The sequence below is a fragment of the Alosa alosa genome, chromosome 13 (assembly GCF_017589495.1).
Source record: "Alosa alosa isolate M-15738 ecotype Scorff River chromosome 13, AALO_Geno_1.1, whole genome shotgun sequence".
NCBI lineage: Eukaryota > Metazoa > Chordata > Actinopteri > Clupeiformes > Clupeidae > Alosa > Alosa alosa.
In genome coordinates this window covers 18,213,647-18,285,735 of record NC_063201.1, presented here as the reverse complement: position 1 = coordinate 18,285,735, position 72,089 = coordinate 18,213,647, and the positions used below count along the sequence as shown (strand labels likewise).

The 72,089-nt window shown below is 41.6% G+C and overlaps 3 protein-coding genes across 4 annotated transcripts; 2 read left to right on the top strand and 1 right to left on the bottom strand.

The window, feature by feature from the left end:
* The first annotated feature begins 31,321 nt into the window (after nt 1–31,321).
* Nucleotides 31,322–56,631, top strand: gnl2 (guanine nucleotide binding protein-like 2 (nucleolar)). The gene is made up of 16 exons (XM_048260829.1): nt 31,322–31,514; nt 31,853–31,937; nt 32,178–32,272; nt 39,283–39,422; nt 47,640–47,824; nt 49,174–49,240; nt 49,598–49,756; nt 50,576–50,689; nt 51,613–51,741; nt 52,733–52,837; nt 53,002–53,160; nt 53,777–53,884; nt 54,150–54,625; nt 54,971–55,053; nt 55,901–55,983; nt 56,149–56,631. Exons 1-16 carry the CDS (start codon nt 31,451–31,453, stop codon nt 56,281–56,283), a joined length of 2,187 nt encoding a protein of 728 aa, XP_048116786.1. The 5' UTR covers nt 31,322–31,450; the 3' UTR covers nt 56,284–56,631.
* On the bottom strand, nt 56,624–61,856 carry dnali1 (dynein, axonemal, light intermediate chain 1). The gene is made up of 6 exons (XM_048260830.1): nt 61,672–61,856; nt 61,101–61,237; nt 60,606–60,775; nt 60,155–60,333; nt 57,842–58,006; nt 56,624–56,804 (listed from the first exon to the last, which is right to left on the bottom strand). Exons 1-6 carry the CDS (start codon nt 61,750–61,752, stop codon nt 56,769–56,771), a joined length of 768 nt encoding a protein of 255 aa, XP_048116787.1. The 5' UTR covers nt 61,753–61,856; the 3' UTR covers nt 56,624–56,768.
* A 424-nt stretch (nt 61,857–62,280) lies between these two features.
* LOC125305835 (chromatin modification-related protein MEAF6-like) lies at nt 62,281–65,859 on the top strand. Of its 2 annotated transcripts, XM_048260831.1 has the most exons (8): nt 62,281–62,463; nt 63,095–63,210; nt 63,299–63,386; nt 63,488–63,533; nt 63,690–63,867; nt 64,382–64,411; nt 64,846–64,879; nt 65,058–65,859. In XM_048260831.1, the coding sequence occupies exons 1-8, from the start codon at nt 62,374–62,376 to the stop codon at nt 65,070–65,072; spliced, it is 597 nt and encodes a 198-aa protein (XP_048116788.1). In that variant the 5' UTR covers nt 62,281–62,373; the 3' UTR covers nt 65,073–65,859. The 2 variants fall into 2 exon arrangements, with proteins under 2 accessions (XP_048116788.1, XP_048116789.1); XM_048260832.1 differs by lacking the exon at nt 64,382–64,411 and having other exon boundaries at nt 62,282–62,463.
* Nucleotides 65,860–72,089: the final 6,230 nt, after the last annotated feature.

The window sequence follows — 72,089 nt, the reverse complement described above, 5'->3', positions numbered from 1 at the left end:
ATCAATTTACATATTGTATACATATACAAATTTTAATAATAATAATAAAATTACAGAATAATAACAATAGCAAATTGTTATTATAACATTAACCATAAACATACAAGCCGGGACTGTAAGGAGAATGAATTAGTTAAACACAAGGTAAACAGATTTTAAACAGTTTCTGACACTTTATCGCGAGAATGAAGACCATTAGGTAAATAATTCCTCCAATGAGGAATCACAGACGAAAAGAGTCTTGACTGTGACCTCTTAGTGTTGATGGAAGGCGACCAAGCAGACACTCATTAGAGGACCGCAGTGGGCAAGGAGTCATTAAGATAATAAGGTGCCGATCTAGTAAGTGTCTTGTAGGTCAGAGCAAAGCTTTGAACCGGTTCATGGAATGAAAACGAAAACCAGAAACTTTTGCCATTTTGCTAGGAACAAAAACGAAACCAGAAACTTTTGTTTTTTTTATTTTCCAGAACAGAAGCGATTTTTTGAATTTAATTTAAAATTAAAATTTAAAAGTAGTAACCGGTTAATACGGTTCGTTTTTTGTTCCTGGTAAGGTTTGTGTCTTCAATGAAATGGTGAGGGTCACCTCCTGTCATTTAATGAATGCATGGAGAGTGCAGACAGACAGAGCTTGCCACTAGCAGGCAATCAAAAGGCCTATTAAGTCTCCAAATCTCAATGATTTCATTTCACCTGTTTTCTCTTTTTACTAGGCCGTGACAAACATTGTTGGAAAAAACTAGCATAAACGTTAAGGCTACAGCTTTAATTATATTTGGAAAAACATAATAGTACTCATTTTGGCATTTAGACAATGGGAAGGTATCCAAGAATCCAATATTACACACTGCAAAAACTGCTTATCTAACAAAATCTAACCAAGTGTTATTAATCTTATATCAAGATAAAAAAAAATAGTTGGTATTGTTTTCAGTATAAAGAGACTTACCTAGCGCTTTCTTGTGAAATCATTTGACTTAATTAAAAAAAAAAAGACTTATTTTAAGACATCTCATCTTGAAAACAAGCAAATTTGTCTGCCAGTGCGTTAAGCAAATTTGTCCTAAAAACAAGCAAATTTGTCTTGATAAGACTCCTTAAAATAAGTTAAAGTCTTCTTAAATTAAGTCAAAATGATCTTTTGAGAGGGCGCTAGGTAAGTCTTTTCATCCTAAAAACAATACCAAATAGATTTTTTAATCTTAATATAAGATCAATAACACTTGGTTAGAATTCATTTTTTGCAGTGCAGTACCCACCAAAAATATACTCTATATCGTCGCTGTCCGATGAAAACCACGTATCTCCATTTTTTCTGATTTTGAGATTTTATGACGGATAGAATGTCCAGGTTCATTTCCGTATACAGTATGCTTCATGTATCTAAATGACCAATGAAAAGTTGTGAAATCATGTAATCGGATTTCCAAGTATATCCATTTGGTGTCAAAGCTGTCAATCACGCCGCGTATCTCCCACCCTTTGGAGGCATCTCGCCGGTCTCGTGAAGAAGTTTCATCTTAAGCGTCTCTGGAAGCATTGGATAGCCGAATAACACTGTGAGGTAAAGTATCAGCAAAGTTTGTTTTTGACAAATGTTCTCAACTTAATTATATATTCGCAATATATTCACAACTGTTATTTACCAGTAAATGGTCTAGACGAAGTAATTGTCAACGAATATTTTTTATTGTTAACCTGACGCACGTACAGTATGATATAGAGCTGCACAGTCCCGCCCACAGCCAAAATGCGGTTAGGTGCCGGATGTAAGATTCCCATTCATTTGTCCCATTGACGTTTGGAAAAATCCGTATCTAAAGAGTTTTACAGCATGTCTTAGGCTAACCAGCTACGGCATAACTCATAAGCATACAATATATCATTTCGAGTGAAAAAACGAAGAGAAAATCCAAAAAAAGTCAAAGGTACAAGACTGTGTACATATTTTCATTTCCGAGCGAAGGAACTACTCATCCCATAAACCACCGCGCCTCACTGAATAATATAGGCAAAATCGGCGCGATTTATTTTGCCATTTCCAACCGGCGACCGCGCGCGAACCCTTTCCTCCAAACAGTGATTTTTATATAGTGAATGTGCAGTTAATAGCAGTTATTTCAGGAATGTCGTGTAAATAATAGTGTTTTGATATTGAATTTTATATTTATCATCGTGTATTTTATATCGTGTGTGTGTGAAAGCGGTTAACGTGGCAGTGCTTCGTAATGTTACCTGACTCATCCTGTGCTGTCATCACTGCTCAGTCGGGCTGATTCGGACTCACTAAAACATAATATATTTCATACCTGTGTTGCAGTATGTAGGCTAATGTTAGCTGCATTATGCAATGACATACAATGTCGGAAATGCTAAAGGTTAGCCTGTCGGCTACCTGAAAAGTTTGAGTGTTTAAACTAACATTTACAGTGGTCTATTTGATAGTGTATTGGCCCTGACTAAGTTCGTGTGATGTATAAACCCCAATCCTTGTTGATACAAGTACCAATATTCGTCAAGAAAGTTTTTAATCACATTAAGATTTTCGCCATAGGCAGTAAAAGACTCCGCCATCTTTGTCAATATTTTTCGCTGAGAAAGTTTCAAACTATGACCATAACGGCCTTTCCACCAATCAGAGGCATCACTGTGGGATTTTGGGATTGTTCAGGATTGTGGGTAATGAAGGCATTCATCTCAAAACAAGGTTAGTTCCCCATGAACTCTTGGTGTCTATAGGAGCATATACAATCGCTTAGTACAGCCGTAGCTGGTTTTAAGTCTACCACGTGCAGTTAAGTTTTTATGGCTTATACCGCAATTGTCAATGGAGAAATTGCATTGATTTTTTACATCCGGCATCGGCTGTGGGCGGGACTGTGCAGCTCTATTGTTAGTACCAAAGATTGCATATGCCAGAGCAAGATCGTTTGTCGTAGTTCATGTCTATGGGTGCGAAATGGGGATTGAGTCCTGTCTGCATAAAGAGGCGTGTCGTTGACGTATTGATGAGTGTACATAGCAACCGGCAAACAGTAGCAGAATAAATAACAGAATAAATAAATAACACACCTGATAAGGTCAATTTTCTACAGACTGGAATGCTCAAAAATGCTACAAATGTACCTTAAATGGCCAGAAAGAGGATCATGAAAACATGTCCAAAATTCACATTTCTAACTATAGAACCAAGACCTTAGCATATGTGATGAAAGTCTGAGCTGCCTCTGCACTGCATAAAGGGGGCTTTTGACCCCCCTGTGCGATCTGGGTTCCCGGAAGTGGCTCCTGATTAAATATCTTCCTCCGCCATATATCGGAACACCACACATATTACCAACCGTCCCGTATTTCCAACCTCTTATGTGTATGTGTCACTTAATATTCATTTCTATACAAACCAAGATGGCGGATTCCTAAAGAAACGCAAGCACCCATACCATAAATGTATCTAAATTAGCTATTTACCAAAAATTACATTTTAACGTGATTCAAAAAGCTGTAAACAGTCTTGTAAGGCTGCGTGTACAAATCCGAATTGCGACGAGAATTCTCGGGCAAACCACTGATGTGCCGTGAGAAAGGTTAGGAATAGGCACCCACCAGCCCAACACTACAGTACATTCCGAGCGTGGTAAACAAAATCGGATATTTCAGGCAGTAAAAGCCCCGGTAAGAACCAAACTAGATTTTGTTCAAATCTACGGCCACTGAAAAATGTAAGGTTCATTTATATGTTAATTTGAAGTATTAAAAAACATTGTTTTAGAATTTTTGAATGAAATGGTTGGTAATTAGCACGTTTACGATACAATCTTTGTTAGTACTTTTGGCACTGTGGGCAGGTGCCAAGTACTGATGGAAAAGGAAATCACCACCTTTATAAAGCTTGTCTGCAGATGGAAGCATGAAGTGCTCTAAAATCTCCTGGTAGACAGCTGCATTGATTCTGGACTTGATAAAGCACAGTGGACCAACACCAGCAGATGGCATGGCACCCCAAATCATCACTGACTGTGGAAACTTCAAGCAAATTGGATTCTGTGCCCACTGTTCCTCCACACTCTTAGATACTTGATTGGACCTTGATTTCCAAATGAAATACAACATCTATTTTCATCTGAAAAAAACACTTTGGGCCACTGTGCAATGGTCCAGTTCATTTTCTGTTTAACCCAGTTAAGACAGTTCTAACATCTCTGGTTCAGGAGTGGCTTGACACTAGGAATGTGACAGTTGTAGCCCATTTTCTGGACACGTCTGTGCATAGTGGTTCTTGATGCATCCAGCCTCAGTCGACTGCTTGTGAAGTTCCCCCAAGTTGTTGAATCAGCTTTGCTTGACAATCCACTCAAAATTGTGGTCATCGCTGTTGCTTGTGCACCTCCTACCACAATTTTCACTTCCAGTCAAGTCTCCATGACTATGCTTTGATACAGCACTCTGTGAACAGCCTACCCTTTCAGCAATGACTTTCTGCGGCTTACCCCACATGTGGAGGGTGCCAATGAGTGTCTCCTGGACAAATGTCAAGTCAGCAGTCTTTCCCATGATTGTGGTTATGTTTACTGAACCAGACTGAGAGATTAAAGGCTCAGGAAACTGACATTTCTGTATTATAAATGGGTAAGGCTATGTGCACCCTCGGTAGAATTAGCAGTGTATGCTATTCGTACCCTGGTGCAATTAGAAGTGAATTCTATTCGTACCCCGGTGCACACAGCAATGTGTCCTATTAGTACCCAGTCTGGTACAAATATCAATGTATGCTATTCGTACCTCGGTGCACACAGCAATGTGTTCTAGTAATACCCCGTCTGGTACAAATATCAGTGTATGCTATTTGCACCCCTGTGATTTATTGCATTGTTTGCATCAATGTATAGTTAGAAGTGGATGCTATTCGTACCCTGGTGTATACAGTAGTACTGTATGCTATTTACACCCTGGTGCATGAACTAGCTAATTGTTGCAATCAAAACTTCCGTTTGTGAACCGATTTCTTGTTCAAATTGCGTGCCTTCTCTCCAGAGACGTTGGTACACATGCACACTCACTCTGCCAAAATGCATCACACTGGAATCAAACCATGGTCTCCCACATGTTAACCCATGTCTGTGACCACTACGCTATCTTCTTCCACAAGTAGATAGTGTTTGCAGGTAAACTTATAGTTTATAGGCCTGAACGTCAGATTCACGAAATTTCCAAACTGACGGTTGTATGTGTTCACTGAACCAAGATTATGAAAATAAAACACAACTTTTCTATCTAAAACTTAATCTGAACAGATATTAGTGCCGAAACCTTTCAGAATTCTTCACTTTCTGCTGACGAAAAAATGAATGTCCGCCATGTAGGAGGCTAACAGCTTTAGTATTTCTGATTTCATACTTGACCATAGAGCTGAATAACTGAGATATCAAATTTAATTTTATTGAGTTATTGTTATTGAGTTATTGAAATCAATTTTAATTTGATTGAAATTAACACATTGCAAAGGCTACAATCAATAGTGCAGCTCGCGATTCTGATCTATTGGTTAATTATGTCACTTATATGGTTTTTAAAATCATGTTGCCTTCCGAGTGTGAGAGACAGTCAATACTCACTAATTTAGAAGTGCTGTGCTCCTTGTATATTAGGCATGCTCACCAATCAGAAGACCTTTTGAAGCAATTTTTCCATTGTCATTCTTGGATTAATAGATAGAGAGATTAATATGTCAATCTTGTCTTAATTGATAATGTTTCCTCACTTTTAAGTGTATTGAATGAATGCTGAACTGAAGTCTCAAGGTTCTCAACAGGTTCTCAAATGACTCCTCACCTGCAATTACTGTAGAGGTCAAGCATATCCTAGACACTTTCAATTTGGAATGTAAGGGTGCATGAAGGTGCTGACACAATTTATCATCTTACACATACAGTACATTAACTGTGATGGGCTATATGTTTAACAATCTGGTGCATTTTGAATTTAGAATTGAGAGAATTTAGCCAGCAAAGAAGAGTGATAGAAAGCAACACCAACTTCATCATCATTGTTCAGACAGGACACAGAAAGAAAGAATCTGAATAAAGATACTCTTTTTGCTGTGGGTGGAAAATTGTTGATGTCAAACGATTTCCCCGTAATTATGTGGGAATGCTAGATAAACTTGATAAAAAAGCACAATGAGAAAAATGTTTGGTACAGCATGCGATGGACCACAGCCCTCTCGACAATCACTGTCAGGACAAAGGCAGACATGCAATCCACACTCGGCCCACTCACAAAGTAGCTCCGTGCACTTTAATGCAGACCAGATTTAGAAACGATTCCCTCCCAACTGGCCTTTCCTTGAGCTTTGTTCAAATAGTAAAATTGATCTCTCACACACACACACACACACACACACACATAGTACATACAAACTGGCAAGGCAAGTTTATTATACAGTACAGTGATAATCATTAAGACTGCTGTGTAATTCCAGACAGGGTCGGCGCCAAAGAGCAACGGGTGGGGTGGGGGGAGGGCTATGAACACTGACAGGGGGGGCACCTCACCTCACTTTTATTAGTTATTTTTCCAAAATTCCCATATAATAAAGAGCATCCTTCGAACCTTTTGGATAGCTGAAACAATATGATCATGGGGGGAAATAGTGCAATAACAGCGGTCATAGCTGTTAGCGTTGAATAGACTAACACACAACATTTAGAATAATAGAATTTTAATAGAATAGCGTTGCATAGGCTACAATACAAGTAAAAAGACTATAACAGACTCACCACTAGCAAGCCTAGGCTACACTAGGCTTCACTGTGTCTTTCCATTAATTTCGAAATGTTCCTATAAGATCCTGTTCAAAAGCAAAATTGTACTGATAATATCGCAACATTGCACGTAGGCTATGTGATCGCTCAAAATGTTATTTAAAGTGCAGAACAAATTCTCAACACATTAACGAAGTGGCTAGGTAGATGCACCAACTGTGATGGAAAGTTTAAGAGCGCACACTCGGCATGGCTCTAAGTATTTTGTGCTGCTCTGACAGTCCACTTTTATTGACTGTTAGTCTACTGTTTTTGAGTTTGGAGATGTACTGGAGATGGAGATGTTTTGCAGCGACAGGCTACAAATGCCGACTCCACAACTCGCATTTCCCAGCCGGGTCCATGATAGGCTTTTTGTCACTGCATCCAAAAATGTCTCCCTCTAGATAAAGCGGGTTAAGACCTATGGTTAAGACCCGTGCAGTGTTGCGCTCACTAAAGGGCGATTCCATCTCCCCTTAAAGTAGCCTACATGATTCAAAGGCCTACGTCTCCGTTGCTCGAGTTTATCATTAGCACTGGGCAATATTGGAAAATATAGGAAATGCGACGTGTCAGTTTGGCCCTTCATTTACGGTTTCTGGCATTTAGATTAACAGCTCATGCATTCAGCTTGGGTGCTTGGGTCATCCTGCGGTCAGAAACGCAAAAACCTTGTATTTTCCATTATCTTCCCAGATCTATCTTTCTTATGCAGCAGTCTAAAAACCATACTGGTCGAGATAGATGCTCATTTGTCGTTGCAGGAGTGGTGATAAATGTATCAGTGGCACTCACTGCACGGTGTCTGAGTGTGCAGAATCCCTCTTCATCGCGCAGTTTGCATCACGCAGTTTGCGCACAATCAACAGTAGCATAGTTGACACACGTGTCAGTCCGTGTCATGTTTAATTGTGAGTAGGCTAAGTGTTCAACATCAGTGTTCAATATGGATTTAATTTCAATCATAGGCATAATAATATTAAACTTTTTTATGTGGCCCCCTAAGGCCCGCCCCTGACGCCGACGCTTCCAGAATGTAAATCTCTACGAATGAGGATGGGAGGCACCATGCTTAGTCCTTCGTAATGGATGTGCACGACATTCAATGTAAACATATACTTTTACTATTATCACTGTCATCACACAAAATGCCATAACTATCAACAATGGACTCAGTGACGTAACGTTCTATCTGAATTTCACCACAGTAATCCAAACAAAGGAGGGATGATATGATAATATCCTGCGGTGAGCATGTGCCATGCTGTGGCGTTTGCTCATATATTCACCGACTTCAGAAGGAATATTATGGGCTGTCTGGGTCAACCCTTGGTGCAGAACACTGGCAACCGATGGTGTTATAGGGATGTAATAGGGGTGTAATATTTCATAGGAGTCTGGATCAGATTTAGTGTAAATTATGGCAGCATTTACCTCTGTGAAGACACTAAGAAAAAATGTTGGTGAGGCTTTACTTGAAGACTTGCAAACCATGTAATAAACATGGTTGCTGCATGCGTGATACATGACCATAATGATTAACAGTGTCCAAGGACAAGAGTGATAAACAAGATCAATGTTAGGATATTTAGCACTTGCACTTCACAACACCTGACACCAAGGGGCATAAATATCAACTGCCACTTGTGTTTCACAGTACCTGACTCCAAAGGGCATTAGTTGCTTTAGTATTGCTTTAGTATCCTGCACCAGGTCACAAGATGTTCTCCGCAGATGCTGGAGTGTGGGTGCAGGAGTCAGGACCCGAGCGGCAGGTAGCTCAGGGAAGGTTCTGGCTCACCTCTGTCTTGGGTGTTGTCCAGGCTCGCAGAAGGTTTGTGTTGGCTGGTGTAGGTCATGACTGCGGCTACAGAAGTGCTAATATCCAGCAGATAATACCGTCTGTCTCCAGCCTCTCCAGCACACACACATAGCCTGGGCATGCAGCGAGGTGAAACGAGATGACCTTAGAATCGCACACACATGAATACACACACATACTGTACACGCACGCACAAACATACACACGCACGCACGCAAACACAAACATACACACACACAACACACGCATGCACAAACATACACACAGACAGGCACGCACATACACACACAGAAAGGGAGAGAAAGGCTGGGACCTGAATTTATGGGGGGAAGTGCAGCAAGACTTGGCGGTACCAAACGCAGCGCACATGCCGGCCCGGTTAGAAAACACCGTCTGCCGGCACCATCCATCCATCATGGGGAGGGATGGGGGGACGCACACTCTTAATTTACTGGTGCTGGGGCCCACAGAACAGGGCTTGTTGGGCTTGGCCAGAGATGACATTGCTGAACTGGGTCAGGGCTGCCAATAACTAAGAGGCCATTTATTTTTTTCGTTCTGCTAACTTTCGGTTAACACGCTCACAGGCTCGGCTGTGGGTGTGCTGGCTACATGTGGCGCGGGCAGCAGGAAAGACAAGGTGATGATGATACAGGTGGCCTTTGAGTCAGTGATCACAAAAATAGACTCTCAGTAAGCAGAAAAAATATATTTTTGAATTTAGTGTCTCCATAAACTAAAAAACTGCACACATCACTTTCTTAAAAGAGTTAGGATTAGGGTTCATGTAAGCCCCTACTAATAAGAAAAACTCCTCCACAGCACCTAGCTAAGGCAAAATAACAATACATTTGTTTTATTCCTTTTCCTCTGTAATAGTATGTAGATTGTATGGGACAGCACGGTGGCAACAGGTCTTTAGGACTGAATCTCTCAACAGCAGGTCTTCTTACACACATTCTTAAGGCTTCAGACTCAGTCAGCCCAAGAAACAGCAGAAACAGTGTGCTCATGACCTGTCAATCCACCCTTTCCCCCTCCCATGGCGTGAAGCATATTCAACACAGAGATAGTCCATACCCCTCTCTCCTGGTGACATGGAGACATAAGAATGATTTGACCTGCACCCTCACTCCATGATAATCACCTTTATGAACCAGGCTCAGAAACAAATCTGAATCAGCCTTGTCATGTTTTCTTTTGAAGATGTTCTGTACCTCCTCCCTGGTTTGGCTGTTGTTTTGCTGATTTATCAACCAGTGTTATATAATCTGGGGTTGGGATGAGATGGTGGTGGTAGTGGTGTGTGTTGGGGATGGGGGGTGGAGCTGTCTGAGCTGAACTCCATGACCCCCCCCCCCTGCAACCACCCTGAAAGCTGCCCTGACATGATGAAACTGTTGTGAGAATGCGCATAGCTTATCCTGTCACACTGAGGGAGACTTGGATCACTACTCCAGTTCTGAGGCATGAAGAATGTCAAAGCATATGTTTTTTTCTCTTCTCTTCTCTTTTTTTTGCATTTTTGTGGATGTACAAGGCGTTCAAGCGAAGCGTGCCAAGTGAGATTGTTTATGGTGTTTTACATTACGTTCCCCGCCGTGCCAGTGAGCTTTACGTGGAGTTGTGGAGACCCGGAGGGGTGGTGGGTGGGGGGGTTTCTTAGGCCCATGCTTCGAGGTGGAACAACGGACACCTTTTTATTTCTCACTCTGCTCTCCTGGGGCGTCCCCTTCTGCCCGCAGTTATGCGTATCCCACTGTGGGAAAATGCAAACATAATTTACAACAGGATCTCTGACCATTAGCCACACTAAGAGGAGGTCTGCAACAGGGAAGAATCTCATCTCATATACATTCCCTCTCTCTGTCTGTCTGTGTCTATCTCACTCAGTCTCCCTGCCCATAAAATGTATACTAGGCATAGAGGAGACACATATTATAAAAGGGAAATATTGTTGCATGCGAGATTCTGTTTTAAACCTAAAGAAACCTTAGTCCTCAAGTATCTTGACCCAAGGTATGTAAGTCCAACAGAGGATTTCCGAAATGGAGAAATCACACCTTGGAAATGGACATGCTCTCTGTTGAAAAGATATTAAGCTGTGTTTACCTTGGAAAGCATGACAGGTACGTGGAGAGTGGGAGAAAATATTTAGCAAATATTTAGCAGGGTTGTGCATGAAGTATCTCATATCTCCAAGCCCCTTCTGGTGCAACTGGATAGGAGTTGAGCTGAAATAAAAGGGACATTGAGGAAGGGCATTTGACTTGATGGACTTGAGTCTCTTTTTTTCCCCTATTAAATCACGATGTTTGTGCATACCAAGGAACATACATCTGGTCTAGAGAGCAAATGTGAGAAAAAGCAGACATCATCAGGAAGTGGAACTTAAATGTCCCGTTCATTTCAGACAGACCAGGAATAACAAGCCCCGATATAAATCTTGCTATTTGATCAGCTGGTAGCAGAAGTAAAGACAAACCGAGTGAAAGGGAGGGATCTTAAAATAAATCATCCATCCCAAAAAAAGACTAAGGAAAAAAAATAATGAAGGAGACGAGGAAGGCCGGCCAGTATTTTGGGCGCAAGTTGGTGTGGGATGAGAGGAAGATGTCCCTTTTTTCCTCCGGTGCATCGGCCACGGCTGCCAAGGTCATTAAAGTTAGCCAGAACAGCAGCAGCCGCGGTGGCGGCAGCAACCCGGTCACCTAGACGGCAACAGCACAGGGTAAACACAGCGCTGGGTGACAGTTCTGCTCGAGGTCATGTCAGGTGACACACAAAGACCCCTGAGAGGTTGGGTGAAAAAAGAGCACACTTGTGCATATTTACACACACACACACACACACACACAGGTGAATGAACACACATACACATGTACACAAAGTCGCTCACAAATACACACACACACACGTGAATGAACACACATACACATGTATTAAGTCGCTCACAAATACACACACTCACGTGAATGAACACAACATACACATGTACACAAAGTCACTCACACACACACAAATACAAAACTGTAACTGGGTAGTGCTGTGTCTTCCTGTCCTTTAATGGTATGAACAGGCTCCGTGGTGATGAACTGTTGCTCTCCAGGCACAAGCGGTTGCGAAGGTCCCCATCTTCTTGAGTTAGCATCAGTCGGTAGCGGAAGACGCAGGGAGGTCTAAAGTGGCAGAACCCAGCCAGCGTAATCAGTGCACTGGCCTGCAGAGCTCCTGGGGAAGTTCAACGGGTAGCCCAAGTGAGACGGATAGCAGTGACAGGTCACCAAGCACTCTCTGAGTCAAAAGCCAAACAAACCCAAGCAAGCTCACAGATAAAACAACAAAATGGATCTGCCTGTCTTTGTTTTTTCTCTTCTCCAGGGTGTGCATATATAAGTGCTTGTTCCCATGGCAAGCAGAACTTATTGCCGTGTCACTGATTTTGAATGTGGCTTATTTTGAAGGTGGTGACACAGATTTACCATCATATGTCAAATTATGTGTAACAAACTTGACACTACTTTTTTACATAACTTACCTCAGGAAATGAAATAAGATCACTTGCCAGTGTAGCTGTCTGTATGCCCCCTCCTACCCTTGCTTTTCATGTGTGTCACTCTCGGAGTGGAAAGTCAACAAACCCACACGACTGACTCACATTAAGCGCTTTCAGATATAACCTCCGGAGTATATGCGGAGGTTTGTCAAACGGAGGTCCTACCCTTCGGATGATTCAGATATGATGCTAACCTGCGGACCTTATACAGACGTATGTGTGAACGACATACACGCACATTACAGAATCTCCGTGTGGTTGTCGAGTGAGGGGTGGGGGTAGAGTTCAGAAGATGCGAGATATGACGCAGAATATATGCGGCCGCTGCTTGTCACAGCTGCTTTTTGTTTACAAAGTGTAGCCTATGCATTATGTAGGCTAAAGAAGAGAAATCTATTGTGCGGATAGGCTAATACATGGCTAGTCACGTAAGTGCGCACTTGAAATTGACCTACAGTATTTGTATGTGTGCTTCGAATAAACACATTTATCTGTTTTCAACGTTGTACCAGAATCTGGTTTGCGTTGGAGAGAGAGAGCACAAACTTGCTACCAGCCAATTCAGTAGGCTAAGTCAAGACTTCAAGGCCATCATACAACGTTTTTAAGCAACAAACAAAATACTAACATAACAGTGAAGTTGTTAGTTTTTTCATGGTTTATCTTTTTCCAAAAGCATCCTCTCCCCATGTGTCTATTGCATTTACGTAAGGAGCTTGGAACAAAGTTGGGTTTTCTTCGATTTCATTTTCTCTAGCCATATATGCTCAACAAATACCAGCTAGCTCAGCAGGCCATGAGAAGGCTATCAATGAACAGAAAACCGTGTTGGCTAACAATTTATTAAATACTCCTGTTATTGTCGTCAACGACATCGCTGTAGGCTACTGCCTTTTCAGAGCCTTCTACTTATCAGTCTTTTGAATTCGTTTGGCCTTGCCATGTAGTTGTAGGCTACAACGTGCCATTCCCTTCATGTGTTCTATCAAAAAGTTGTATGCCCTCATGGACAGTAGCTCCGTGTAGGACAGTAGGTCGGAGATTTTCTTGACAGCACTATGCGCACGAATGGACGCACGGAAGAAACGTCACCAACACGCCCTCTCACTAGGTGTGAATTTTAACCGCATGTTCTACGCCTCGTTCAGACACAGCACATTTACATAATGTCCGGAGGAAATACTAGGGGGGGAGTAGTAGAACAACCGGCTAAATTCGGACTTCCATATGACTGGTTATGTCATTCAGATATACGGCCCCACCGTTTAACATCGGCAGAACCTCCGGTCTTACACGTATGTCTGACAGCGCTTAAAGAGATCAGTGAAGCAAAAGCAGCTCTCTTGCAGTTTGTTCTCTAGCTCCCTCCATAACACCTCTCCACACATTCACACTAATTCTGTCACAGCCGATTTACACTGGAAGGCGTTGTTATTAAGCCTGTGAGTCTTTCTCCCATTGAAAGTGATGTGAGAAGTCGTAAAACAGCATGTGTTATAGAATAGTATGGTGTTTTAGCATTTTAAGATACTGTGGGAACCACAGCGGGTTAGTTCTTCATTTAATAATAAAGAATCACAGAGCACAGACTCTCCGAATAGAGGTCCATCTAGTAGCTTTAAGATGAGAAGAAAGAGAGAGAGAGAAAGAGAGAGAGAGTAGGGCGAATCCTTTCTGACTGAGGTTTGACTGTCTGCTGGCCTTGCCATGATTGCCTTGCTAAGACAGATGAGATTACCCTTCCCTGCAGGCACAGCAGGGCCACCACCGTAGACAGAAGACAGAAGACACACACACACACACACACACACACTCACACAGAGAGAGAGAAACACAGAAGGGAAGAGGCATATGAGAAAGAGTGAGATAGAGAAACAAACACAGAGAAAGGAAAAAGGAAGAGAGAGATAGAGAAACAGAGGGAAGACAGAAACTTTAAAAGCAGGCTTCTCATCTCTCCCCTTCCCCAAACTCTCTCCCTGGTTATTACACATCAAGGCTTGGGCATGCCAGTGGGACAACAAAAACAACAAGTGCCTCTTTCTTGGTCAATGGAAAGGTCCTCTACCCACATCACATGAGAAGCCTACCAGTGGAAATTCACCTCGCCCTGGCCACTGCTACAGCTGTATTTAGGAGCGCTGCACAAAATGTTTTATTTCTTGAACATATTAAAATGACCATTCCAATCTAATGTGATGTTTTAAATGTTTTAAAAATGTCAACTATTGAACATCAACAATAGCACTGTTATCAGGAAGCCAGGGAGGATATATTTCAGGAGGGCTTGGGGAAGAGTCCTATTTCAACATTTTTCAGGTTTTGGGAAAATATTTCCGACATGTGGTAGCGTAAATGATAAACCAGCTCTGCCGTGTGCTGGAGACCAACACTTTACCACAGCAAGATATCATTTTGGCAACAGTTTGGTTTGCCATTCTTTTATTAGCATCTGTTCCGATAAGTGAAAATTTAAAAAGAGAACACTTGAGAAGCTTGAATAATTTAACCGATTGATTTAAGAGACGTGAATGGCCATGCTTTTTAAGGGCCCATTCCGAAGCTAAAAGTGTTTCTCTTGTAGGTGTGGCACCACACACTTTGCCAACCCTTAGCAAACTACAGGAAATTAGGAAAGAAATGGCCCTGTCATTTCCAGCAGGCCTCCGGCCCTGCCAGAGCCCACTGATTTCATCAAAGACTAGTTTCGCTCTTATCCCTGCTCTCATCCCACCTCCACTGGTGCCAAAGTCTTTTACAGTTCACAAGACAAAGGGGAAAATATGTTAATTATGAGGTACATTTCTAAACGCTGTCTTATTTTCCAAAATACCCATTTCAGACGTCTGTATAGACTCAACAGGCTAGTTCGATTCATCCACCTTGAAGCTTTTCTGACCACAAAACGTTCGCCTCGAATGGCCTCTTTGTGAGCATTTCATGCCAGATGAAGTGAGAGCAAAACACAGGTATCTGTAGTCGCCGAGGCAGCACCTCAGAGACAGGGCTGGACCCGATTCGCTCCCTAGGCTCTCGCTGTTGGCTCGAGAAGTGAGACACACTGGGTGGCTCGGTTTTGATTACGACCGCTGTGGTGGAGGTTGCCCTGTCGACGTCATCGGAGCGGAGACAGCAGGAGTCTGTGTGTGTCTCGAAACATGACATCACAGGAGACTATACGGCCTGTTCTTGTCTGGCCCCTATCTCATTTAAAAGGCCAGCAGATAGTGGACAGGAGACAGAGAGTCCAGCTCAGTCAAACAGAGTGCCAAACTACTGCAAAAACCCTGTGGGAATTACACAGGCAAACACAGGTGACCTTAATACTGTGCTTAAATATCCCTACTCTCATCCTGGCTATACCATAGTGTGGTACAAATTAGTTTTATTGTCTGAAAAACATGGGTAAAAAGTAAGCAGTTTCAACAGAGCTCTTTCACAGACACTCAGAGTTTGACAGAATGATAAAGTTAGTTTGAAAAAGCTGTAGCGACGTATGTTCTGAAGGTTCCCTGTTATACTTCTAGCATGCTGGCAGTGAGCTACAGACCTGCGAAAGGATGGAGGCTTCCCTGACCCAGTTGTGTTTGATACTGCTGTTCTACTGTGATGAACTGTCTGATGGTCAAAGGCAACAGACCAGAGAGGATCAAGTGAACAGCCCTTTCTTTATAACAGGGAATATAAGTCATGCATCTCTTCTCATGTTTTTTTATTCTCTCTCTCTCTCTCTCTCTCTCTCTCCATGCTCGTTCCAACTACAGGTAGCCCCGTTTTATTTTTAGCCAAACATCCATCCGGAGTGCTTGAACACGTTCCAGTTTTTCACGCTCAATGTTTCAGCCGCTATCTTCTCACGAACACCCTGTACACTCCGTGTCCATTAGCAGGGTAGGCGCTGTGGACCAGATGCGCAGACGTGGAGCAGAGTGAGGTCCCAACTCTATGACAGTTCAACGTCTGTCTTTGGAGAGGAGAAAGTGTGTTTGTTTTGGACATACTATAGTCAGACCTGCATTTGCCAGTTTCTCTGAGCAAGTGCTCTGGCAGTGAGTGGATAGCTTGGGAAACAGAGATTTCGGGTGGAGAACCGTTTTCACGTTTCACTTTAGATTACCACTGGATTTCCGAGAAACCTTTTTCACGCATGTTTTTCTTATCAGAAGTTAATTATTTTATTGTTACTTTAAACACCCCAGGATAGCTTGCGTTCTTTCTGTCCTTTTGTGCATTTTATTTGAAAAACCAGGTTCTCAGGAACAGATGAGTTTATTTTTGAGGCAAATTCCTGCTACAGAAGAAAAATTGTAAAAGGAGTTTTTTTTTATTATTATTTAGCACACCACATGAAAGCTTTTCTGTTGGTATCTTGTCACTATAGGAGCCAATTCTCATTGCCTCTCTTCAGCACAGGCTTTTAACAGATTTTTACAGTCTTGTTTCAGAGAAAGGCCACTGCAAGCGAAGGTATCTGGATTTCCTGTGCTTGCCTAGGGTAATGGTTGCCACATGTTTCATTAAAGATATGTATCTGATCAGATGAAATCCACAACAGTAGAAAGCCTGGGCAGAGAACATAAAAGCAGTAAATAAATGGCATGGCATGATGATTATTTACAATAAACCCCATTACCCTGTTTAATCTGAGGGCCTCTGTTATCCCGTAAAGGTCATTAGAACAAGATTGGGAAGTGAGTGATAACAACAGATTTACCGTAGGCCAGGAATCTACTTGTTTTTAACAACACTAACGCATCAGCACCATAGCTGCCACTCATATCCTGTATCCGTTCAGTGCATCGGGAGTGGCCCAATATAATGCCACGCGTCCACAAGATGTGATATTCGCATGAACGTTAGGGGCGATAGTATATGTATAGTATGTGACCGCATAAGGTGGCTCTATCTCTCTGGCTCTGAATTCTGTGGTTTGTTCTCTAGTCAAGTTGTCCAGCAATAATACCATGTACATGGGCAAGGTTTGTTCACCATGAAGCCAGTTGTGTTAAAAAGCAAGTATATCCACAGCATTACTTTTCGTGACAGTAATTCAGTGAACAATTCCGATATATAGATCATTCACAGTTTTCTTTAACTGTTGATCTCTAGCCTAAATTGCATATTTCATAGAAATGCGCCGAGGGATAACGTGTCCAAACACTGTTGTTTAAATGCCCCAAATATGCATTCAACATAGGCAGAATAATAACTGGTATTGCTAGATCAATACAAAGGTACAGTAAGGTGCCAAATGCTAGTATGTCCCAATTTCCTCATACCTCCTCAGAAACATGGACCTACAGTACTGAAAGTTAAGAAACGCCCCAGTAAGCACAGGTATGAAACTGAGGTGGATTGCCATAGAGAAGGTCTCTTCTGCAGGTAACCAAAGCACATTAAATGCTCTCCTCCAGTTCCACAGTCTAAAAAGTAGGGGTGACCAGTGATACATTGATGCACTCCAGTCTGTCAAATACCACAAGAAATGTACAACAGTAGTAAATGAGCTGAGTTACATGCAGGAATGTCTGAATATTGATTACATATAATAGTCCACAGAATGTTTCACAAAATAGTAGGTCTGAAGATATAAATATTACGTTTATTGTGGCTTATCTCAGTTTAAATGGTAGATTACATCGTACAGATTGGCTCCCATAAACACCATTTTTTATAAGAGAGCTCCCCATGTGTGCACTTTCCTTCTGCCAAAAAAAAAGATAATGCTGTGATTTATGTGGTGTGAAAATTGTAGCTGCAGCAAGCTGCGAACTAAACAACATGGAGATTTTTGTGAGGGTGGGTTTGCAGGGGCAAAATAAACAGAGGATAAAGCACATTATGGGAGCACATCCCCGTGACAAAACAAGGGCTGTAATTTCAGCACAGCCTGCATCTCCCACTGCTTGTTTTTCATTAGTTTTAGAGATTTACTGTTTGGTCTCGTTTGTATGTGTTTCAACTCTGTCTCCGTTACACACACACACACGCAAGTGCGTGTGCACACTCATAGACACACACGCATACACTTGCACACATGGACACAAGACACACACACAAAACCATGCACACACATAGACAAACACACACACACATGCACAGACACTTAATGACACACTCTTATTCATAATTTTCTTGATTCCATCATTTGGCATTTACAGTCTGCAATCCCTTTTCCAGTAAACGGACACTATTCTTACTCCATTTAAATGAGGTGTCAGATTGTTTTTGTGCGTACACAGGAAAAGATGTTGGGTTCCTTGCTATTTGTTGTATGTGTGGGGGCAAATGGCAAATTGGGTCAGCACATTGAGTCAGCATGTACTAGCCAAAAAACTCTCAACTCAAAACACTATTTGTGCAGCAACAAAGAAATTCAATAGTGGAGCCGGAAAGGGAATGGATGAAATGAAATGGTGATGACAAGCTAAGGTAAAATCATGCAAGACATGCTTGCCATTCTGCAATTCTTTTTACATTTTTGTCCATGTGTTGTCTGTTCATAGCCTGATGTAGCTATACGCAATTCTATTCAGAATTTGAGTCTGATACTGCATGATTGGGACTTGATTATGGGTTGTGTTTCAACCGATAGAAGGGGGGAAAATGCCTCTGCACTCAATTGGACAGACCTAATCAGAGCAACGAAATAGGCTTCTGTGAATCCTGTAGGGAGAACAGCCAAACCATCCTTCTTCTCGACAAATGCCTTAACACTGTTTCGTGATCAGTTTTTAATTACACTGTTAATATCCTGTACAACAGAGGTGATAGCGAAATCTAAATGTCTAGCTTCTCTATGGACAGGCTTTTTGTTGTAAAAGAAATCAACTGAAGCGCACCCAGGTGACGAGGAGATCATCATCGTATTAAGCCTGCCCAGACAATTTGATTGGAGCAGTCGGTTCTAACTGCTCTGGTTCGGGCATAGTTGCCTCTCAATGGAACAAGTCCAGACCGAATTTCATCAACCTCAAATTTTGTGGGCGAGATTAAATTTGCGGTGGCTTCCAGGTTAGTCTGTTCTTACTGTACATACCATGGCACAATTACACCAATGGAGGTTCATGTATTAGTACAGCTGTGCCTCACTGTGCAAATACTCATACCCCAAGAACTTGGCAACGAACCAATAATTATTATAACACCAGAGTGTGCACTAAATCATCAGAGCAATGTCAATACTTTACAACACCTAAAACAAAGGTGCCTCTGGGAGCATGCCACTGGATGTGTCAAGTCAGCACCTTCCTTCGTCAGTCTTTTACGGAATTAAAACACCTCCAGAAGGCTCAACACATTTAGACCCATCCCTCTCCATACCCACGATGTATGGATGGATGCAACATGAAGACAACTCTTTAAGATACACACCACTGAGAGGGGCCCCACAGACATCATGACCAAATGCAGGTCCAAACAGGTTCTTCAGATATTGGGACCCATTTGCTGGTGGTTCTATCTATGTCACCTTATGCCCCTTATTAAGTAGGCCTACATCTTCACATCTCCAAGTATTTGTGAGTGCCTCAGCCATAACCGCTGTCTCACTCTTTCAGCAGCCTGAGACAATTCCACTGGTGTGTGCTTGCCAATCTGGTTCCCTCACATCTAGTGTACTTCAGCTTCCTCCTCTTAATGAGTCCTTAATCACTTCTTCAAAGGGAATTTATAAAGTAAGCAATGTACACACATTCAGAGTAGGCACAATACCATGTGTAGTCTCATAGCAGTCGCAAAACACTGTGGGACTTCAAGTGGCTTTTCCATATCAGCCAGCAATTAATCTCCAATCCTCTGCTTTGCCCCAATTGCTAGTACTGTTTGTATGTGCCGTGTGTCAACTTTTCTGGTCCTCTTGCACAAAGTCTACTATCCCTACTAGTAAAAACGTAGCATGAATAAGCATGCATTCAAAGCCTGAGTATGTGTACTGTAAGCTTAGAAGTACATATAGACAAAATCATAGCCAAGGGCAGGCTCCAAACTCAACAGAAATAAGTCTGTGGGCTTGACATTTTCCTGCATTTCCTTTGAAAATGTATGTACAGGTTTTGCTTACTTTAAATGTACGTTTTTCAAGAGTTAACAGCTTTGCAAAGATAATAGAATGCCCTTTTTCTTTATTTTATTTTGGCTGATATATCTGGGCATCATTGTGACAGTTCTCCCATTCAGCAGTCAATCAGATTTGAAAGTGAGGGCTTGAATCAGATAGTCTCATAGTGTGTCCTAAGGCCAACTTAGCTGTGTGTGTGTGTGTGTGTGTTTATTTCTGTATGAGAGAGAAAGAGACTACATATCTCCTCCTTAAGTATCCAAGACAAGAGTTCTGTCAGCACCTCAGCAGTACTGGAGTTAAGCTCCGTGAAAAGGCCTCTTCATTACAGCCGGCTGCTGGGTCTAGGGCTTCTCCCATGCAGACCTATCAGTGGGGGAGTTCAGGCCATCCCGACGACAATCCGTCTCCACTTGTTTAGTCAGGCCGGCTAAAGGCTGTTCTCCCTCAGCGAGACAGTGCTCTGCTCTTGACCAAAACCAGATCCTTGGCTAATGAGCTGCTCTGAAATATTATCCACAAACGCATTCACACAATTATTAGACGAGTCATGTCCAATCGGGGGGGTGCCACTGCATGTTGAAATGGAATATCTTACTCTTAAAAACCTGTTTTGATCATTTATCAAAATGTGTGCAGCGCTGCCGATTCAGAAAAGGTCGAAAACCTTTTAGCTCCCAGCATCCTCTGCATCTGGTGTCTGAGTAATTGAGAGAAGCTTGGATGACTTTGACAAAACAAAAATGTTTATAATTCCTGCCACACTGCATTAGGGCCTTTGTGGGGGGAGTCTGAACAAGTAATCGGCTAATTTAATTGTTTATGTGAAACACCATGGCCCTTTCTTGGGGGGAAACTGTGGTTTTACAACAAGCTTTCATTTTGGACTTTCATTTATTTTGCAGCTCTCTCTTGGGCTATCCTTCTTTACTTACAAGGTGGCTGTATGTCACTGTTCTGTTCAGGCTTAGGCTGCTGCAGATTATATCTCAACGTAACTAACTGTACGTTTTGGGGTATCTGGGGATGCTTACAGACAACGTAGAGGCTTGGCTAACTAGTAGGCAGACCTTTCACCCTTCTAGAACAGTGTTACCCCTGCTGTGGCCTTGTGCTCACTGGGGTTAGTTAGATCATTTAAAATCAGTTTGCTGTCAATGGTTCCTCTTTGATGTTCAATGCTCCTCCTTTGCTCCATGGAGTTTTTTAAGACTTCACTGGATATTCCTCATTCTATTTGACAGGAACTCTTTATCTGTTAGTTCACAGCACAGCCCCACTTCATTTGTCTGCATGCTTGTGCCTCTGCCGATATGCCAGTGGGTTGTCAACTCTGTTAGGAGAACCTCATCAATCCGTTGTGATGGGAAATAGTTTCCCATTAGTAAATAAGGGGTCATTCCGTGTCACTGTTAAATACAACCATCTTTTCCGTGCCGTGCGATGCTGTGCTAAGCACACTCCCCTGTTCATGTAAAGGCAGTGCACGTTGGGCTGACACAACAATCATCATCTATCACGGCACCTCACAGCTGGGGAGACTGTATGTAGCTCTGGGAATGGATGAAGAGAATACCGATAGAGTGACCCACCACCTTTGTACTGCGAAACAAACAACCCACACATCCCACCCTCATAGAAGTGAAAAAGTCAAACAGGGTGGAGTAGGGTGGAGAGTTTAATCGAGATGGAGGGAGAGGGAAAAAAAGTCATTAGTGAAGTATTTCTCACTCTTATAATGTTGGATGGCTTTCAGGAGCACATGGGGCTTCCTGTCCATGACCGTTGTTACATGAATCTATCAAATTTAATACATGCAGAATCCTTTGGTTTGGAGTAAGATTGCTTTCTAAATCTGCTATTTATTGCAACTGCTTCATTTGTCTGGGCTAGCTGCTGCCTTCACTGTCTGCACGAGAGCCGCGTGACCCCAGCGCCCATGGATGGATTATGAGCCACTGGGCCCCCGGGCACAGACATGAAAAAGGCCCCCCTGCCCACCTGAGGATGCAATGGTAGGGTAGGGGGGTAGAAAAAAATGAAAAATAACCCCTTAAATTATGACTTCTGCCAAATTTTGTGGAAAGAAATGGACAGATTGAGGCTTACAAATATGACATGCATCAACAGATTTGAGGCATCTTGCTGTGACAAAAGATGGCTATTACATGGCTATTACAAAGCATGATTGTCACATGTGTTATTTGACTGTGGGGCCCCATTCAAATATCAGGGTTGAAATATACCCATATATGAGGGGCTCTATTAAGACTCACATCACATAACATAACCCGCATTATTTGACTGAGTGGTTCAGATATCAGGGGTGGAGAACATAGTGACTTCACACAGAGGTTTGAGCTTCAGGGCCCCTTGAGCCCTTGGGCCTGTTCAGTAACCCATCCTTGCCAGTTCCCTTTCAGATGAGACTGATGGCTCAGGGAGAGAGATGGGGTAGCAACAGTCAGCAGATTTGTAATTAGATTTTAGATAGGATAATGAGGTCTTGTATCTAATAGGGGCCTTTTCCTGCCATAGGCCCAATAAGAGTTCATACAATAATATTAGGTGTCCATGAGTCATGCCGCCTTCATGCCGACCGGATATTCGGAAATTCTGAACTCTTGTCCCCACCGAAGCACCTGAATTGACGTCACAATCATGTTCTCCAGCCATGGCGGCCTCCCTTGGAACAACACAACAAGCGGCAAACTTCCCTGTCAATACAAAAAGGCAAGGTAATTCATCACTAAATTAAAACTACCAACAGAAACATTCACCTAAGATATTCTCTTTTTTGCTCAACCATAAGTAGTTCCAACAACTTATTTATGTGTTTCCTGTATAGACAACACAAAAAAGCAATCATGTTACTGGCCGGGATCCATATTTGTTTTCCGAGCTGATCCAATGAACACACTTTTTGTGGAGGTCAGGATTTTTACAGTTGTGTCCTCCGAGTTTACAGTCATCATGAAGGCATCATTTTCCATCAGGAACTATTAATATCTAGTGAAAGGAAGTCATGTGTGATGTGTACCTCTACTGCCAAGTACACAAGCACAGGACATTGATATAATAAATGTTAGAGTTTGGACTGGGTTAAGTGATGGGTTTATAAAAGAACAGTGTTAATTACATGCAACTGTTAGCCTGGGTGCCATTCCGAACTTAGTCCCGCCCACAACATTTGAGGTCGGGAAGTTCGGTCTGGCATTGCTCCATTGTGGAGCAAGTATGCTCGCCCTAGATCAGGCGGACCAATCAAATCGGGCTTTACGATGATGGACAGGTGAGCAACAGCGCTTGGTCTATCACGTCATGAGCACGCTTAGATTAGGCTTATGTTTGAAACAAAAACGCTGTGGCTAGAAGGATACATGGCTTTTAAGACCCCATATGGAAAATGCATTTTATTTAATGAGGTTTTATCACTGAAAACAATTATTTCTGAAAACTTTGGCCAAAGTCGAGATGTGGGAAAACTTGTGATTTCACTTTCATCGAGGGAAAACAGCGCTGTTGCATTGCGACATGTTCCCTCATTCGTTTGAAATCTCTGATTGACCACCTGTTCGAGGGATTTGCGACAGCCTTTCCCAGCTGTTTAACATGTTTGTAGCATATCAGTGTTCAACAGAATTATTTTTAAAAACAGAGGATATAGGCTATCCGTTTTTTCCTAATAGCCTACCCTACTACGTATCTCTTAGATTTCGCTAATGAGTGTTGTAGGCTAGGAGTTATTGACGGCACTAACTTTTACAAAAGACCAGAAAACAAGGCATTTGTGGAGAAGAAGGATGGTTTGTGTGTTTTCTTCCTACACCTCACGGTAAGCTAGTTCATTGCTCTGATTGGTTAGGTCTGTCCAATTGAGTGCAGAGGCATTCCCCCCTGTATCGGTTGAAACACGCCCCATAATTATGTCCCAATGGAGCAGTATCAGACTCATATTCTGACTAGAATTGAGTATGCAACTGTGTTACATTGCATGTTATGGCATAATTACAGGGTCTATATCATGTGTTTTTCTCAAGTGTAATTAATGAAAAGCTTTCATGGTTTGGGATGCAGAATTGTGATGTCACTCTTCCAGCAACACCAAGACGGGAATTTTGATTACTGGAAAGTCTATGTTATACGTACAAGAAACACAATGACTATATTTCTGGTGTCTGAAAGAACAGTGCATGTGTATACGAGAAGTGAACATTTTCACATATCTATGTCATAAAATAAGCAGTATTATTGAACGAGAGAGCTTGGTGGAGAAAAGTAGACCCTCTGTTGATGTCCGACACCACTACCCTAATGTTCAGTTAAGCAGCTTTAACACAACACCTCGGTTTCAGGAGGAATTACATATTACAAATGAGTCTCTTTTAAATAGTATTAATACAATGCAATAGAGGCAGTGTGAGCATTGAAGTGGCAAAGGGGAAAAAACCTCTTGAGACCAGACCATATCAGTTCATTGGTCAATTGTGTCAATTTTGCCCCTGAGCAGGGCAGTTAACCCTGTTGGTCCAGGGGAACTGTCCCTGAAGTTAGTTAACTTTCCGTCTCTCTGGATAAATTAAACTGTAATCTCACTGTAAATGTAGACAATGCTGGTTGGTGTCTAAGAGGCTGGCACCACATGAAAGGGAAGAACAAAAGACAGAAACTCAATCCTGCTCTTGCCCCTTTCCTTCCCCTCACCACTAAAAAGTCTTCTACCTTGCCACATGCATGTCTTGAGAGCCAGCTAAGAGCCACTGTTGAGATCAGTATATTCACACAAGGTAAGATGGAGTCTGAACTTTGATACTGAGAGAAGCAGTAAATACGTCAGAGAATACCACAACATTGCATTTCTGTGTTAAAAATGAGCTCCAACTGTCAAGTCATCAGCAGATATCACGTCAGCAGATGTCTCTAGGTTTGCATTGCCTTGTTTACTGCAATTTTTTGTGTTGTGCAATTCCTTGCTTTATGACATAAATCAACTAAGACCACAAGAACAAATCATGATCACTGCTAGAGAACAGCAATCACTGTGATGACAGGAAGCGTGACGTGGGCTATGACATTTGCCTTATTAACCCGGAAACCAGAATGAGGCCAAAATGAGGCTGAGGGGTTCAGGACGGGGGTACTGTGAAAGTATAAAGAAATAAACTACAAAAAAAAAACAGTAAAACATCAATAAATAAATAAACAAAAAAATGAGGCTGAGGGGTACACTGACCAGACTCGAGTTAACGTTACCAACAATGGCTCCACACTGCTGCGTGCAGAGATGCTCTTCATCCAAATGAAGACAAACCTACCAAGGACAATTTTCTGCGGTTTGCCAAAAGACCCAGTGGTTTGACGTCAATGGATCAAAACATCAGGAGAGAAACCTCCATGAATTTGCGACTTCTTGGGGGAAAAAATGGCATGTGACATTATCCATTACCACCATATTAAGGAAGCCAGATCATTTTTTACAAGCCGTTGAACCGAAGTGGAAAAGTTGATACTGGAGAGGTATGAACTGGGGAAACAGTGGATGCTTAAAGATGCCCTGCCACACGTATTTCATTACTTGCTGAGCTAAGCTGCTTGACTCTGATTGGCTAACAGCTAGTAGGTTTCGTCCATAACATGACAGGCGTTATCAACTAATTTTAGCTTCATGGCATGAACTTAGCTTGGCAAGCGAGTGCTAGCATTGTCCAAATGTGAATAAATAAAACCTGCTAAGCTAGCGAGTTCATTAAACCTGTATAACATAGCACTTCCTTGAGTTGACAATTACGTTTTACTTACAGACACTGGTCGTAGACTGCGATGGTAGCCTACTGCTCCAGGCTTCATCAGCAACCTTTTCGCAAAGCCTGTGGCATTGTTCCAAAAAAATAAACTGAAGCCATTTGATCTTAAAGTCTGGGTTCTTGGGCAAAATGCATTGTTTAAGTTCTATTTGTGCATTGCGCACAAGTCCGTTGACATTCAGCCATCCTTGCATAGGCCTACGAAAACTGTAACAGAGATAAACAAATTTTGTGGGCATGGTCTCAACTGGGCGAGCTCATGAATAGTGATGAGCTCATCAATTCCATGTCAATCTGAAGAGCTTTTGCAATTGGCCTAATTTCTCCGGTTATTTCTTTTCAGTGGTTAGAGCTGACAGAGGAGGTAGCAGTTCATTTTCACATTCACAACATAGCACAAACACATATGGACCTAACATGTTTAAAAAAATACAAGTAAAAACGGTTTTGTGTGGCAGGGCACCTTTAACATGTGCATAATGTGTTTTGTCACTGAGTTATCCTCAGTGACAAAACACCTATCCTATCTGTTTTTTGGTTCTATATTTCTGTAGTTATTTGACCTATTTGAAAATAAATGTGGATAAAACAGAAGGCACAAGTGCCTTAGTGTAACGGTAGACAGCTGGTCCATAGCTGTGCAAATGTATGTTGGTAAACTTACCTCCCGACGGCTTTAGAGTAGTGCTGCCAAGAAAGCTAGCAGCCGGAGCTTTTAACTCGATTATACACGGGTTTCCCGTTTACCAACAAAACTAGATGCGCGCGCAGCTGTGGGGCAGAAGATGCTTGGTGGCCGTCCACAACGCTATAAACTTAACCTAAATAGTCGGCTGCTGTAAGCTACAATCGGATTTTTTTGTATACCCCTGTTGTCTCAATGATAATAAAATCTCATTTCAGACTATATTTCAAAGTTTGCCGTTCATTTGCATTATTAATATAACATCGCATTTTGTCATTTTTGGCAAAGACATGCATTCCCTTATAGTGGGGTCCGAATTGTATTTCCGTAGGATTTTTTTGCTAAAATTGATATTTTTGTTTTATTTGGGGTCCTACTGTTGAAAAATGACAGGGTGAACATTTTCTGACCCCTTTGTCACCTTGGCCAGGATACTGACCACACAATCTTGGTGTCAATTTAGAGGAAGTTGTTATGACTCATTTTTTGCAGTGATAAAGGCAAATCCAATGGGGCAAAGTCACCAAACAGTAAGTGAGCTCATATTTTGGGAACACTTTGATGTATGTTAACGAAACTTGGTCACATGACAACTGACCCCCTCCCAAGGGTACACAACAAATTTGGTGTAATTCGGCCACTGAGGGCGCTATAATTTGCGAACCTGCGTTTAGGGGTTACAGTATATCATGATGACGTAGGGCTAGCAAAAACATTCCAATGGCTAGTCATACTCTTCATACTCATATTGATGATCATTGCAAATTTTCCCTAACCTGACTCTCGCCAGATGAATTTCGTTCCGCCTAGCTCCACTCATCCATCTGGGACCAATCCATTGGAGTAGTGTTGCTTCAGAAGGCTGGGCCTAATCAAAAAATGCTTGCATATAATTGAATAAGCCACTTGTCCGTCATCTATTGACGTGCTACTTCAACCACTCACATCGAAGCCAACCCGTGACGCTGATAACAGTCTCACAGTCGCTTCTACGCTGTGTCACATCTATGAAACTCCCGCCCTGCGTCCTGATTGGCTCTACCATACAATCTCGTGCTGAAATCACTCTCAATGGAAGAGGTCCCAGATGGATGTGAGTGAAGCTAGGCGGAACGAAATTCATCTGGCGAGAGTCAGGTTAAATTTTCCCCACTAAATAGAAACAATTGGCCATTTTGGATTTTCCTTAAAGAAAAACTAAATCATCAGCAGTCACAACTTTATTTGGCCCCCTCATTGCTGCTTGCCAATTTTTGTCAAAGATAACTATTTCAACACAAGATATTTGTGTTTTAATTCTGTCTAATGACACAAAGCTGAGAATCACATTGCTAAGATACAAACAGAAGATACAAGAAGACAAAATTATTATTACTTGGACCAGTCTTTAAAAGCAAAACACACAAGAAGAGAGCAGCAACATCAAGGGAGTTTGAAATTCATTTGGAGATGAAACTCACAATGTCTCTAAAGGAACTTTTGAAGAGGCAGATACACTTATTGCTCATCAAGCAATGGTGTGTTCAGCTGAGACTGGATGGAGTGAAGTTAGGTTTTTAGAGTGTGGTCACCAGATACTGATGTCCTAATCCTTCTGCTTGGTCTTGTTGCTGGTAAGCACCTTGGACCTCACACTCATCTCAAGTTTCTTACTGGTAAGGGCACAAAATTGATGTAGTAGAAAGAGTGCAGAATGTTAAATATTGAACATATTTAACATTCTCTAACCATCGTGATTTCGAATTGGTGCAGTTTTCAGCACAAAAACTCTCTCTTTTATTTTATTCTTTTGCTCTTTTGCATTGCTCTATGCTGTTCTATGGTGCTTTCTGCCTCTTGGTTGCGCACACATGTTTTTGTGACGTTGCATAGAAATCCATGTATAGCACGCTCAACTCCAGATCTGAGGTGCTGCCGTTTGCGGGTTCAAGTCTGAGCGTGTGCAGGGCTGAGCAGCACGGTTCAACACAATGCAGGTTACATTAGTAGCCTAATAACTAACTAGCATACCGTTAACGTTAGCTAACTAATATCAGCCTGTAAAGTTAGCAGACTGGTAAGCTTTGTGGTGGCAGAATTAGCCAGCTAACACAAATGAAGCTGTAAGTCAGATTAATAGTTGGAACCAGTGTTGTAGTCAAGTCATTATTCCTCGTGTCCGGGTTCGAGTCTCCAGTGTTCAAGTCTGTTTCAAGTCCAAGTCATAAAAAAAAATACAATCATGTTGTTAAACTTCAAAAACATAACTGTGGTGCCGCAGCTAGGTGCGTACGAATGGCAGCGGCTATGAACTTTCATATGCATTTTACTGTTTGAACTCACTATAGTGCTAATAACTACACTCCTGTCCTCCCCTTAGGATATCTAAATTATTCATTTATCAGCCTAATGGCATATTACAAAAAAAGAAGTCACGTCCTCGTCTCAATTTGTGAGTCTGAATGCACGAGTCGAGTCCAAGTTCAAGTCATTCAGTGCACAAGTTCAAGCCAAGTACAAGACTGGTTGGAACAAGATAATAACACCTCCAAACAATAGGCCTATACAATTAAATCCTCCGGGATGGCTTCACTTAGACACAAGTTGTCTGGTAAAATAGTAACAAAGGCTAAATGCCACACATGCCTTTTATGTCTTTGCTTCCCCAACGTAGCCTAATGTTCTTTCATGTATTTGTTTATTACAAGTTCAACTGACAACAGAATCCATTCATTTTGTACAATGCTACTTTTAGGTCTTTTGCGATAGATGCGCTCTGAACTCGAATTTAAAGAACTTCCTGGTTTCCGTACCCCTCAGCCTCATTTTAGTTTACAAATGGCCGCCAGGTGAATAATATATAGGATGAACTGGTGACTGGTGAAAAAATTATGTTGAGATTCACTGAAGAACAATGAACACAAAAGAATGTCTCAAACGTTTCAGTACAATATTATAATTTTGTATCTCAACAAAAAAACAAATTAAAGTTTAATTTAATTATTTAATTGTTAATTATTTGATAAAAAAAGTATTAACACATAAATTGTTCTATGAAAGAGTGGTAGCAGTTTCTGAGACCTAAGGAATTATCTATTTATGTCTACTATTTACTTTTATATTGTCAGCCCCAACCCTGTCCCCATGAAAATGAGCAGAGGACATTCCTCGTTCTGGAATCTTCTGTTGCTGCCGCAGACTGAAGTTGAGCACAGACAGACTCTCAGGAACTGGGTGATTGTGCCATCACACCTTGCAGTCTGAATTTTACAGTGATGCTAGTGGCTATAGGCTATCCCACATGTTAGCTAGTGCATCTGTCGGGTTTAAGATTACTGCTTTCAGTACTATTTTATCCAACTTAAAAAATAATGTGATGACATTATTTAAATTGGATAAAATAGTACAGTTAAAGTAGTTAAAGGAGAGGTAATAAATGCTCTATGAGAGTATTTTTCCAACCTTTGCCTCATTTGTAGGTCATTTTTAGGGCAGAATCACCACTAACCAGTGTGCAAGGGAGGTGGGTTTTATTCAGGGCAGGATCGCCACTAACCAGTGTGGAAGGGATGTGAAGTGACGATTGCTGTTCCAGTGCCCTAGTCATTTTAATGCATGCTAGTTGTGCTATTTTCTGTCAATAACTCAAAACAACTATTTCACTAGGCCTATCAATTCTGTTTGTGGGGAACCTTGAAAAAAGGGCAATGAAAAGAGAAGATATTAATGAAAGAGTAAATAGAACCATGGGCCATAACTCATGGCCCAACTGACAGAGAAACAGTTTAGATTGTGCATGAATCAAGGTATATGGCTAAAATCAATCAAAGATAATATTGATTTCAAAGCTGAGCAGCTCTTGGTAACAGTGGCTTGAAACCTGCCTTTTTGACACAGATGGAATAACGCAATGCCCCTGAGCATATCTGTGCATGGCACAGAACTATGTTTTATTCCTGCACAGTGAGTCTATCAAATCTTATCATATCAGCTCACCCAACATTCTAACTCTATGAGATCATCTAGCCTTATGCAGTCTGGATATAACGAGCAGTTCTAGCAATGAGCACAGCTAATGACCTCAGAGACCAGACTAATGTTGGCTCTCATCCATCACTACTATAGATTCTGGGTTGGAACACCCAGAAAAAGACCGTTTCAAATAACTTAGGTAACATCAATGCTAGTACGCCCTCTTCTGGAACTAGCGGTGTAGATCACTTACAAATCTCTCCCCATACATTTATTCACACACAATAACGGGTTAATTGTGTATCCATGAGAGTGTCTTTTTTTCTGGCTCAATAGAACACTAGCTCATTGGCATTAGGCCTACTGGGCTGTGGTCCGCGATTTTTTCATAAAATGATTCATTTTAAACGATGACACTTTTATACTTTAATTAGCGTAGGCAAGGCCCAGAAAAGGGCGCTGAATAAATAAATAAATAAATAAAAGTCTAACCTGATATTGAATTAAATGTAAAGTAATCCAGCGATTTATGCTTACAATCAATTAACCTTTCCAACTTCATAATATTTTCTCAACTTATTGCAGTGTGTAGGCTCCATAGGTAGGCTCAGGTCGTCCTTTGGTCAGGGACAACTAGTTTGTAAAGTGACGTATTTCCGGGTGCGCTGGTGCTACACGTGGATCAGTAGGAATTGGGACCCCCGGAGTAAACGATTGTTTTCTACCTAAAATTATCTTATTTTAATTGTCCTAAATACCTCGCCAACATGGTGAAACCACAGTTTAAAGGGAAATGTTCAATAAATCCTTCATCGTCCAGTAGCAATCCAGGTAAGATTACTGAATTTAGCCAACTAGCATGTCGCATGTAAATAGTCAGCTAATGCTAGTTTCTACATGATGTTAACAAGCTAACTGACACCAACCTTTCCTAAATATTCCTGGTCAACGAACGTAAAACATATGTGTATGACCCTTACAAATACTTGGATCTTACAAACGTAACGTTACAGTTGACAGACACCCCGATTACTTCACAGAATATGGAAAACGTTTGGTTGGCTTTGGCCAGTCGATGTCTGACGTGACCTGCCCTGTCCGAAGTGTACTTTTGCAATTGTTGAATCTTGTAAATAATGTTAGTTGTATCATCTTCTCTTCCTCCCAAGACCGTGCCAAGGGGTCCGGAGGAAACAATATGAGGGACCGTGCCACTATTAAACGCCTGAACATGTACAGGCAAAAACAGCGATGGTAAGTAGTATGTCAGTCAGTTGTGTTTTGTCTGCATTCGATTCGTCAACAAAGAAGTGGAAGCAGTATTTTTCACTGTTGATAAAATACTGCTGCACACAGTAGCTTTGATGAAAACAGAATACACAAAACAGTGAATGTTCCACAGGCCCTTAGTTAATTCTTCTTAGAACGGTGAAATAGACCAGATATCAGTTATGTTGTTTGGTACAACTCCTGTCCTTTGCACTGTCCCTACAGTAACAGCAGAGGGAAGGTGATCAGGCCCTTACAGTACCAGTCCACTGTGGATCCAGGCACAGTTGCTCGAGTGGAGCCCAACATCAAATGGTTTGGTGAGTACGGAAGTCTGCTTTCTCCTCAGAAAGAAAAGGTATCCATGCCAGCACACAGGCTTCCCCCTTTGTCTAACCCATGTGCAGTGACGGACTGGGATTAAAAAACGGCCCTGGCATTTTCACCAACCAGCGGCCCACACGGGGACACGCACGCAACACTAGATATAACTTCACATGCACGGAAATAACACGCACGTTTGTAGCCCCATTAGTCATGAACTCTAATATACATAAAGACTGAACCAAGAACATGGATATATCAATGCACAACCCCAAAAAAATGAATGCAATATGAAAATGAAAAAAGAATGGCCTAGAATAGATCATCAGAGCAGCCGCTCCACAAACGTGTGTTAATTAACGTCATGTAGTTAACAAGGTGCGAAGGAGCTTGCTCTTCTCCGCAACACTGTATCACGTCATCAGCATCCAAGTTCATTACGACCTCTTTCTCTGTCGCCATCAGCATAAAGGCCTCCAAATTATCCTGTGACAATCGTGTCCTTAGGCGATTCTTGATGAATTTAAGAGTGGAAAAACTGTTCGCATGCCACTTTAGTACATGACTGTGTTAGTAGGAATTTATATGCTAACCATATATTGTTGTAGGCACAGGTAAAGATGTTTAACTGTTGGAGAAGGAAATGGCAACAGAGAGCACAATTCTTGCAGGTAGCACATGTCTTGCTCACCAGGGTTATTTCTCTATCTTCCTCTATCTCTGCGGCATTATCAAAGTCCGACGCTCTGACTGTGTACATGTTTAGAGGAGACTTTTTCAAGCTGTCCCAGTGCGTAGCGAGGTGTGTCAATTCCGACTCTAGATTCTTCACTAAATTTAAACATTCACTTATGTTTCAAAGTGCATTTGGGGGCAGTTTATTTGTTTTTATAAGGGGCAAATTCCGAGGGTCAAGGCATGCTAGATCGGCACACAATTCCCCGTGCTGAAGAAAGTAGACGCATTCGGTTTTGAAATTCCCAGAAGTCTTTGCTTCATATAACTTTGTAAACCAATAATAAAATAAAAGATTCAGGCATATTTATTATGACTGCCACTAGTGAAGCTAGCGAAGCGGTCATATAGGGATTGTCAACGTTTTTGTATTTTATTTATTTATTTATTTATTCCCCTTCATTCGCCCTGTAATGAGTCATTTAACCATATACCGACTTACGAAGATGATTAATTAACACGAAAACGTTGCCTGGTGTCCCTTTAATCGCCCCCCTCTTCAGTTAAGATGTTCAGAATTGCACCAAATTGATGTGTATGATTAACCTGACATTCTCTGGGGCTATGCCAAGTTTCGTATTAAATTAAGATGGTGGTGCACACATATACACACGCACACACACACAGGCACGCACATACTATCGGTATCGGCAATTAGAACGGCCGATACATAATTACAAATTCAGTAGGATTAAAGGAAAACCAAATAGTCATCATTTGGCTGCATTTCCAGTATTGACGTTACGTAGTCGTTTGTCCACCAGATGGCGCATCGTTGCAGTGAGTAATTTTGTTGGAAGTTAATCTAAAGTGGGTTGGAAAGGAAAGACAATAGACGCTTCCTACAAGGACAACAACACTGTAGTTTACCGCAGAGAACGTCTAATAAGGGTAGGATGATTTTCACATGAAATGTAATTCCCATTTCTTCTTGAAGCCGAAATAAATCTGCCTACGACCTAGGTAAAATAATGTTAGGCCTACCGTTAGCAAGGCCAGAAAACCATAAATGCTGGATGATGGTTTTCTAATGGAAAATATAGGCCTACCTGAAAGATAACCTGTCTATAAAGCATCCTAAACAGGCTGGGACATTTCTGCTTGCTAAATAGGTTTTTCTGCTTACAGTCCTTGGTGGCCCTCTCAGTGCTTTGTAAAGCGTTGCATTAAGATCACAAAAAGTCTCAAAAAAAAACTGAAACTAACTTTCATTCCAGAACGCTGCTACTTCAATCCTCTATTTTCAAAGGTGTTTCAAGTAACGTTAAGGAAGAACATGGCTCAAAGTAAAGTAACTAGGGCTGAGACGACGTAATTGACTAGACTACATAAATTCGTCAAAGTGAATCATTTGTGTCAACTCGTCACAATGTAGATTTATTAACGCACCCGTGATCTAGCCTGGCGAGCCAGACCCACATTAAAATGTAGGGTCTGGGCACTCACCGTTCGCAGTGCTCAGTCCGAGGGGCGGGATAATCAGTTGTCTTTCAAAATCCCTCTGCACGCGTAATGGGGCCTTAATAGGATATTTGTTTTCAAGTAGCAGGGAATTCAAGCCAAACCGTTGCAACTCTGCCATCAATCATTATGTTAAGCCCACCAAACGACTCTATACACGATTTCAATGTCCTGATTAAGTTTCGATTTCTGGAGCTCACAAGCCAACGGAGAGTTGCTAGACTAGCCCTAGCCGCTAGGGGCGCGTCTAGATTTCTAGGCTAGTGATGATCTACATCTCCATTTAAACCAAATGTTTTAGAGCGCACTTTGAGAGATGTATCCAGGGCAGGGCTGTACCTGTTGCACGTGCTACAAAAATCATTCTGTGTGATGGATGATTTACCAACGTTACGTCTGATACAGTTTTGCCTATGGCTATGCGTGAGACTGAGACGCTTGTTTGTTTGTTTGTTTGTTTGAAGTGCGTGTTTAGGGTGTGAGAGGTGAATCGGTGTGCTTTGATTCCAGCTTGGTAGTTGTAGTCTATGCGATTAAAAAGCGTGTGTGTGAAGTATCCAAACAATGATAACACTTTCATTATGGCTGCTTTAGCCACAGACCTTCAGCAACTGTACAGTGGGTCCCATTTAGAAGTGGCCGCTTCATTCGCGCTTTCTGTGATTCACTTTCTGTGAACTTTTCTCCAAGAGGTGGCAGCTTAAGTCCGCTTGATACTGTAAGTCAGATGTTTTCAACCAGTGGTCCAAGGACATTGCTGGTGGCCACTGACCATGGATTCAGTAGTTGCAATGTGGAAATCAGTATTTTTCCCACAAACAATAACGGATGCAGCTCTCAACTTAGCCCGTTATAGCAACACCAAAGAGTTTTTTGTACCTTAAAATAATGTTTCCAAAATTGTTTCCGTGGTTCATCAACTCGTAACAGGGTGAACGGCACTTCTGCATTCGCTTCGCGGCCCTCCATCGGCTGTAACCACACTATGTAAGTTTGCCAGATCGGGTAGCGTGTTTGTAGTTTCGATGGAATGAGACATAAGAAACTACAAATTTGACTTGCATGATGTCGCAATACATCGTACTTTCATAAAATCATGCAACATATTCTACCTTGTCTATGGACATCGTTATTTGCAAAGCCGTTGCTGGATAAACAAATAGCGTGCGTGCGACAGAGGAAAAGTTCTTTGGTGTTGCTTTAAAATGTGAACAGTGTAGCGAAGCATTTCATGAAGGCCCTTTTGGACATGTCAGTTATTTGTACCACTGGTTAGATGTAAAACTGCATTTCGTTTTAGACTATTGGTATTTAATTTGTGCATTGACAATAAAGTTGAATATCAAATGAACTAAAGATGACTAGAATCTTGCATATGTAGAAGAAGAAACGTTCACAAAAACCCATGGCATGACCTCTCTTCTTGATGGCTGTTGAAAACTGCATGGAAATGACCTTTCATCAGTCCAGTTGCAAAGGATGAACTGTGATAAACTGCCCTACTTGTGATTGTTTAGAGATTTTAAAGGTTTTATAACAATGCTACAATTTTTTTGGCTAGTGATACAATTAATCTATTTAATCTATTCACCTTCGCAGCGCCAGTAGGCTACTTGCTGTGCGGCCCACACACACAGGCATGCCAAACAAGCATACACAAAAGTTTCAAGAGTGGGGGATGGAGTAGAAGATGGATACAAACTGTGTGAGGATACAAAATTAGTGTGATTTATGTTCGCGGAACGGATGTACAGGACTGAGCGGCGCTATGCGGTACATCTAGTTGTATTTCAAACAATGCACTTTTTAAACATTTGATTGAATAAGGCTACAAAAGAATGTAGACTGATGTAAATATTGAGGGTCACCATGACTGTAGTATAGAGACTCATATCTGGTATAAATACTGATCAGTTTCCCACTGCATAGGAGGAAGAGTGAGTTAGAGATAAATGGCGTATTTGAAGCTAACTGCAGAGTAAAATATAAATATATCGTCACTTTATGGGGAGCTCTACAGTTGCCAAAAATACCTGAAACTGCATTATACCTAAGAGCAAGGAGCACAAAATCAAACAGCGTGTTGGTATTTTGATCTCTGCAGAAGGAATCTGCTTGCACATGACACTGGTTAGGCAAGACCAGGATTCCACTAATAAAGCTTGCTTTACTAAAACGTGTGCGTGACGAGCAGAGTATTCCCCTTATTCCTTAAACCGGAAATCTGTCTGGTTTTCATCCGTCAATTCTGTTTACATTATAACTTGCACCCGACCTGTCATGTCTCCATTCCCCACTAGTGGGGCCCGCCCCACACTTTGAGAACCACTGACTTACCCCAATAATATTCGAATGACTGAATAAAAATCCTTAGGACAATCCAAGCAGACTAGTCGTTGCCTGGGACTCATTGCTAAGGACTCATTCCATGACACCGGCCTGCAAAATAGCTTTACTTTACACTAGGGGTGTTACGGTACCTGTATTCGTATTGAACTGAAACGAATACGGGCGTCACGGTTCGGTGCATGGATTTACGCGGAGCATATACGGTATAAAAATAAATAAAACTTGCGCGCAAATTAATTAAAGCAATGCGGAACTACTGTTCGATACGCGAGTTCATTAGGGACCCCTAATCTGTAGTCCCGCTTTAGCTCTATGAAGCTCTCATTGGCGCATAGGTAGCCGAGGTCTGCCTACGTAGGTTACAGTTTTTTGTCAGGTCGACGGTCGAGTGATTCAGTCAGCAGCAGCACTAAGGATGGGTATGGCGAGTGGTGGTGACTAAGGGTGTCGTTCGAAATGACATCTCAATCTCGAACTTCGAATTTAAAAGTAGAATCGACGATGCAGCCACACCCCCAATGTCACATCCAGCATGTATGCCAAGACGCACAAACGCATGTGCTGAACTGCAGCATCAACACTCCTCTAATTTTAGGCTGCAGCCAGTTAATATACACATCAACCTACCGAAATCAAAGCCCCTCTTGCTACTTTAAAATCACCAGTGTGGAAGTACTCGTTCATTCACGTCAATTAAAACTAACTTACCCTACTCAACTTAGCAAGTGAAAAGATGATCTAGTTACGGTCCAAAGTTACTTTAAGGCTTAAAATGCACATTGATAAGTATCCATGAACACTAACCTTGGGTCTCTTCGAAGTGTGCTGAAACGATCAAATTATAATTATGTGTTGTTTCATTTCACTATGTTCACGTCTCTGTTTTAGCCTAATGTTGGTTCTGTTTACATTACAACCTCGCAGTTCTGTTTACATTACAACCTCGCAGAAAAGCGCTTTCAAAATAAAAGCCCCCCGAAACAGAAAAGGAAAAGGCCAAAAAGAGTAAATAACATATAAGGAATGCATTAATAGTAATGTTGAAAAAAAGATTGAATCGAATCGTGACTTTAAAATCGAAAATTCCATCGAATCGAGGATTTGGAGAATCGTGACACCCCTAGTGGTGACGCACAAGTCAGGTCTCTTTAAGATACATTGGAAATACATTGAACATGCTAATGCACATACGACTCCATCACCCAGATGTAGGTCTACCAATCACTCAAACGAGATAAAAAACATCTCCCTGCATTTCTTACCAGCCTTTAGATACACATACAAATAGGGCCAAAACCTAACGCTTAAAATGATTTTGTAATGATGGAAAGTGGTGTTAACTGTGTGGTGATCACCTTTATGTTAGGGTAACTTGTATTATGCTTTCACATGAAGAGCTGACTGTAAGTGTCAAGTGTCAACGCTAACCAGGCTAATAAACAAACTATGCGAACGGTAAAGTCATGTGACTTTTAGTTAGGCTAGTTTGTTTATGAAACGAAAGGAGCAATTTGGTTTTTTCTTTAAAAGAAAGCAAAATAGTGTGACATTTTCACAGTTAGTAGATTATTACTTTATGCACACTGAAAAATATTGAGGCAAACAGTAGACCCTTCCATATACAACCAAACACGGAAGTCTTGCCTAAGTGGATTTTTAAAAATCATTATTCTATGTAATTTACATGAAGAGCGTAACATTGCCACTCAAGCTTGTTGTGATTCAGTTCAGACAATCTTATTCATCCCAAGAAGGGCAATTCTGAGTAACAAGTCTACACACACGCCTCAATCTTGCAAATACTTCAAATTCATTTTCAGTGGCCTCTTCCCCACATTTTTTTTTCAGTTTTGTTTCTTATTTTGGTCCTTTGATCCTTCTCTGGCATGGTCTCAAATCCCAGCTCATCAGCATCTTTGCCAGTATACAGTATTTAGTAAATATGGTGTGTTTCAAGTTCATTCAGATTAGACATGTCTCTTATTTGAATGGGTGAAGATGCCTGGGTTATGGGACAAAGTTGCTTCTAGATGCCGTTAGTCTCTTGACAATTAAACATCTTATCGTAACTTGATACATTTATATCTGACACTAGAGGGTTAGGTGAAACTCCAGTTATTCCCACCGTCCTAACAAACATTATGGCTTTTTCTGTGGGTGTTTCCACTTATCCAGTGACAGTAGGTACTGGGGTGTACAAAACAGCATGCAAATGTTTATGTAATGATGAACTTTGTGTCAAATTGTTCCAGTAATCATTGCCAGAGCATTGGATTTCACATTCAACATATAATAATAGTTACCATTTTTCAGCTGAGCACAAGGGTACACTGATAAGACTTGCACATGTGTAAATAATTTACACATGTCAATTCTCAACTTTAAATCACTCCTCTGTGGTGGTCCTCTTCAATACTAGCTGGCTAAACAGTATCTCTCTCTCTCTCTCCCCTCCCTTCAGCCAACACCCGAGTAATCAAGCAGTCCTCCCTGCAGAAGTTCCAGGATGAGATGGGTGCAGTGGTGAAAGACCCTTACAGGGTGGTGATGAGACAGAGCAAACTGCCCATGTCCCTTCTGCACGACCGCGTCAAAGCCCACGTCAGTACACACACACTCACACTCACTCACACTCACAACACACTGATACTTTACTCAGTACATCATTATGTGTGCAATAGGGTGCAGATGATTGTTTTCAGGTTCACAAATTAAGAAAACGGGTCAGGGTTGAGGACAGGAATTCTATTGGCCTTCTTTGCTGATGTGAAGGGCTCGGCAGGTTTTTTTTGGGGGGGAGATGAACTGGCCGCAAAGACCGTTTTTGTCTTTTTGGATTAGACAGCGCAGCAATGATCAGAAAGCCATTGTGTCTGCCATGTACACAACAGCAAAACACCAAAAACCTCAGAGCGGCTGAGATCTTGCACTCGCCAAACGTGTTGTTGATCCCTGTTCCAAGTCCCCCATACCCCCACCCCATGTTAAACAGTTCCATACAAAAATGAGACCTCTGGAAGATCAGGGCTCTACACTAACATTTTTTTTTCAGGAGCACTTGTGCGCCCAAGTTAAAAAATTTAGGAGCACAGACAAAATTTGGGCGCACAGTCAGTTCTGTACTTAACTTACACATAATCTAACATTATACTGCAGCTAACAGTTAAACATGCCACTGCACCAATTGCGAATATTAAGAATGACTGACAACATTTAGGCTACAGGAAGGATTTTAAAGATCAGTGCCTACTTTATTTTCAGTCTGTTCTATTTCCCTGCATTTTGTTAATGTAAAATAATATAATAGCCTACATTGCCATATTTTCATTTAGCCTGTATATCAAGTATCCTGCCAAATGTAGGCTAATTTATTTATTTGTGAATCCATCTATATAATCCAAATATGCCCATGGTGACCTATCTGACTGCATACTGCCTAATGCTACTACTAAAACAGTCCATTTTCTCTTCCACAAAACCCAACATAGGCTAATCAAGGATATATGTTTTATACTTTTAGTTTTTATTTTAAATATCTGCATTGATGGGGGCAGTGGGCAAACGTTAGACCTACTTTCGTTTTGCACTTCAGCTTGTATTCGGTGTAAACAAACAAGCATGCGTGGAAGCCTGGAGTTGTCAGTAGCGTTCTACCTTTGAATAAAATGGGAGTATTACGGGAGGCTACTTTTGTGCCGCTACAGCTATATTTTGCATATTGCAGCCAATACGTCAACCTTTCCTTCTCTCACTGCATTCTCAGAATCTCATCCTGTTCCTCCTATATCCAATGAATTCGGTGGATAGAAAAACTAATTTCTTCAATCTTTGCATCTTGGCTGGCTAGTCTAACTTTCCGCTTTTTCTGCGGCTCTTGGATTTGATAGAAGTGACTACTAGCGAGTCACGCAACGAAACTGCTAACGTTGATGGGAGGTGTAGTTTTTATGCTGCATTAATAGCGTGATTCTATGGTTTGCACCAGTAATGTTTCTCGATGTTGCGGTGTATTTTGTAGACAAATATTGACATGGTTAGAAGTCATTCGCACCAGTGCGCCTAAATATTTTTTTGCACTCGCACGGCATCATTTTTACTCACATGTGCGAGTGAAATGGGCGCACTGTAGAGCCCTGAAGATGATCGGTTGTTTTCTCTCGACTGATTTCACCCCCCCCTTAATGAATCAACTCATTAATGGTTTGATTGGTTATTATTTCCCCCAAGGAGGTTGTTTTTGGTTTGGTTTGTCTGTCAGTCTGTTTGTTTTGCTAAAACTTTAGACCCCATTTTCATGAGACTTGGTGGAAATGTGTTGCATGGACCAAGGAAGCAGGGCTCAAAATTAACGACGTCCCGGGGACCATAAAAAATGCTTCCGGGACACAATAGAATGATGTCTGGGACAACTCTGGGACAGTAGAAAAAATGGCAAAGCAAATTTCAAAATAGGTACTTTTTCCCTAAACTGTTCACATGGGAATCTAAACGTATCTTTCTCGTCTGAATAAAATTATACAAAATTTGATCTGGCGTAATGGGCAGCTGTCAAAAGCAGCGTTAGCCAGCTGATCTGTAAAGAAGCGGTTTTGTACACGCAGCCTTACAACACTGTTTACTGCTCTTCAAATCACTGTAGGCTACAATGTTATTTTTGGTACAAATATAGTAAGATACCCAAATGGGGTGCTTGCGTTTCAGGAATCCACCGTATTGGTTAAATGAATATTAAACAAAAATAGGGCACGGGCGGTAGGCCTAATGGGTCACTTTCCGATATTCCTAGGTTAACTTACCTAACTAGCAGGCAGGTAAATGGCATTTGTTTTCATGACATTGTGAACATTTTTGACTGATAGTGTAGGCTTAAGGTTACACTGGTGTTCAAAAAAAAACAAGATGACAATCCTCTCTGACTAAAACGCTGCGTGTTTTATGTCAGTGACAGACAAACGTCACCATGCTGAGCTAAATAGCCTGCTGCAACTGCGATTTGACAAAACGATAGTGTTGCAAGGTAGCCTATAACAATGAATACTTTGTTTAGTTAGCATTTGACATTTCGCTGTGGCAGTTCTAAGGCCAGGGGTGTCCAAACTAGGGGTGGGCGATATATATCGTCTGCGATAATATCGTGATTGTTGTTTTAACAAAGTGTGCAAATTGACATTATTGAGTATTTAAATTACTTATTGGGAAAAACCACTCGAAATCACGCACTGAAGACTCATACATTCCCAGGAGGTAGGCTATGCAGCAGAGCAAGTGTCACGTGATCACTAGTGGGTCACAACGTTGTCCCACTCAGCCTAATGTTTATTTTGTGCAGCGAGAGTAGCCTACTTGGGATTTTAAGCAGCTACTTCTGTTCAAGTAGCATTGATGAGACAGTCACGTTTTTCCCTACACGGTATTATATGGAGAGAAAACATTAGCCTTTGAGTATTTTAATAGTCAGTTGTAAACAAATAACTATTCTCATGTAACTCTTTTTGTAAATGGACTGAAGTTTGGCTTCTAAATATCTATGTTTACCGATTATGCTAACCGTTAGCATCTCTATGGGATTTCTCATATACATTAGCCATAAGCTAACGATTAGTTTGTATTCTGTAACTTGGAATGCTAGCCTCATTGATTGCTCTAAAACAAAACATAGAAGGAAATAACTGAGATGTAGGCTACTCTGTTGGTCTGCTCTTAGTTTTACAGTGAATCCTATGTAAAGGTTTGAAAGGAACTTCAGCTTCAGACTTTCTCTTGGGAAACTGTTAGGCCTATTCATCTTCTCTAATGTAGCTGGCTAGACCATGTCATTGCCACACACACAAGTGGGGGCAGAATTGGAAATGAGTGACAATTAAAAAGTCACAGGTTAGGTTATTGGTTATTATTGTAATGATGCTATTCATAAATAATGAGCTGTAAAGTAACTCAGACTTTAACAAAAACAATTTTTTAAAGGATATCGACTAATTATCGTTATCGTCAAAATCACAAAAAATATCGAGATATTATTTTTTGTCCATATCGCCCACCCCTAGTCCAAACTGCTGCCCGCCAAGCATTTATTAGTTTATCATAGGTCCGGCCCGCCACACACTTTAATCCGGCCTGCCGAGCATTTTAATTAGGTTATCATAGGCCGCTCGCTATTTTTTCCAGCAATAGACGACGTTGTGGTTAACTTTAGGCTACTGCAAACTGCTTTACACTCTTCTTAGAGAACATTTACAATGTCAAGCTTGTTACATCGAGATACATAGTTTCAGCAGATCCAACTACGTTTTGCTACTTCATTTAATTGGGAACGCATTTGAGTGTGCACGAGAGGGTGAGAGTGCAGCAGGAGAGTAGCCTATCTGACAGCTTCGTGGTAATTTCCCACGCTACATATTGTTTTCACTGAGATCTGTGGCCATGACATCACACCAAACTGACATTGAAATTAAAGACACGTGAAAATGGATTATTGACGGAATGTTTTACAACCCTGTCCGTCAAAACGACGGACAATGAGAACGTCTATTGCAACTTCAAAAAAGAGCCAAAGCGCAATCAGCATATGATTAATGTTAATAAAATGGTGTTTAACAAATTGTTCAGAACTGACATGGTGGACCAGAATGAGTTAATTAAGTGATGCAAGTTACTGATTATTATGCTGTTTATTATGTAGAATGGGAAAAAACAAGAACTTGAATTTGGGACACTGGTGTTTAAGTCTGGGACAGTGGCAAGTAGAATTCAGGACAGCTGCGGGACACTGAGAAAAAAAGTTAATTTTGAGCCCTGCAAGGAAGACCCCATTGCATTTTTGAGTGGATCCAGTTGATGGGCGATTTCATGGTTTAGTTTCACTTTCGCTACAGTTGAGAGGGGCTTTTGTGCTTGGGCTACTAGGTCCGCACTCTCATAGTGTGTTTTCTTCAGTTGTGCCTGATTGATGTGAAAACTACACTTTGAATGCCGAGCTGTTTTTGGAAGCTTTGGCCCAGAGTGCCAGGTATCTAGATCATTGTTGATTTTTGTAGAGCCACAGCATAGTCTATGTTATAACTATGGACACATACTATTGCTTGTTTGAAAGGTGAGACTTTATAGGTGAGAATAGGGTGAACGACACTTCTGCATTCGCTTTGCGGCCCTCTATCGGCTATAACCGCACTATGTAAGTTTGCCGGATCTGGTAGCGGATCTGTAGTTTGATGGAATGAGACACGAGAAACTACAAATTTGACTTGCATCTGATGTCGCAATACATCATACTTTCATAAAATCATGCAACATATTCTACATTGTCTGTGGACATTGTTATTTGCAAAGCTGGTGCTGGATAAACAAATAGTGTGTGCGACAGAGGAAAAGTTCTTTGGTGTTGCTTTAAGCTCTCCGTAGCCGTAGAACCGTTTACTTCTACATGCCTCTGTTCCTGAGAAATTCCAAGCTAAACAGTGGCTTCATCAAAATCTGTTTTTTTTTTTTCCCCTCTAGAAATGGAGATATAGCGTCTTTTATGAAATATGCGCTGTTTGACCTGTGTCTATGTGTCTCTGTAAAATTGCCCTTTGACTCTGTACCCACTGGAAGCAGCTTGTGTCAGACTTGTCATTCTTTCCTCTTGATTTATTAGATTTTGCGTACTCTTCAAAATAAACATTAGTTGCTTGTTTATGCAACAAAAATGTTTGAGTCATCTGCTTTTGAAATAGTAGGAATAATCTCACTACAATTCCCATTTCCACATCCATCTCCATACCCTTATTGTCTTGTTTGAGATACTCACAGTGACGTTATTGCTTAGATAACACAATAATTCCAATGATTCAGGTTCTTATCTGTGTATTGTTTAGAAATCTTTTTTTTCTCAAAAAAAGAATACATTAGTATTCTTTACTAATCATAGAATGGCCCACCATCATGGATCAGATATCCCCTGATCCCAGACATTCTCCTTTTATGAAACAGTTTATATTACATTATTACATTACATTTAGCAGACACTTCTTGACCAAAGTGACTTACATATGTCAGCTATATTACAAGGGATCACATTGTCCCCGGAGCAACTTGGGGTTAAGTGCCTTGCTCAAGGTCACAACGGTGGAAGCCGGGAATTGAACCGACAACTTTCAAGCTACTGCACACTAGCCCAGCTCCTTAACCACTACACTACCACCGCCCCCATTATATAAAGGTACTGGTAGCCTCACTCTCATACATTTCTCTATCAGATACCTGAAATGTAATAAGAATTATTTTACTTACAAAAGTACACTAATATGAATCAAGAAATATATCAAATGATTGCATATCTGGATAGGCTTGACGGAGCTTAAATCGGTGTATAGTACATCTTTTGATGACCTAGGACAGAGGTAAATAATGAAATTATTCTGAGAATAAGCTACGGCCCATATATAATATCTTATTCCACTGCTTGGTTGAATTTCCCATTGTCCTACGTAATTTGGAACGACCATTAACCGTATGTAATTTGCACACCTATGAAGTAGATCCATTTTTTTGGCCGTATCACACTTATTATTATATTATATTAATTCGCCGAACTCGTGAAGTTTAAATGAACTGTCACGTTGCATCTGAGCTGTAAAATGCAGACGTTCAGAACATGGCAACATTGTAGCATATGACAGAGGTGGCTTTTAGCTAGATGGATGACAGCAGGCTAAGTAAAATAGAGATGTTTCAAAGGTGAAGTTAATCAGAATCTTGGGATACGCCTGCTTGACAACGGAAGAGGTAGAACTAACGACTGGCCTTTGGCCTTCGCAACCATCCATTTAGAACTAGTAACGGCAGTTTGTTCTGCAAGTTGAGAAATTAGTTGATATGTGTCGTAATAAATTAGTTCTACAAACAAGACAGTTTTAGCGATTTAAAACGTTTAAATTGTATCAGGAAATGAACACAACGCAAGTGGCAACAGTGGAATAAGCGGGATAATGGACTCCACGGTGGTCTGTTCATAGTAATGACTGCACTTACGACGCTTTGTGTCGGGGCCGTTTTACAACCTCGACTGTGCATTAATTTCTGTGAACAGACCACCGTGTCGTCCATCATCCCTTACTAATGTGCCCATGAAGTACGTAACATTGCCACTCTAGCTTATTGTGATTAAGTTCAGACAATCTTATTGATCCTTAGGGCACTTCTGCTTAACAAGTCCACACACACGCCTCAAACTTGCAGACTTTAAACTCATTATGAATGGCCTCTCCTCCACATCCTTTTTTTCCCCCCGTTTTGTTTCATATTTTGGTCTTTTGATCCCTCTCTGGCATGGTCTCAAGTTTCACCTCTTCCAGTCACCGCCGGTTTTGAACGAAGATTCTCTCTGCTGCTGGCTTGGTGTGTATCAATGAGCATCTGCTCTGTTGCCAGGTGCTAGAATCAAGACAAATGGAGTATTGCGCTGAGTGAGGAGAGCTTCAGATTAGCGGCGGTCAACCCAAGATTGTGCTAATGGTCCTAATTAGCCTCTTATTACGCCAGACATCAGCAGGGGAGAGACTGGCGAGGACACACATCCCTGGGTGGATGTCAAAAGGGTGTCCACTGGTTTTAAGAATATAAACTCCAGAATTCCAGAGCAGATGGTCACAGTTTCTGCCTCAAGACTTGAAATTGATGCACTTTGACAAGATCTGGTAAATGTTAGGCTATTTTGCTTCTTTTGTTTGTTGCAACATGAATCTTAACTGAAATCAAACCGGGATTGCCAAATAACATTGCATTGACTGTTTGGGGTCTGACTGTCTTCTCGAGGTTTCTCACACACACACTGTCTTCTCCAGGTTTCTCACAACACGCACGCATGCATCCATAAGGAGTTGTCATCGAGATAAATTTTTGTTTGCTTAATTGAAATATACATGTTCAGAGTGTTCACAACTGTCTGTATCTCCAACAAAATGTACACCAAGATGGGGAATGCGTAGTATAGTTTCTTGACTTGCTTGTAGCTTTGATTGTGCTGAACAGCTGCTCAAGAGCTTCAATTTGGCCTCAAGTTGGAACTGCATTCCACATGAAACGGAACATCAACACACCATCCAATGCCCATCTGAGGTCCCACGTCTTATCCGGATCCCACAGCCAGCCCTTCAAGTGGCTCCTAATGATTTTTTGACAGATTTAATTATTTATGTATTTATTCACTACTGCAAATAGCAGTCTCTCACCACAAATGAGACTGTGGTAAGAAAGTGTCAATTTTGAACTTCGCTTGTCCGTAATGCAAAGCAGGCGAGTGCAAATCCAGTCGGTGTGCATCCAGAGCTTTTTTGTCTGCTATGCCACTGCATTGCAGATTGAGCTTTACTGAACTGAGGTGCATTCAAATTTGCAAACATTAGGCGAAGTTTTCAAAACAGTTTTCTGCAAACAGTTTTCTGTTTGCCTTGAGTTCTTGGCGGAAGTAAAACACTTACAAACAGTTTGAAAAGGTAGTTCTCTGCAAACATGGAGTGGAGCTGGACAAGTGTTACTGTTACAATGGAATGTTTACACCAAATTGTTCAAATTCAGAGAAGACATTCACCATGAATGTTCGCCACTGTTTTTTGAACGCACCTCTGGTCTGGCTCCACCACACTGGTTTGCTGTCCAAGTTAGCTTGGTTCTTCAGTGCTGGTCTGGCTCTGGAGAACCAAGCCAGAGATGTGACCGAAGCAGATTAGCTGAGCATGTTACAATCTGCAGCTATAATTTCAACCAACCAGAAGGGTTACAGCAATTAAGTCATCCACTCACTGTTATCCCTCTCACCTTCTCTGTGTCTTCACTCAACAGAACTCCAAGGTTCATATCCTGGACACAGAGACGTTTGAAACCACATTCGGACCCAAGGCTCAGCGTAAAAGGCCTAGCTTAGTGGTGGGGGATGTGCAAGACCTTTTGGAACAGGCCCAGGCTTCTGCAGAAAGCTACAGTGCCGACAAGGACCGGGATCTGGTCACAGAGGACAGTGGCATCAGGTAAACATTCAGCAGGGATTCAGCAGTGCAGCTTATTTCAGATATAAGCACACACTAGCTGATGGGTATACATTCCATAATTCCCAGGGAAAGTCTTTTGCAGATGTGATGCCATAACTTATTTTCATGGTTTTCTTGCCATTACTGGTGGGTGATTCTCCAACTATGGTACTTTTTCTGTCCTTGACATATGTTAAAAAAAAATAAAAAACATTTCCACTTTTTTATTTTTTTTTCACACTTACTACATATTTAGGGGAACCTATATATATAAAAAAAATCATTGTTCAATTATGTTGTTTTTTATAAAATAGAAGACATTTTAGATGCGTTTTTTACTATTTTGCCTCTGTCCCTAGGCCAGACTTTGGGTCTTCGACCTTATCCCATTTAAAATCTAATACTGATATAATTTTAAATTCAAACACAAAGTATGCATTATAACCCAATTCATTCAAATCTACTATTTGCTTTTATATTTCTTTTCAATTTGGCATATTTTAAAAATGTTAAAACACTTGTCCCTTGGGTTCTCCGTCATTTCCACACCTCTGCATAAAATGCAATCCCAGGCTCTGTAATCTAGATTTGTATACTCGGTAACCATAGCAACTGACACTCCAGAGGGATCCACATGGCTGAATGAAAGAATGATCCCAGCAGAGGTTAACACATAGGAGATATATCAAGGTAAATATGAGAAATACTGAGAGTATGTTTATTGTACGTCATTTCTGAACCGCTCCTAATTCATTCCGATGGGGAAAAATTCTGGATTTTTACAATTTCATTAGGTGTAATTTGAGATTATTTAATGCTAACTCTAAAACTAACACTAACAGGCTAGTCAAACATGAGATATTAGAGGGAAAGTGGGAAAATGTCATTTCCACGACCATCTTTTCCACATCTGTCTCCATGGTAATGATAAAGACAGGTTGGCTTGTTTTTTTTTTTCGGTTGTGGAAATGACCATTGCTTTTGCGATGTCTAGATGAATGTCAAAAAATACGTATTATTCCATAAAAATCAGCACAGCCAACCTCAGGGCAGGTATCTAGGCATACTGGGGAAACAAATTATGCCAGTCATATTTTAATTAAAAATGTTTCATTTTCTGAAAATGTCCAGGTCCAAAAAGTACCATAGTTGGAGAATCACCCTGGTATTCATGGAACAGTGCAGATTAAAGTCAGCTCTCAGAGACTGTGCTTTGAAAGATTCATTGTTACCATGGATTCTGTTCCTCAAAACAAAGAGAAGAGGAATTAGATGGGTTTCTCTTCTGCGTATCTCTTGTCACTGTCTTTTATCTCTGGTCATTAATCAGTACTTGCTGGTGCTTCCAGGAACGAAGCTCGTGAGGAGATCTTCAAGAAGGGCCAGTCCAAAAGGATTTGGGGTGAACTTTATAAGGTAACCAAACTCTGCTTGCTTTAAAGGGGGTTATGTGGAGTTTTTTAGTTTTGAAATGTGAAGAAGAAACAAATGACAGACAAAATTAACAGAAATTGAAGAAACAACCATTTTGACGTAATTCCAAAGCCGTCTATGCTCTGTGTTGCCCAGCAATCCTCTAGACTTAGCATTCAGCAAAAGTTAGCAAGAGTGGCGTGTCGCTGCGTTCAAGACAACTTGAACCCTATAGAACTCCGCACCTATATGACAATTTCTCTCATCCTGTTGTGAAAGACGAAGCGAACAGGTTTGTCAAATTATCAAATAATACCTTCTCAGGATGACCTCTAAACCTCCATCGGTTCCCCACCTCAGGTGATCGATTCCTCGGATGTCATCATTCAGGTTCTGGATGCTCGTGACCCCATCGGCACGCGCTCTAAGAACATCGAGACCTATCTGAAGAAGGAGAAGCCCTGGAAGCACCTCATCTTTGTGCTCAACAAGTGCGACCTCATTCCCACCTGGGTCACGGTAAGCAGAGCCTGTGGTACATGCTTCCCCAGCGTGGTGATGGAGAATAAATTAACTTTTTCTCTGCTTCTCTGCCTGAAGGCCCTTGCCTCTTGTTTCTGTTTTGGTTTACGTGTGTATATCTCAACCGCACCACTTTTGTTTCCACGTGCGCATGTGTGTATGTGCAGAAAAACAAAACAAGGGGTCACCAAACAGGAAGCTAATTGCCTGTTCCACAAGATTTGTTTATGGGCGTGAGATCACCACACCAAAGCTTGCATATTTCTTGTTTTGTCTCGTTTTGTTTGGGAGTCCCGTGCCAGGTACCTTTGTGCGCTGTGTTAATGCTTGCTTTGTGTGCATACAACATGTTTAAATGGAAATCTTTTGTCAGGTTTTTCCCCTGGTGCGGCCTTGCCAGTTCTGGTTCGTTGGTTCGTTTACCACTAGGAGTATTTATCTTTGCCGTGTGTGTGTGTGTGTGTGTGTGCGCGTGCGCGCGCGCTCATAGAGATGAATAAGGTTAGTGTCATCACAGTGTGGACTTAATGGACATAGTCATAACTAGCTTATTAAATGAGTTTCCAAGCGTGTCCATGTTTTGTGTGTTTGATTTGTCTATCTTTGTCCATGAGAATAAGTTGTAGTGAAGGGATGAGTGTGTGTTTGTGAGTGAAAGCCAGAGAGAGAGAAACAAATAAAAGATGGAGAGAGAATCAGTGATGTATGTGCCAACTGTGATTTTGTGTCTGCTGTTCTGTGAGTAGGGCTTGGCTATGTTTTTGTAAAAGGTTGATATATGTGCTCATATTTTGTGTGTGTGTTTTTGTGCTTCAGAAACGCTGGGTGGCCTTGCTGTCCCATGACTACCCCACGCTGGCCTTCCACGCCAGCCTCACCAACTCCTTTGGCAAGGGCTCCCTCATCCAACTCCTCCGCCAGTTTGGCAAGGTACGCTCCTCTGGCCCCTTCACGCTAGACACAAACTTCAGCAACACCCTTTTTTTTTATCCTTTTTTTTCTTTTATTCCCCCTGTTTTTCGTGATTCCTCATCTGTGTTTCCCCCATCGCCGCCTGTCATGGTGTGTGTTTCCAAGAGTTGGACAAATGTGTGAAGAAGTGAGTGATCAAGCACGCACTTGTACCAACACACACACACACACACACACAGTTATTTTGTCATGCTTGAGTCCCGGGTGAGAGGTGAATGGACGGTGAGCCATGTAGCACAGCCCCGTTATCCCCCAAATGCCCCAGCATCACCTCTCCTCCCCAGCCATTGCCCCTGGACTACACATCTGTGATCGGTCGGTCAGCCCCTATTTATAGGGTCTGGGCCATAAACAAGCTGGACTTGGAAGCCCTAAAAAGATCGTGCATGCCTGAGCAAATAAATTCAGTTGATGGTTATACTACTGATATACCCCTTTTAGCTGAGCAAGGCCGAGAATACCACAGTTATTATGGCGTAGTTGTAAATCTTTAGTCATAATAACTTTGAAGGGTGTTCCACGAAACAAACCCCTATTTTCTGCTTTAAAAATATTGACTAAACCACCAGAACTAATGTTATGTCTCATGTCGAACTTGGAGAGCCTGCTAGAAGATAATGCGGTGTCCGAGTCATTTTAAAGTGTTGCACAATGACCGAAGTGACGTACTGTTTTTTGAATCCTTTGTTACCAGTGTGATGGTTTGCCATTACTCTTGAACATTTGCTATTTTTTAAGAAAGCAGAACGTAGAAGAACTGCACCCTTTTGTAACGGTCATCTTCATTTTTATTTTAACTTCGTTTTCCTTTCATATTTACATTCTGAATTTTGTCTTTTACTGTCCCATTTGTTTCTCATTTCTTGTCCTTGCTATTGCAGCTCCACACAGACAAAAAGCAGATTAGCGTCGGCTTCATTGGTTACCCTAACGTTGGAAAGAGCTCCATCATCAACACCCTGCGCTCCAAAAAAGTGTGCAACGTGGCGCCTCTCGCTGGCGAGACTAAGGTAAGGCCTTCTAAAGCTGCTTTCTCACCTCGTCCTTCGTTTCACCCATAATGCAAATTCCGAACGCCTTGTACTTCTTACTCATTGGGGTGTGTTCAAGTGTTCTTCAAGTAAATGGCTTGTAATTGGTCAGCACTCTTCCCCCATCCCCACCCTCTGCCCCCTTTTGACAGAGGTAATTTATTTGTCTGGCATTTTTCGTGAGAATCACTCTTTGTGGTTCATTATAATAGCTTTGGCTTCTCCTTCCCCAACATGCATTTAAAGGAGCTTATTTTGTTCCAAACTTCAGGTTTCTTGAGGACACTTGTGCTTGTGGGGCAGCAACATGTATTTTTTTTTTTTTTTATTTATTTTTTTATATATTTTGTCTCTGTCACAAGGCCATGTCTCATTCAATTTATTATAGTTATTTTTAACATTCAATCAATGATGTTTTCTCCATTTATGACCCATCACTATGTCGATTATGACACTGAGCCCTCATTCCCAAAATTCGGAATGGTAGTATATAATTCATTCATTTTCCCAGTCTGGAGTCATGCGTGGCCAAGCCATATTGGACAGCTTTGACACGTTTTGGTGGAGAATGCGAACCTCCTGTAGCTGTACCTCCAGCAGGCCTTGTTGGCCCTAAACACATGTATGTGTGCGTTTGTGTCAAAATGACCCTCTCCCCCTTACCCTGTCAGTCGTTTCCTCTGGTTGTACAAACAGGCAGTGAGTAATGGTTTTCCAGAAGGAGATGAGAGGAGGAGGTACTGAAGGGCTCATGATGGCTCTTTTTCTAAAATCCAGATTGAAAACAGCCATCCTCCACTCTTGGGGATCCTTTAATATGTTTTTCCCTCTAACAAAATGTCTCCTTAGATGTTTTGCCCTTTATCTAAACATCTCCTGAACACTGTTGGCAGTGATGCCCGTGTTGAATGGTAGAATAGTTTGCTTGGTAGCATGTATTCCATGTGTGTCTCCCTTCTCACCCTTCCAGGTTTGGCAGTACATTACCCTAATGAGACGCATTTTCCTCATCGACTGTCCAGGTGTTGTGTATCCCTCAGAGGACAGCGAGTCCGACATTGTTCTCAAAGGGGTGGTAAGACATGATCCCAGCTCTCTTTCTTTCTTTCTTTCTTTCTTTCTTTCTTTCTTTCTCTCTCTCTCTCTCCCCTGATCGGTCACTATCAAACGTGTGTATCATTCATTCATTCACGTTCCCCATTGAAGTGGATCTCTCATCCGTGAATTTTCCTCGGCCAGGTTCAAGTTGAGAAGATCCGCAACCCAGAAGACCACATTGGCGCAGTTCTGGAGAGGGCCAAGGCTGAGTACATCCAGAAGACCTACCGAATTCCGTCTTGGACATCCGCCGAGGATTTCCTGGAAAAGCTCGCATTCCGCACGGGAAAACTCCTTAAGGTCTGGCCTCCAGAAGCGCAACACAAAACATGTATTACCTACATATGTTGAGTGTGTGTGTGTGTGTGTGCGCGTGTGTGTATGTGTGTGTTTGTTTATCTAACTTTACAAGTAAACAGGCCTCATGAGTCACGTCCGGCCCTGCTGGGTGGAAACGAGCTGGGTTGTGCCAGCAGGAGCTGGTAGAGTGAGTCAGTCGTGCACATGAACCCTTCGTGCACTTCCTGGCCGGGTCGGCTGGGGCCTGCCTTGGCCATCTCCGCTAGCAGCAGCAGCAGGAGCAGCTGCACAACTCCCTCCTCGACCCTCAGGAACCAGCAGGCCCGCTTAATCAGAGCCATACACCCAGATACCAACAAATGAACGTTGCGCCAGACACCCAACACTGGGGGAAAGTGCTGCTCAGCAGAGGATGACCACATTGGGTCTTCATCCGGAGCTGGGGATGACTCTTTGAGGCCAACTCATTAGATCGGATCTGGTTTATCTGAAAGGGAACAAGTTGTTTTGGTTAATGACTGAGTTTAGATCACAATCTTTGAGGCTTCCGTTGAGTTATGAAAATGTGTTTTAAATTCAGCCTCTGTGTATGTGTGTACGTCTTTGATTGCTGCAGGGTGGTGAGCCTGACCTTCCCACCGTGTCCAAGATGGTGCTGAATGACTGGCAGCGGGGGCGCATTCCCTTCTTTGTGAAGCCCCCTGGCATGGACACAGACGACGAGGTGAGCAAACAGGACAAAGGGCCTTGGACTTCAGCCACAATGTAAAAAATTGCAAATGTACTACTCTGCTCTGCCACCCTCTGGTAAAATGCAAGGATTCCATACTCAGTTGCATTTGTATGCTTTTAAGAAATTGATGGGTCACATTGACACCATTTTGTGTAAAGGAATTATGTTTTGGAATAATATTGTGACTGTTTGTGAAGGGATATTGAGCAAGTTTTGGTTGGCCTTTTCACTGGTTACATATTGGTTTCAATCCCAGGCGCATCCCATGCCCTTGGCAGGCCCTGCTGAAGAAGCCGAGCAGGCTGTGTGTGAGGGGGAGATGGAGGCCCAGGCCGCAGTGTCATCCTCTGACCAAGAGGCCCAGGAGCAGCACAAACACAGGCAAGAGCAGGTCGGCAAGATGCTGTCCAGCATCCGGCAGAACTTCGGCAAGATCAACGTGGCACCCGAGTTCACAGAGGAGGACCTTGTGCCTGTCGAGATGCCTGACCTTGCCGACCTGTCCGGCAGTGAGGGTGGGGACGATGACGAGGAGGATGGGGAGGGTAGCGAGGAAGGAGACAATGGTGAGGACAAGGAAGGAGAGAAGGAGGATGAAGAGAAACCAACGGAGAAAGCCGGGGGCTCAAAGACCAAGGGTGCACGCGAGGTGAACAAGGAGCTGGATGAGAAGATTGCCAAGTTAAAGCATTTCCTGGACCGGGCAAAGTCCAAGCACTTCTCGGCTATCCGGTCAGTGTTCCATTTTATTTGTCTCTCACCCCTTTGATATGCAGCACTGTTCGCCAGGAGTTCTTGAGTGAGTGAGTCGGTGAAGGGGGGCCGCTGAAGGGGTGAACTTGTGCCCCTCTCCAGATTGCTGGCCTTTGGCAGAATCTGGCTTGTCTTCCCGATTTGCCTCTGGCACATCTGCTTGATTCATGCTGCTGTCTTTTACGTCATTGTACTTGTTTGTTGTTGTGAAATTTCACATCAGGGCTTGGCCAAGGACTGGTCCGAAACACTGACCCCCCAAACCTTTGGTAACGGGTAGCTGAAATTGTGAGTAATGTTGTTCTCCTTCTGTTCCTTTTAAAGGATCCCAAAAGGTCTTTCAGAGAAAGTGTTTGCAGACATGAAGGCAAAGCAGACAGCAGCTGATAAATCTAAACGCACAAAAGGTAACCACCTAATCTGAGAACACCTTTTTTTTTTTATCTCTTCAGCATGCTGAAATTGGTGCTTTGTGCTTTGACTGCAAGCTTACTTGCTTGATATGTGAAGTTTGAGAAAATGCTTTGACCAAAGATAGACAAAAACAATAAGAAATCCATTGGCCTCCATTGGCCTTGTGCAAGTTGCTTGTATTTGACCTTCCCCATAGTTGTATCCATTTCTCTTGGAAAGCATACACCATTATAGAAAAAAAGAACAGCAATCAAAAAGTGATTTATCTAAATTACAATTGACGACATATGTCATTATTACCCTTTATTCATGGGTTTCATCAGGTCCCTTGCCACAGGTGTATTGATGTTATACACCTGTGGCAGGGGACCATATGAAAATCATGAATATGAAATATGTGCATTCTTTTTATATGCAAACTATTTATTTTCTCCACCAAGGAGTTTGCTCATACTATTTGTGGCTAAATGAGGACAACTGTAAACTTCAGGGATGAAAGACAGGCTTCTGGACTCACTTTCTCTTACAATTGTATTGACATACTCAAGCCAATTCAGATTTTATAATGATTAATGTGGTGACCGACATGAACACTTACTAAAGAGGCATTACAGAGTTAACTTCATCCGACCTGTGTAAAGGATCCAAGGATTTTTTTTTTTTTTTTAATTTTTCAACTTTATAAGTGGTCCTCTTGGTATAGCTTTTGTATGTAGCATGGATGCCTGCAGTGCGTCACTGGGTTGTGATATTGCTGATGTTTTGGGTCCATACATGGTAATGATGACTTGTGAATTTATCTGATTCCTAAACGTATTCTCTTCACCGTCTCTTACGCAGGCATGACGCTGGTGGGCAGAAAGAGGAAGGCTGAGGATGATGAAGAGCCAGAGAGGAGACGAAAGAAGCTCACGTCTAAAGAGGTACGACTTGGCGAGTTCTTCCCGCATGCCTCATCTGTCTGGGTTGACACCACAGATGGATGATGGCCTCCAAGATGTGCTTCCTGCTGTTTCTCAAGTCGAATCGCTTGCATTTGTCTTATCTCTCCGTAATTCTGTCTCTCTCCCCACTGTCTGTCTCTGCAGAAGCGAAGGATCGACCGCTCCCAGAAGACGAAAAAGGTCGGCGTGCGATATTATGATACGCACAACGTCAAGAACAAGAACAAGAACAAACAAATACCCACAGAGGGCAAAAAAGCCAAGCGATCCAAGCGATAAGCACTTGGGCTCCTCAAATCTGCATCTTTCAATGGACATTTTGTGCAAGTGTATGGCTGGAGGTGGGAATTTTATTGGTGTATTTAAGAGTCTGATGTGTCTGTCATTGGAATAGGCAAAAAAATGCTTTTTTGATCACCTTCATTTACTCACCATCCTTGGTGAAAGTGATGGCCTGCTAATACTTGCTGCTGTCTTAAAACCAACATTGTTCTGTATAGAACGTCAGAATGTTCTTATCTAAAATGCAGCCATTCTGCTGCATGTCAACCAATGATCTGTCAGTGGCTTGTACACTGGAGTGGCTTGTCTCTGCATCTGTTAATAAAGAAGCACAGAGGCAACTGACTTTTTTTATTCAATGTTCTTTACTGCAAAAGAAAGATTTTGGCTTTGGAAGTGTATATTTTCATGGATATCCATTGAAAGAACAGTTATGTGCAGGGCTTCATCAAACAGCAACTTCAATGTCCAACACAGGATTATTATTTCTTTGGAGCGATGATTCCTTCCAACTGGGTCTGTAAAGATACGAAAAGCATTTGCAAATAAAATATTATTGCCTTCATATAGTGTACCCCTAATGGAGGGGTAAAAATAAAACGTATTATTTATTCAGCTGGACCTAGGGAAATTATTCACTTGTTGATACTGACAACTGGATTACACAACTCCTTTTTGCAAATGCATTTTATTTTTTAACAATTGCAGTTGCATTTCCTGAGATTGCATTGCCATTATTTACAGTTGTAAACAAGTGTTTGGTCAAAGTGATGAATTTAATACAGAGGAGCTACGGTATATTACCAAAATCATTCACTGGTAGACTGGATGTATAAGTATATATACTCTTTTGATCCCGTGAGGGGAAACTTGGTCTCTGCATTTATCCCAATCCGTGAATTAGTGAAACACACTCAGCACACAGTGAACACACAGTGAGGTGAAGCACACACTAATCCCGGCGCAGTGAACTGCCTGCAACAACAATGGCGCTCGGGGAGCAGTGAGGGGTTAGGTGCCTTGCTCAAGGGCACTTCAGCCGTGCCTACTGGTCGGGGTTCGAACCGGCAACCCTCCGGTTACAAATCCGAAGCGCTAACCAGTAGGCCACGGCTGCCCCCTAAAAAGTAAAGACAGAAACTACATGCCCCACAATCTCTTGAAAGCAAAGACTAGATATTTATTCATTTACTAAACTGTTTTGCCAAAAGAGACTTAGTTTTTGTGCAAGCTATACATTTTGTCAGTAATGGCAGTTACCCTGGAATTGAACCAATTCAATTGATGCCATTCTTTACTAATTACTAAAGGAATAAGGAATTATGATAATTGGTATGTCCATGACATTGTAGTATTTTCATCAGAACATTACAAAAGAAAAACAAATTGCCGTAAAATGTTGCTGTCTTATTAAATATTTTTGCTATGGTATGCAGTACCCCATCAGCTGAGTGAGTCAGTGAGTGCATCTGCTCCATGGGGAGCTTCAGAAGTGCAAATCCACCTTTTGTTGAGAGTGAGAGACTAGCTGGTCCCAGCATTGACGCCAGCCTACCTTGAGTTGCTGGTTGGTGCGCTTGAGGAACTGGAGCTCCTCTGTGTGCTTCTTCTCCTCTACCTGCCGCCGCTCCGCCTCTCTCTTCTCGATGGCCTCACATTTGGCCTTCTGCTCGTTCACCTGCCTCTCCAGGTCTCGCTTTTCCATCTCCAGGCCTGCGATCTATGGAGCAGGTCAACAATTCTCAAGGTCTCAACCTTTTTGGGGCTAAGGCACATCAAAGGTCAAACCAAAGCGCCAAGGCACTGTGATTTATAGTTACATATTGTGAAGTATCATACACATTATTATTTTTCTATACGGAGTGATCATGAGTTGAGAATACAGCGATTCATGCTCACATGTTGACTGAGCTCTAACAAATCTGTAGTCTTATTAGGCTACTTTATAACAACCACTACTTTAAATGACTACCCAAAACCATTTTAATCTTAAAAGAAGCTTTGACATTGATGCATTTCAAAATAGCCCTCTAGCCTTATTTCATGAATCTGTATAAAACCGCATTGTGTTTCTCAAAATTCCATGGCACACCAGACCGTTTGAGAATCATTGCCTCAGACCAATGTTGATCTGATCCCACCGTCAAACTTGTATTGATTTCGCAACAACTAGGTGTCTATACTAGCCTGGAAAATCCAGACCAGTGTTGCCAACTTAGCGACTTTGTTGCCATATTTAGTGAGATTTCAGACCCCCCAAGCGACTTTTTTTGTAAAAAGCGACTAGCGACAAATCTAGCTATTTTTTCTGCCGTTCTTGGAGACTTTTTGAGAGCTGTGCAAAGCAAATGCAGCAGTTGGAAATAGGTTGGAAATGACTGCTTTTCAGCCACTTAATGCTCATTCTGGTGTATACTATGACAAGATGTACAGAAGTGTAAAGTGTATCAATTACCACAAGTATATTAAATTAAATATATTTAAATTAGGCTCTTAAAGTTGTCTATTTCAGTAGGTCTAGGAGGAAAGCAAACAAGTGTAAAGGGGAATTAAAGGGCCATCACCGTTTTTTTTTTTTTTTTTTTTTTGGGGCGTGGTCACGACCTGGTGACGTAATTGATATGTAAATTAGTGTGTGACGTCATCTAGCGACATTTAGCGACTTTTGGAGCTGGCTTTAGCTACTTTCCATTTGAAATAGTTGGCAACACTGATCCAGACCCTGATAATCTAGAAAGATTAAGGGTCTGTGGCCGGTTGCACAAAGCACCTTAAGTTTTTTCCCTTAAGTATGACCCTTAAGGCTTAATTTCTCCTTAGGTAAGGGATTTACTTAAGGGTGTTGCACAGAATACCTTAAAATGTTTCCTTAGTTAAGGAGAAACGTTAAGCGATTTACTGCATTGAAAGGGATTTTCCGGCACAAATTCTATCGTTTCCACGGAGATTGTTGCCTTTGCCACGATGCCGTTAACCCACCGAACACAGTAAAGCTTAATGATCTTATCATTCATCTTACCATAATAATATTTGCGGAAATTATCCAGGTAGCAAGTAAAGCATGTTATATACATGAACTGAACAATACTAGTTGGCAAGTTAGAGATGATCCTGACTGTCATCAGTGCACCAACGTTTTACCTAGCGAACCGAACCGAAGTTCATAGGCTAACAAGACATCCACATGAATTGTTAACGTTAGCCTACGTAAACTAGCCTACACAATAACAATACGGCATGTTTCTGATAAAAGCTAGGCCTATTTCACAGAGATAATATATAATATATAAATAATATACTTTATTTATCAGCATAAATTCAGTTAATAATATGGTTAAGGTATAGTCAGATGTCCCTTAGGTTTTTCCCCTTAGTTGGACTACAAAGGTTGTTTGTGCAACAGTTTTAAGGAATTCTTACAAGATAAGGACTAACCCTTAAAATGTTAAGGAAATCTTAAGGAGAAAACTTAAGGGTGTTTGTGCAACCGTTTTTATTTTAAGGGACCCTTAAATCAGATTTTAAGGGAAACACTTAACTTAAGGGGCTTTGTGTAACCGGCCACTGGCCAAGAACAATGTAATGGCCCAAGCAACAAGCATGCATTTCAAAATCTCACTGCACGCAATCAGATAACACTACGACCAATGTGTACTGTCCTCCAACGTTGCAGCGCTGTCTTTATCAGTTTACTGTAGCTGGTTCCCCGGAATGTTGGGGTAAAAGTAACGTGCATCATTGGTCAATCAATTCCATTGTGCTCTCGCGAGAACTCTGGATTTCCAGGGTATGTCTATACACTATTAGGTGTATTCCTTTATCTTCCCAAACACTAGATTGCCTCAGACTTGGGCTGACCCACGCCTACCTTCTTCTCCGTGTCAGACTTGTCCTGCTCAGCCTGCAGAGCTTTCCTCATGCCGAAAGCCACGCTGCTCTCGTACAGTGTCTGGTAAGCAGCAATGGTCATGCGGATCTCATCTCGAACCCGCAACAGTAGCAGCCCCCTCTCAGAGCAGTTTATTGTGACCTGCCTGATGAGTTCATCTACAGAAAAACAGATAGGGACAAACTCAACAGATAACATTTATGAAACACATGCATGCACTTACTTCAGTTATGTGGATTTAGATTTCATCATGAATCAAAATCTCTAGTAACGTGGGAGTCCTCAATTGTTTTGCAAGTATAGCAGACATTAGTTTACATATCTTTTATAAGCTATCTCTCACATTCATACATGCTTCCACTCCCAAATAAACTGACTTGAAAGAACAACAATTGACATCACAGCCTGATGTGCAGGTTTGGCCCCCTACCAAAGCACTGCGTGTAGAGCTCTCTGCGAACAGGACAGATGCCTGTCTCCCTGGCCTGCCTCTGCTGCAGCTTCATGTCCAGCTGTTCCTGCAGGTGCACCACATCCATGCGTGTGCAGGGCGTGCTGGCCACCTGTTGCACCCACAGCTGGTTGTTTTCCATCCATTCCCTGCAAGACACAACCCACATGGACACACAGAGAGGGCACGGATGTGTGCACACATGGGATTAAACAGTCTATGCTGGAGCCCAGGCATGCTAGTGCTTTTAGATCTTCTCCAGTTAGGTGACACACTGGAATGGATCTCGCCCCCACTCAGATCTGCTTGAGAGTAAACTTGTTTCTTATTATAGGTATGCTGATTTCACTACAGTAAGCACCTAAAGCACATACAATGCTTGAAGGATACTATATCTAGTCCAGTCTGCATTTTTTTTTTTTAAAGCAAAGTGACAGGGCAGGAAAGACTGATTAGGCCTAATGTTATCTTTACCTGGGTGGAAGGATGGAATTAAGAATTTCTTCTGTTTGTTGCTTAGTGGCATCAGCTGTTGGGGTCTTTGGTTTAGGTGGAGGAGGAACTGGACCTGTGACGACCTGTTGCTGAGGACTGACTTTCAGGGGACGAGCCTGAATTCAATGATTTCAATATAAAATGTTTAAACGTTTAATTTATGCAGTTTGAATACTGGCCTATATGTGATTAGCAAAGATTTGTAGAGGTGAGAGTAAGTTAGACTAATATTTTTCCTGCAGCCGGATAAATAGCTGCAGAGGTATGTTTTTGTTGTTGTTGTTGTTGTTTTGCCATAGGCCTATGCAGGCGGAACTAAAAAGCAGGCCTTTTGTTTACTGAAAGGCCATTTCTTAAAAAAAAAAAAAAAATAAATAAAAAGACTGTCACCTTAGCTGTGCTTTGCAACTTGTTTAATCAAGGCAACTAAAACATAGTTGGTGGTTAGCTGAAACAGTTTACAAGCGGATAAAATAAAACAAGGGGTGCTGCTACAAATATTCTGGTTAGCTAACGTTAGCCAAAACTGAGAGACTAAAAGGAAGTTTACCTTTGGAGACTTCTTTTCTGTATTCTTGCTCACCAAAAGTGGGTTGTCATATTTCACTAACGAGTCGGCTGGGGGTATCATGACGGTAAACTGGAGATGACCTATCTAAAATTAAATAAAGTTTTCAAAGTAACAAAAGAAGCGGAAAACATTAACACATTGTATCAGTTAGTTTACTTCACCCTCACTACCTGTTTACAGTTACCATGGCGATGAAGCACTCGGCCACATCTCCTCAAAAGCAAAAAGCAGACTTGGCAAAGCAGCCGTAGCCTACTGTATAAGTAGCAGACGAGCTTACATCAGACATAACTTATAAAAAGTATATCTCTATTGCTTAAGCAAAATTCAACTTTGAGAAGAAGGGAAATGTTTATTTTTTGTGTTCATAACAATGCATGCTTCTACAGTGTTTTACTGTTCTATTGTGTATGGTTGTGATTCAAACGTAATACAGTGCAATTATTTAGGCCTGTTAGTTCCTCCAATGTCCAGAAAAAATAATAATACAAGACATTAAATATGTACTTTACTGTCGTGTTGTTCTCAAAGGTTGTTCTGCATATATTTACCACTAGGCGGCTAACGTACGTCCAGTTTTAATGTAAGCACGCTTACGCAACATTGACGTAGCACGCACGGGCGCATGGTCTGGTCTTCCGGTTGTTTACAAATTCTTTTTATATCCCAAATTGCTAAATTATGGCAATGCATGCGAAAGCTACCCCTCCGCAGATTCCAGATACACGCAAAGAACTGACAGAATTGTTGAAGAGAAAACAGGAGCTTGCGGTAAAATACCTAGACCCGTATTTTCTGGTCAACAATAACAAAAGCGTCTGTAGCTCAGTTAGCGTTAGCTAACTATGCTAGCCAATTACTTTTCTGTCTTGCTGGGTTTCGGGTTGTATTGCCCACAAGGCGTAATTACACTGCCTATTTATGAACTATTAAGAATTGATATGTAAGCCAGAACACTGAACGCAAGGCAAGATATTTGGTCGGGCTTTAGTTTACAATCTAACGTCTAGTTTACGTTAGCTAAGTTGGCTAACTCCCCAGCTGTATTGTGATTTCACCTGCTGTGTTATTTAAGTAACGTTAAGAAATGAGGTTGACTTATCATTTTACTAAGTTACGTATGCTTTGTTTAGGATGGAGCCAGGTAACTTAAGGCCTTGCCCAAGGCAGGCAGCACTAGACCCTATGGCAGGTATTATGGGTGAATTGGGGGCGTGCCGTTTTATGAAATGAAATAGGTCTATATTGTCATTCATATCTCTTAGAAGGCATACAGAACACTTTAGGTATACGTTTTACAGATATTAAATGGCATAGTAGTAGGCTGGGATTTAACTGTACTGTCTTGAAAACGGGATAGTCTTTGATAAGGCCAAGTTACATTTTTCCCCTGTTCTTCTAGGAAACATTGGCAAACCTGGAGAGGCAGATCTATGCATTTGAAGGGAGCTATTTGGAAGATACGCAGATGTATGGGAATATAATCCGAGGATGGGACCGCTATCTCACCAACCAAAAGTAAATTAATTTAAGTGAGTGAAAATCTAAATGGATCTTAGTTGTTGCCGTAACCTTAACTGTTTGCTTTTCATACTCTGCCTCACAGAAACACAAACAGCAAAAATGACAGACGGAACCGCAAATTCAAAGAAGCAGAGCGCCTGTTTAGCAAATCCTCAGTCACATCTGTCGCTGTAAGTTACACTGTGTTTTGCCATCTGATTTGTGGCTGTCAGTCACTGTGGCCACTTAAACAACTGTGTGTGTGTGTGTGTGTGTGTGTGTGTGTACACAGGCTGTCAGTGCAATGGGGGGAGTTCAAGACCAGCTTGTAGAGAAACGTAAGTACTACCTTGATGAACTACTTACACGTCATATACATAAAATCCTTTCATTGCATGCTGTCCTTGTAATACCAAAACCAAACTGTGGAAACAGAAAACCCTCTTTGTAATGTCACAGCAATACACATACTGTTCTATGTGTGGTGGTTGTAGGAGAGCCAGGCAGTGGTTCAGAGAGTGACGGGTCTCCAGACTCCCAGAACCAGGAGAATGAGCCCAGCCCAGAGGAGCCGGAGGAGTCCGAGGGAGCAGCCCACAGTGTGAAGCCGCAGAAGGCCCTCTCCTCGTCCGCTGGCGGCCACAAGAAGCGAAAAAACAAGAACCGCCATAGGTCGGTCCACCCACCACGATAACTTCTGTCTTTGTGTCATGTGTGCCACTCTGTCTGCATTTGTGTAGAAAAAACAATTAGCCTTAGATGGCCTTACTGGTGGAGTTCCAGGAATTTATATTGTACGCCACAAGTCTCACATGCACGGTAGTCTGTATGAGCAGCTCTCTCTAAATTTTGCAGCAACAAATTAACCTTGAATGAAGTTAAGCGAAAGTGTGCTGGACCACATGTTAGGCATTTAGCTTAGTACTTACATAGTGTATGGCCTGTTTTTTTTTATTATCTTTGAGTGTACTGGCCTTTCCTACTTATTGCTTTGAAATATGGACTGCATGACTCCATGACTGCCAGCTGTATATGGTGTGATTATAGGAAGGCTAGACTCACTCTGTGCCTAATGAGAGCAGAAAACTGTTCATCACATCCATTGGGATGCATTGAGCTCAGGTGTTAGCTGAGGTTGTAGCATCTAATCAGTAATCTGGTGTCTTCTCTCCTCTGCTGCTTTCAGTCCCAGTGGCATGAATGACTATGACTTTGAGTAAGTGAGTGTGTGTGCATTTGTAGATCAGCATCTGCGTGCATGCTGCATGCTGTCTTGTAACTGCTCCATTCAGCTTCCTCTCTCCCACCCTCACGCTCCATAAATGCCTGAGCTAGACTCATTTCATGTAATGTGGTCATTTGCTCTAACAGTTTTATTTTTGTGTTTGTTTTTATGGAGTGTTAAGACTAGCTTTCAATCTGAATTTGTTGGTTAATCAAACCGCCAATAACGGTATGTAATGCTTATAGAGGTCACCTCTATCTATCTATCTATCTATCTATCTATCTATATATATATATATATATATATATATATATATATATATATATATATTGCACTTCCCAATTTTCCATCCTGGCTGTTATCTGTAGATTGATTAATTAAACAATTGACATGTACATTAAAAAGTTCTCTTGATTTACTCACAGGATGGACATGAAAATCAACAAGAAACCTCGAGCTGTAAGTACCACTTTTACAATGCTTGGTTTGGATCCTTAATGGGATACGATTAGACAGAAATAACTACATTATGTGCCATGATTTACACCATCTATGAACTCCATCCATGTTCCGTTTTGCTCCCACTGCTATGGGTTCAGTCTAAAATGGCTTTCTTTTGTGTGTTCCATCTCCTCAGCAACCGGACTTCTAGACCACAGGAGAGAACACAGGTTTGCATCTGGAAAGGAAAACGTATACGTGAAGATGACCTACCAGGCTGCATGAAACTGAGCTGGAACTAGAGGTTGTACTGTTTTGACAATAGACAATAAATAACCCTCTGTGAAGCAGGCTAGGTGGACAGATTCAAGCCATACACCAACTCTTACCCCTTAAAGGATATGTAGGTCATGTTTGTGACAGTCACATGGCAGAACTTTATGTGAACTTCATGTTCTGAAGGAAAGCCTTGATTCCATCGTAGCCAGCTGGTCTTCATCTGCCTCTCTCTAATAGACAGTTTTTGACTTTGAGTCTCAGTCATGTGTACAGTTTTCACATTAAGCTCCGGAATTTCCGACTCCTGACCTTTTAGTAGTGTTCTGCCTCTATGGCATCTATTTTGGTGTTTGTAGAATCCTGGTCAATGTAGGTGTGGATTAGCTATAGAACTGGAACAAGCTACATACTGTAAATTGTGTTTACAGGGTACTTGAACTGGCTTTAGTATATGGGGTTGCTAGATACGTCCGCTGTTATTTTCAGGCACTCCAGAGAATTTCCCAGAACTCAGAGAAATCAATGAAAAGGCAAAAATGTCACTGTCAAGTCAATCATGTCCATTTAGTTTTGAACTCTTAATTTCTTTTATATGTTTATTGTTGATAAATGCCATTTCATCATGAGCTATTATTTTTATACCTTGTACTTTTGTGAAATTTCTGTGAAAAGGGTTTACAAGTCATGAAAAATAAAGTTTTTTATTCATCTTTATTGTTCATCAAGTGCCCTCAGGTTTGTTTTTGTCAATGTATCCTTGTGATAAGGATCTTATCCAGATGCTGTAGCAATGGCACACGAATGTGACTGCTAATTATCATAAACAAGACCATAGTCTTTGCCTGCTTTATTGCCACTCAGGGAGAGCGCATGCAAAAGTATAGTTTACCCACTAGAGGGCGCTACATACCATGTTTTAAGGTTGTCCTGTCATGTTATTGAACCAATAGAATGTCAGATTCAGAGATTTATTTGTCACATAAAGTTATAACAAGTAACGAAAGCCTAGTTAGCTCCATGACTGTTTAAAGTAGAAAGAATATAAATAAAACAGACAAAAGAAAGAAAACAGAAGTTAATAATAACATGACTAAATAATAAAATGGCATAAGTAATAATAATAATAATATCATTAAAATAGGATAGTCCAGGGTATTCATTGGAGTGGCAGGCATGTCCATGTTGAATTTCAATTATCTCCATTTCCTAATTGTATTGTATGTAATTCCCTTCAAAGACCACTCTTAAAATGGAAATCATCAACTTATCAATCAGCGTCCATATATCTGACATATGACCTGCACATGGGCATTAACGTCTGTCATGCCTCCACTGAAGTATAAGTAAGATTAAATATCAGTATAAGTATGAGTGTTGTTAGACCTTTGCTCCAACAGTTTAGTTTGCAGGAACTTCTTGCAGGGAGGAATTTGATAAAGATGAATAGATTCTGATTCAAACTACTTTGAACCAGTTGTGTATTTGTGTGCCTGGCCAAGAAGTTGCACAAAGTGTATGTCGGGACTTGTTGCTAGGGCTCTGTGCAGTTTATGCTGCTCCTGAGAAATCGTAAACAGTGGCGGGGCAGCTGATAAATAATCAGTGTCGTGCATCATATTCCTGACCATTTGTGGACACGCTGCACTGACTCTCCATTCTATACACAGTGTGCAGTCTGGCAGAAGGCCAGCCTGGGAAGCGTTCTTCATACAGTAGGCCTGTATGGCCCAGTGACAACCCTGGGTACAATAACCCAGAGTAAGTGGTTAATCTCCTAGTAGCTAAGGAGAATAGGGCTGTTTTATTAGCAGGTTTATCCCTTACTCTTAAGTTAACTCATCCAGGTTTGGCTCATACTTGAAAATATGCCCGTGATTCCTCTCAGGCCTTCTCCCTCTCTCCCAGGTCAACCTGTGATATTGAGTGTGTTGGGTTTGTTTTTGAGTTTGTGACATGGCCATGATTTTAAGCTGGTGGTCTAGTGGCAACCCTGGATAAGATGACCCAGCGGAAGTTGTAAACCTGATAATAGAATAGCCCAGGGGCTTCAATATCTAACGAAACAAAGCCAAAAGGCTCTTCTATTAGGAGGTTTACCACTTCCTCTGGGTTAACTTACCCAGATCTGCCAGAACTTATAACCATCTACTTGGAATACACCCCTGGGTCTGCGTCCTATCCATGTGTTTACAGGTTCTCCTGTTTGCGTGAGAGAGGAGGAGACAGATGTTAATGGACTCATATGTGTAAAGCTGTGGCTGAAGAATGCTGCAGGAAGCCTATTTGAAGCATGCCAACATATAGTATAGTATATATACTTTTTCGATCCCGTGAGGGAAATTTGGTCTCTGCATTTAACCCAATCGGTGGGTTAGTGAAACACAAACAGCACACAGTGAACACACAGTGAGGTGAAGCACACACTAATGCTGGCGCAGTGAGCTACCTGCTACAACGGCGGCGCTCGGGGAGCAGTGAGGGGTTAGGTGCCTTGCTCAAGGACACTTCAGCCGCAGCCCACTGGTCGGGGCTCGAACCGGCAACCCTCCGGTTACAAGCCACGGCTGCCCCTAATAGCTGATGTACCTAAATAGCTGATGTACCAGAGAAAACGTTTAATTGAGTTTCTCTTTTTTGGCATTTCTCAGAAGGAGGGGGAGTTTTCCAATAACCTGGTTTAGTAGCAAACCTTGTTAACTCAGAATAAGTGGTAAACCTTCTTATAGGAGTCGTTTGACTCCTATAGAAGCCACTCTGTCTGGGAACGTAACCAGGTTCTTGGAATACCCCCCCGGACGATATTCTCAGGCATACGCCCTAACACCATTATGTGTTTACAATGGAATATGGTTGTAAAAGCCCTAGGCACCAAAGTGTTATTAACAAAGCAAGGCTGCTAATTTAACATCCTTCAGTTTGGATGGTGTGACCATGAAAGTGTTGTGGATTGTGGTCCCTAACACTTCCATTTACGTCACCAAAATGCCTCTCTCGATTTCACATGATGCAACTGCTAGCCACCTTTAAGGAGTTTGCAAAAGAATGTTTGGATACAGCTTTGATGTGCACCATTTGAAACATTGAGGAACTTTGAGAGCTAACTAAGTATATTGAAGTTGTGTTTGATCTTGAGTCTTCTTTGACAAACAACAGAGTCTGTTTTGGAGAAAACAGGTGTTTCTGAGAATCAGCCTAAGATGTTTTTAAATGTAACTCAATTTGTACCTGAACACTAGAGCACTTCAAGACAAGCCTTGCATGCACTCACAGACCTAACACAATTCAGCACAAATTCACCAATGTCTTTTTATAATGTCTTTAAACAAGCTTTAAGCTAATATGTTTGTGGGACGAGGCTGCAGTTTTGTTTTATTTACTTCAGAGGTATTTTAGGCAGAAAGTTCATATGAGCATGCATGTGTATAGTAAAAATGCAAGTTTATCAAATCCTATTTAAAGATGTAAGGACATTTAAAAACACAATTGTTTAGGCTTCTCACATTGCATTATATAAAAGATGTTTATGCAGAGATGGTAAAGACAGAGGCCCAAGGCAGAAGCTTGAGGTTATCCACATGCATGTTTGTCTGTGCTTCTGATTATGTTTGATCATTGTGGTGTGCATTATTAATGATTAGACTACAACTCAAAATATCATATTCTCATAGTTTTTCCAATTGCTTTCAATGCTTTTAGTGGGCCCACTTGAAGGGTGATGTGTTATATGTGCTGGAGCCATGTTGGCCGATGGTCAGATATGATCATTTTTGGTCGGTCAATGCACGTCTGAAAGTCCAGTACCAACAGACCTCCATTTGGCTTGACGAATTGACAAACAAGATGTCAGGAAGCAGGCAGAGATTCAACCTGTTGAATTAGCATCTGGACCATTGGGAAAAGAGTTACGCTGATTAGTTTACCTATACTTGTTCCATAGAAGTAAGTGTAATCATCAGATATTCCCCCTAAGGAGATGCAGTAGTAGTCATACTAGCGTTTGCCCCTGCAAGTCTATATCTAATACACAGTTTCACCTTTTTTTTCTTCAGCCCCTTGCTTTCTTCCAAACCAAAAGACCCAGAACTGACTATAAATGTAATTTGCAACCTATTTTGGTCAGAGGTAGATTATGCACACACTAGTGGAAATAGTAAGCTAGCACTTTGTTTACATTTTGTCTATCTCAATCATATCTCACTAACAGCAGAATACATTCTAGTTGAACTATGTAGTTAAACTATTTTTTGCTGTGCGAAGGCAAGGTGACTAATGGCATCTTTACACCAGAGGACTTTGAAAAGATTTGGAAAAGATTTTTGAAAGACTACAGTCTCAGGCCCTCTCACATCTAAAGACAAGTCAGAGTATTTAAGTCACTACATTTTGCAATAGGGATCTTGCAGGGTCACTGTTTACAAGACTGCAACTAGATTCCTTTAAATTATTTTCCATTGATATCAACAGGAACTCAAACGATAGCCTATTCATCGAAGTCATATTTTCATGTTTCTGCAGCATTGTTTCATGTGTGACATCCCTAGAGTTGTTCTGTAATGTGGAATAGCTGACTAAGAATTGATAAGAAGTTATAACAAATAATACAGGCTACAGCTGTAGCCTACTTTGCCCCTTGTTTGGTGTTAGAGAGAGCTCACTATTGGTTTTTATATTGTTCATGTCATTATTTGTATGAGCCATGACTAAAAGACTTATGATAATATCAAACATGTTTGATATTGTCGTAACGCCAAGAATACAAAAAGACTGACTTAAAACTGCTAAGATTGGCACCTTACACTAAACGATAGTTGACGGGAGCACCTATATTCATGCCCCCAGAGTGTAGCACTCTAGCTGTTGGCTGCAGCAACTCGACCTAACTGATTGTTTTTGGAGGTTTTTTTGTAGGCTACCGACCGTGAGATCTATGTGAAAAATAACAGGAATTCTCCTTTAAGCATCATTGTAGCTAGTGCTTTGAAGTCTGCAGTGCCCATTAGCGTTTTGTGCTGTGGGGGCTTAGGATGTGGCAGCAGAGAGAGTATAGAGCAAGTGATGGATGAGGGGGCGTCTCCTCCAGTGGCAGCCAGCCCAGCTGTGTCACACAGGTGACTACACCCGAACGCACCTGGAGATCTCTGCCTGCTGCTTGACATCTGATGTCTGACGCTTTCAATCAGGAACAAACCCAAGACCACAGCCAAGAGTTCTTCAGGTGATTGTTCCTTTAATCATGCTTCCCACAACATGGGATAGGTCTCTCTGTTAAGGCAATGAAAAGAGAAAAAAAAGCTTATACATGAATCATGCTCACTTATTGCTTAATGCTCATATACTGTTTGCCAAGAAGGGTTTGGTCTTGCGGTCGTCACACAAGGTTATTTATTGGTGCTCTCGTGGTTTCTGCTGCCCGGCCAACTTAAGAAAGCTGAGCCCTAGCGTCTTATCCCCCACAACATCAAGGACCCATTAGGCTGTTGAGATGTTGCTTCTTGTTTCAGCCCTCTGCGTCCACATTAAGTAGGCTAAATCCTCCTGACCTCAGCACAGAGACAAGACCGAGAGGGGCGAGGCGGGTGCCAAGCCACAAGCATCACCTCCAAATCTCCTCCATCAAACATCAGGGTTCCTGCATGTCAGTTTGGGTCTTAGGAAGAGTAAGTGATGTTGGAAAGCATTGCGCTGATCATACATGACAGTCTACAAGAGTTGCAGACGAGATGGATGAGGGCTTGATGATGTGGTCCAACCAGTGCTGGAGCTACACCAGATCAGGTGGGGCTGGGGCTGGGGGGGGGTTGACGTTTGCAGGGTTCTGGTTACAACACGCAGCTGCTCTCTACTAGTGTGATGTGGTTTCATGCAGTGTTAAGTTACCTTTCAAGGCTGGTAGCAGAAATGCTTTAACAAAAATAGGCTTTGTAATGCATTTTGTATTTGTATTTCTGCATTTACATCATCTTCATTTTCTTTACTCTATATGAACTATGAACATATGTAATTTCAGGCATGCTTTTAATTCACTCTAGACAGAGTTGGTAGAGAGTTTGTATCTGGTAGTGGTTAATACGGAATCCTGGAATCGCCACAGGACATCTTGGGTCATTTTGTTGCAATGTTATTTGTCCACACAATTACAGTTCAGAAAGTAGCAAATGAAAGAAAAAAACAGTTTGTTTTGGTTGGCTTAGGCTTGGGTTTATCTGGACTGGTTCCTCAGTGTTTTTTGCTGATCTAACCCCCATTGTCTCTGCTTTGTGCCATTAGAGACGCAGCTCCCCTCCACCTTTAGTGGACACCCAGAGTAAACCACACACTACCAGAAGACCCCGTGTGGAATTAGGAGTAAACCCTCGGAATGCTTCATCCCTCTCCGTTCCACCCCATGGTTCCCACCAGGCTCCTGCCACGTTTCACTCAAGGCTTTGCAATAACACTCAACATTGTCTGTTTTATTTTGGCTCTTCATTTTGTGTGTTCCCCCCTCCTTTTCCCCCTCCATAACTCACTGGTGATTTCAGTGTGCTGAGATGTTCTCTTGTATTGCATGTTTGATTGCTTTTTGGAACATGTAATTATGTCTGAGATGTAGCGGACCAGCACACAGTCTGTCCACTACTCTCTCTCTCTCTCTCTCTCTCTCTCTCTCTTTCTCTCTTTCTTTAGGTGGGGCCATTTTGAAATGCTTTGAATAGTTGCTGGGTTTTCACTTAACTTTTTAATGCAATTGTTTAACCATTGAAGTAGGTGGTGTGTGGTGGAATTGCTTTAAATGCTCAGACAATCATCTAAATTGAAGATTGGGGGAATTGATGGTTGAAGGAATTGATGGATCGTGGATTAACATAACTGTTGAAGGTTGATGGAAGTAGGTTTATTCATAATCACATCCAATTAACATTTGTTGAGATTTATTTTTTGTAATGATTACTAAACACCCGAATGACAG

Coding starts and splice junctions, on each gene's coding strand:
- gnl2 (XM_048260829.1), top strand. CDS start 31,451: ATGGTGAAACCACAGTTTAAAGGGAAATGTTCAATAAATCCTTCATCG. Junction 39,423..47,639: donor ACGACCGCGTCAAAGCCCAC/GTCAGTACACAC, acceptor TTCACTCAACAG/AACTCCAAGGTTCATATCCT. Junction 51,742..52,732: donor CTCTCGCTGGCGAGACTAAG/GTAAGGCCTTCT, acceptor TCACCCTTCCAG/GTTTGGCAGTACATTACCCT.
- LOC125305835 (XM_048260831.1), top strand. CDS start 62,374: ATGGCAATGCATGCGAAAGCTACCCCTCCGCAGATTCCAGATACACGC. Junction 63,387..63,487: donor CCTCAGTCACATCTGTCGCT/GTAAGTTACACT, acceptor GTGTGTACACAG/GCTGTCAGTGCAATGGGGGG. Junction 63,868..64,381: donor AAAAACAAGAACCGCCATAG/GTCGGTCCACCC, acceptor TGCTGCTTTCAG/TCCCAGTGGCATGAATGACT.
- dnali1 (XM_048260830.1), bottom strand. CDS start 61,752: ATGATACCCCCAGCCGACTCGTTAGTGAAATATGACAACCCACTTTTG. Junction 61,238..61,671: donor CAGAAAAGAAGTCTCCAAAG/GTAAACTTCCTT, acceptor CATTGAATTCAG/GCTCGTCCCCTGAAAGTCAG. Junction 60,334..60,605: donor GCTCTACACGCAGTGCTTTG/GTAGGGGGCCAA, acceptor GTTTTTCTGTAG/ATGAACTCATCAGGCAGGTC.